Raw genomic sequence first — 57,497 nt, 5'->3', positions numbered from 1 at the left:
GACGTGTGGAAAGAAACTAAGCAATTGGGGGTAAGTGATGGTTAACTTTTCACGGCATGATTTTTCAGTGGATTCTGCAAAGTTGTCGAAGGCGGAGGCAACACGCCTGAGGAACACCTGATGGCCACTTAGATACTCACAATCTTTCTGTCAGAAACAAAATGCACAAATACAGGAGTGTCAGGAGATTTCCACAAAAATGCATAATAAACCATTGGCACAAAAAAAATTACAAGAAACAATTATTCTAAAAGCTTAAGCTGCCAAACAACGAAATTATTTTACTAATACTGTATTGTACAAATTTTCACACAAGAGCTTGAAGGGTAGGCAACGCACACGCTCATACTAACTTGTACAGAAATTCAACTTTGATTTTGAAGAATAGATTGGCAACGGCCAATAATCAAACCCTAAACCACTGGTTCATAAAGGCTCTCTCGAATCTCGATGCATGTCAAGAACCAATTATCTCAAAATCTTAAACTATCTGATGTAAAATAAAAAATAGTTTTATATCTCACAAAATAATACAACGAGGATACCTGAAGAAGATAAAAAGAGATTGGGAGCAATCTCTTAAGTATGTGCAACAATCTAGACCCCAACTGTATCAAAAACAGAGAATTATATATTAGTTAGGGAAGCAAAACATTAAACCTACAAAAATATGAAAAACTGCCTTCCTATCTATGCATGTAACCCCTTTTGACTAACCAGCTAACTTATTTACCTAACCTATTCAACCCTAACTACTCAAAATTCCCTTTATTCTTAATCGGATCCTAACGTAATTGTGTAAATTGACTTGTAATCCTAAGTCTTATCAAATTACTAATTTTGTAAGTTGACTTGTAATCCTAAGTCCTAACAAATTACTAATTGTGTAAGTTGACTTCTGTGGTATTAATCACCTGATGAAGAAAAGGTTCAAATGTATCATGAGCCTTTGCAACAGCAATTACACAAGCAGTCCTGGTTGGTCAAAATTAAAAATGAGTAATATTAATACAAGAATGAATAAGTAAAGCACACAGAATTACCTAGAGTAGTTTGTTCCATCATGAATGTCTTCAACTCCACAAGCATTTACAATTTCTTCCCGGGTAATTGGAGGGCACTTGATTCCTCCAACTACAAAACGAAATTCAGCCATTGCTCGATGATATTGTGCACCCCCATAAAGACGCATCCCTGCATTCTACAGAGAAGGATAAACCAGCCTATCAAATATGTGCTTAATGAGATTCTGAAAATACTTCAAAAGCTTTCAGTGCATGAACCTCCGCACAAATATAAAACTCACACGAAAGTGGTAATTACAAGCATAAATTAAATGAAATCATCAACCAAAAGAAAATAAAACTGAAATTATAAATAATTTTTTAAAAGGGGAGACAATATAATAAAATGAGTAGAATGTAAGTACTGAGAAAAACAAGCCCCAAACAATTGTATAACTTACAGGTATTAGCTTGTGAGGGAACTGAACACCATCGGCACCAACAAATGCACCTCCATTTATTCGCTCATCTGGTAATGTTTCACCTGAAATGAAACAAAAAGAATAATAAGGAATATAACAGTAACCATTTACCACGAGAAAGGAGATATCACGAGACAGTGAGATTTCTTTTTTCATTGAGCATTTCTACTATTCGTTAGGCTTATCCATAAAAGAGAGCTTAGGAAATTTACCAAACTTATCAGGAGGCGCGACAACTGTCCCTTTAAGCAGCAATGACAGCTGAATGATAGAAAATATTTGAGTCAGGGAGGTAGACACAGAATAAAGTATAAAAGCACACATGCAGGTTCAAATCAAATATTGGACAGATAAGTAAACTAGTGGCACGCGTTAAACAACCAGATTAAATAACCCTTCCTTGGTAGGAGTTCTCAACAGAAGAAATTCACCCAATAAAGCATAATCGGATACTGAGAAGAAAATTGAATTTGTGATATTAAAACCTTGGTCAAGAACATATCATGGAAAGCTCTTCCTTTCTCCTTCAACTTGGCTTCATCCAGTGTGCTGAATATAATTTTAAGAAGAATATACAAGTGATGAAACAAATACATTCAAAGATAACAATAATATCAATACATAAAATTATCACCCCTGCCCTTTCCTATGAAGATAACAAAATATTTCTTACTTAATACAAACCTCAATTCTTGATTTATATCACTCAATTTCCTTGTCACGCTCCGATGCTCCTTCTCAAGAAGTGGAATGATCAATGGTACATTATTTATATACCTAGCAAGTTCATTCTTAGGATTTAGCTATAGAATATATAAAAAATAATAATGATGGATTTACTAATTATTGTCAAGAAACAACAACAAATTCTATTGTAGGTAAACCTCTTTTGTAGTATTTCTTCAAGAAACAACCTAAGTTTGCTCACACCTATCCTACTTCTTTCTTGCTTTGACAATGGCCTTCCCAATTTCTCCTCCAAGGATGCAACATCTTCTATCTCTCTGAAGCTTACTGCCTGCATCCATAAGTACAGCTAAATAGATCAAGAAGAAGGAAAAAAAACTCTGGTTATTTCACATTCTACAAATTAAAATCACCAGCCCCCTAAATACAACTGTTACTGCAATAAATGTTAACTCACAAGGATCCAAGGGATAGTTACATCACTTTCTGTCACGGATGAAAGCTTTTCAGCACATAGCGTTGATTGGTGAATTAGATAAGTAAAAATATAGAATCTCTAAGATACCGAAGGAGTAGCCCAGTGGCATGGGTTGAGACACTAAAGGAGTTGTGTGTAGGCGGTTCAGGGTTCAACCTCTACTAACATTTCCCCCTACCCTTAATAAATTAACCACTAACATTTCCCAATAAAAAAAATAGAATCTCTAACAAGTCGAGTGCAGCACATAGAAATTCTATCTAACAAGTCGAGTGCAGCACATAGAAAGTTTTTTCTTCTCTTCTAGGATTCCTAGCATGCCACCAGCAGTAACTGATAGTATTGAATTAACCTATACGATCTACTCCCTCCGTTTCAAAATGAGTGTCGTTTTAGCCAATTGCACACATATTAAGGAATGAAATAAAGTAGTCAAATGTCATAGCAATTTTACCAAATTATCCTAATCAACTATTGGTTTGTTTTTTCATTAAAGAAAAAATAATACTTTGGAAGTAGTGTAACATAGTATTAATTGAAGGGTACAATTGAAAAGAAAAAGTTATTATTGTATTGGAAACTGAATTGACATTCATTTTAAAACAATTATTTTGACTAAAACGACACTCATTTTGAAAAGGAGGGAGTACTAAAAAAGCATAATGATTCATTTATAGCATAAAATAAAACAAGAAAACATGTGTTGGCAATGGCACGCCTAATTATTTTGTTTGTCTATCTTTGGGTCTTTGCCAATCACACTGTCTGATGTTTTACTTTTAACCATTGAATAATTATCTTTAGTATCTACTATCTAAGCATGAAGCTTTGAATCTGAAATGAAATGAAAAGGTTTAAGTAATGAACCTGTTTGAAATCATCATTAGATGAGTATAAACAATGAGTTCCAGAACCAACTCTTCCAGAAGGCACCGAAGTAAAGAACGGAGAATCACCAAGAATGCATCCATCAAGCGTAGATGCAGGCGGTGAAAGGAAAACTTCAACATCAGAAGGACGTGAAAATTGTGGTATCCTAGTATCGAACTTAGTGGAAACAATCACAGTCCTTGACAATTCAGGATCAATTTGCATTACAACGCGCCTCGTAGTCGCATTGCTCCAATCACTACAATCTTCAAGACAGAGTATAATGAACTCCTTGTGCTGCATTTTTGCACGAACGAGTGACTCTACCGCTCGTGCCTGTGCCTGTATCGCCCTATTTTTACGACCTGGTGCAGGAGCAACTAATCCTGGTGTGTCTATTATGGTGAGATTGGGACAGTATTTGTATTCCACTTTTATGATTATTTCCTTAGCTGAAAATTGACAACATGAGTCACGCTCCAACCTCGCATTCTCAGCTTCAATATAACCCTGTTTAGGCAATTCATCAGTTAGTTAGCCTCTCCTCACAATTTTCTCGCTACCCAATTTGGTCCCTCACATTTACATTCACATTCACAATCACTCAACATAAATTCAGTCAAAGTCACTACTACAAATCCAAACATGCAGTAATATTGTAAAAAGAAATTGATATAAAAAGAGGGACCTGGATTTGGGAAAGTGACATATGGTGAGAAAGAGAAGGGTCATCATCAGAAAGAAGATAGCAAGAAGGAGACTCGCAATGTGGGCCATATTTCATGTGAAGAGTAATGGGCCGGCGGGTTTTGGTGCCACCACCGACGTGGTTGAACTGGAAGCCCATTAGAGCCTCAACTAAGGCGCTCTTCCCGTCTGTTTGGTGGCCCACAACCAGTACCGCCGGCGCGTCGAAAGGCGTGTGAAGTTCTTGAGCAAGCGCGTGAAGTTCATTGTAAGCTTCGTAGAGACGCCACTCGTTTTCTTCTTTGTCTTTGAGTTGGTGGTGTTCTCTTTCTTCCTCCATTGTTGTGTTTTGTGGTGGTTGTTACTTTAGATAAGGAAAGTCTCATGCAATGTTCTATTCTTGTGCTGGATGGTGACAACAAAACAAAACTATGTTTAACTTTTTCTTAGAATAAAAAAACTACTATGTTTAACTTAATTTCATTTAATAAGTTTATTTTTTTTTTTATAAATGAAAGTTTATGTGAGTTGAATCTGAATTATGTCAACTCAGGTGGATTAAAAAATACTATATAATTATTATTTTTTGTGTAACAAAAGTAAATGACAAGTCATTGTGGATCAATCAATCTCTTTATATTGAAAAGTAAAAACAATTTGTAAATGTTTTTAGTCTATACAGTGATTTAATAATTTTATTCCTTGTGTATATTGTGATTTGTGTGGCCATTGATATTAATGAGAAATCAATGGTTAGCAATCAAGGTGCAGCGATCACCTTAAATTGCAAAACTGGCTATCACCTGATTCTGACATGTCATCAAAAGACAGGTGTGTTGATAGAGAGACAAAGGAGATTGTCTCAATCCATGGAAAACTTAGATACAACAACACCATGCAACGGTGAATTATCTCCTTAGAGACATCCAAGTCTGGATCCATCATTCAAATCAATATTTTTCCTTTGTTTACTGATATTATATTTTTGTATAAATTTTCATAAACCCTTTTTATAAAATCGTTTTACAGTCTTTCTCTCATCAAATAAAATCTCTCGTCAGCATCCATGGACGCCTTTAATCTTGAAAACTACTCATACATAAACTTTGATAGAGATATAGTTGCTCTAGAATCCTTCCAAACTACGGACCCTATAATTCACTTGCTTACTTCAAACTTATTACAAAAAAAAAAATTTAGTCATTCAAGCTCGAAACTAAAGAAAAACTATTTTGATGCTCACTATTTATTTCTTTTGTTAGTCTTATTGACAAAAAAAAAAAGTATACATTAGTATGACATCTTTGATCTCACACAAAAGGTATTGCGATGTTTATAGTTCCCTTTTTTGAAGTTGAAGATGCTAAAAACACAATTTAAAATTTTGAAACAATATAAATATACATGGTATGTGCCCACTTTGGGTAAGAAAAAACATTTCTCATTAAAAAAAATTAAAGACGGAATATACATATGATATTTTTTTATCCGATAAAAATTACCCCTGGTAAAATTGAGCTGGGGCGTAAACAAACAAGAACTACCGTCATGTATATATATTACTAGACTTTCCACCCGTGCTGCCGCACGGGTCATATACATTGTAGATATAGTAGACAAAAACAAATCTCAATGCATATGAAAGAGAATGAAATATGTGGTCTCAAATATATGCAGATGTTGGAATTCGAACCTCAAACACCACGCTTATTCACCAAAAAAATATTAATTTTTATCAATCGTGTGTTACTTCATTCTTTTGTTAAAATTATATGTCAATATTATATTATTGGTATGTTACTTCATATTTTTCTTTTTTTTTTTTGAAAAAATGTTACTTCATTCTTTTGTAAAAATTATATGTTAATGTTATATTATGTACCTAAAAATAGTTCATTCTTAACCTGAACATGTAAAATGTTTTATTTAAATAATTTTCCTTTTATCGAATATTTGGCCTTTACCGTAAATGATACCCTTTAACTGTTTGTTGAAATGTTTCTTCCACCTGTTTATATAGATTGCAAAATTCAGGTGCATTTTGTGGTAAATATTTAACAAAGAGAGTTCAGTTCTAATTTGGATGAAAAGTGTAATATTAACAAAAAAAAATGTTGCTGTAATCTTTCAAAACCCTTTTATTCCAATAGGGCGATTTGTTTTGTTGAAGAAATAGGGCGATTTGTTTTGAAGAAATAGGGGAAATAAAGCGATGCCGATTTGCTTTGTTCATGAAAATAGGAGATTAGGTGTGAGCATTAGCGTTGTTCATGAAAATAGAAGATTAGGTGTGAGCATTAGGGTTAAAATGGTAAAATTATGCAACAGGGTTTAGGTTAAAATTAGGGCTCATGAAAATATGAGATTAGGTGTGAGCATTAGGGTTGTTCATGAAAATATAAGATTAGGTGTGAGCATTAGGGTTAAAACGGTAAAATTATGCAACAGAGTTTAGGTTAAAATTAGGGCTCATGAAAATATGAGATTAGGTGTGAGCATTAGGGTTGTTCATGAAAATATAAGATTAGGTGTGAGCATTAGGGTTAAAACGGTAAAATTATGCAATAGGATTTAGGTTAAAATTAGGGCTTACGGGTTACCTTTAATATATAAGAAGATTAGGTGAGAGCAATAGGATTGTTCATGAAAATAGGAGATTAGGTGTGAACATTAGGGTTAAAACAGTAAAATTATGCAATAGGGTTTAGGTTAAAATTAGGGCTTACTTGTTAACTTTAATATATAAGAAGATTAGGAGAGAGCATTAGGATTGTTCATGAAAATAGGAGATTAGGTGTGAACATTAGGGTTAAAATAGTAAAATTATGCAATAGGGTTTAGGTTAAAATTAGGGCTTACATGTTAACTTTAATATATAAGAAGATTGTTCATGAAAATAGGAGATTAGGTGTGAACATTAGGGTTAAAACAGTAAAATTATGCAATAGGATTTAGGTTAAAATTAGGGCTTACTTGTTAACTTTAATATATAAGAAGATTAGGAGAGAGCATTAGGATTGTTCATGAAAATAGGAGATTAGGTGTGAACATTAGGGTTAAAACAGTAAAATTATGCAATAGGGTTTAGGTTAAAATTAGGGCTTACTTGTTAACTTTAATATATAAGAAGATTGTTCATGAAAATAGGAGATTAGGTGTGAACATTAGGGTTAAAACAGTAAAATTATGCAATAGGATTTAGGTTAAAATTAGGGCTTACTTGTTAACTTTAATATATAAGAAGATTAGGAGAGAGCATTAGGATTGTTCATGAAAATAGGAGATTAGGTGTGAACATTAGGGTTAAAACAGTAAAATTATGCAATACGGTTTAGGTTAAAATTAGGGCTTACTTGTTAACTTTAATATATAAGAAGATTAGGAGAGAGCATTAGGATTGTTCATGAAAATAGGAGATTAGGTGTGAACATTAGGGTTAAAACAGTAAAATTATGCAATAGGGTTTAGGTTAAAATTAGGGCTTACTTGTTAACTTTAATATATAAGAAGATTAGGAGAGAGCATTAGGATTGTTCATGAAAATAGGAGATTAGGTGTGAACATTAGGGTTGTTCATGAAAATATAAGATTAGGTGTGAGCATTAGGGTTAAAACGGTAAAATTATGCAATAGGATTTAGGTTAAAATTAGGGCTCATGAAAATATGAGATTAGGTGTGAGCATTAGGGTTGTTCATGAAAATATAAGATTAGGTGTGAGCATTAGGGTTAAAACGGTAAAATTATGCAATAGGATTTAGGTTAAAATTAGGGCTTACGAGTTACCTTTAATATATAAGAAGATTAGGTGAGAGCAATAGGATTGTTCATGAAAATAGGAGATTAGGTGTGAACATTAGGGTTAAAACAGTAAAATTATGCAATAGGGTTTAGGTTAAAATTAGGGCTTATTGTTAACTTTAATATATAAGAAGATTAGGAGAGAGCATTAGGATTGTTCATGAAAATAGGAGATTAGGTGTGAACATTAGGGTTAAAATAGTAAAATTATGCAATAGGGTTTAGGTTAAAATTAGGGCTTACATGTTAACTTTAATATATAAGAAGATTGTTCATGAAAATATGAGATTAGGTGTGAACATTAGGGTTAAAACAGTAAAATTATGCAATAGGATTTAGGTTAAAATTAGGGCTTACTTGTTAACTTTAATATATAAGAAGATTAGGAGAGAGCATTAGGATTGTTCATGAAAATAGGAGATTAGGTGTGAACATTAGGGTTAAAATAGTAAAATTATGCAATAGGGTTTAGGTTAAAATTAGGGCCTACTTGTTAACTTTAATATATAAGAAGATTGTTCATGAAAATAGGAGATTAGGTGTGAACATTAGGGTTAAAACAGTAAAATTATGCAATAGGATTTAGGTTAAAATTAGGGCTTACTTGTTAACTTTAATATATAAGAAGATTAGGAGAGAGCATTAGGATTGTTCATGAAAATAGGAGATTAGGTGTGAACATTAGGGTTAAAACAGTAAAATTATGCAATAGGGTTTAGGTTAAAATTAGGGCTTACTTGTTAACTTTAATATATAAGAAGATTAGGAGAGAGCATTAGGATTGTTCATTAAAATAGGAGATTAGGTGTGAACATTAGGGTTAAAACAGTAAAATTATGCAATAGGGTTTAGGTTAAAATTAGGGCTTACATGTTAACTTTAATATATAAGAAGATTGTTCATGAAAATAGGAGATTAGGTGTGAACATTAGGGTTAAAACAGTAAAATTATGCAATAGGATTTAAGTTAAAATTAGGGCTTACTTGTTAACTTTAATATATAAGAAGATTAGGAGAGAGCATTAGGATTGTTCATGAAAATAGGAGATTAGGTGTGAACATTAGGGTTAAAACAGTAAAATTATGCAATAGGGTTTAGGTTAAAATTAGGGCTTACTTGTTAACTTTAATATATAAGAAGATTAGGAGAGAGCATTAGGATTATTCATGAAAATAGGAGATTAGGTGTGAACATTAAGGTTGTTCATGAAAATATAAGATTAGGTGTGAGCATTAGGGTTAAAACGGTAAAATTATGCAATAGGATTTAGGTTAAAATTAGGGCTCATGAAAATATGAGATTAGGTGTGAGCATTAGGGTTGTTCATGAAAATATAAGATTAGGTGTGAGCATTAGGGTTAAAACGGTAAAATTATGCAATAGGATTTAGGTTAAAATTAGGGCTTACGGGTTACCTTTAATATATATGAAGATTAGGTGAGAGCAATAGGATTGTTCATGAAAATAGGAGATTAGGTGTGAACATTAGGGTTAAAACAGTAAAATTATGCAATAGGGTTTAGGTTAAAATTAGGGCTTACTTGTTAACTTTAATATATAAGAAGATTAGGAGAGAGCATTAGGATTGTTCATGAAAATAGGAGATTAGGTGTGAACATTAGGGTTAAAATAGTAAAATTATGCAATAGGGTTTAGGTTAAAATTAGGGCTTACATGTTAACTTTAATATATAAGAAGATTGTTCATGAAAATAGGAGATTAGGTGTGAACATTAGGGTTAAAACAGTAAAATTATGCAATAGGATTTAGGTTAAAATTAGGGCTTATTTGTTAACTTTAATATATAAGAAGATTAGGAGAGAGCATTAGGATTGTTCATGAAAATAGGAGATTAGGTGTGAACATTAGGGTTAAAATAGTAAAATTATGCAATAGGGTTTAGGTTAAAATTAGGGCTTACTTGTTAACTTTAATATATAAGAAGATTGTTCATGAAAATAGGAGATTAGGTGTGAACATTAGGGTTAAAACAGTAAAATTATGCAATAGGATTTAGGTTAAAATTAGGACTTACTTGTTAACTTTAATATATAAGAAGATTTTTCATCTAAACCTATATTAATCTTTATTTACAGGAATATATAGACTCAATCTTTATTTCAGAGGTATATAGACTCAATCTTAAACAAATAGAAAATCAAGAATAAATAATCATAATAATAAGTTATATAAAATCTAATATTTAAAAAAAAAATACTGATTTTTTTAAGAAATAATCTAAGATACTCTAAAATTATAAATAATTCATAAAAAAAGTTAAGATTCTCTAAAATTACCTAATTTGAAGACTGAAAGGAGTTGGTGCAATATAAATTATAATGCAAATCATATGCCAAACATGAAATTAAGAACTTATTAAAGAATCATTATTCTGAAATATATACTACAAAGCACTAAATGTTTGTTAGTAGCACACCTAACCTAACAATGATTGTAATTTCTATTTAACAAATGGGAGAAAATTATTCAAAAGATAGAAATAAATTGTTTTGAAAGTAATATCCAACAGAGAGGAGTCTCTTTGCAAGTCATCATGGAGATTAATGCTCCTTGCAGAATTCGGCAAAAACTGGTAGTCTTCTTCTTTTAGTGTTCGGCTTATTGAGAATGCGGAAAATGTATGCATCAAGTACTTCCTCCCTAGAGGGAACTCTGTCTGAACCATTTGGGAGGACAACCTCAATGCCATCATCCAGAGGTGACCAGTCGTTGATGGTGTTGGTGTTGGGATTGACAGTGTTACGATGAGGTTCAGGCGAAGTTGGTTGGGATCTAGCAAGTCTTGCGATTACAGCTCCAGTGGGTTCATGAAAATAGCAGGTATCTGAGCCACACATGCACTTGTCCATCTGTGCCTACACAATCAAGTAAAAATACTATTGCTCAGAAAAAAGAAAAATAATCAAGTAGAAATAATTAACAGTTGATTAGGTGTTTATTATGCTAAAAGATAAGGTGATGTGTATATAATTAATTTGATTGGCAAACTACAAAAGGATGATAATGTCAAGCATTCAGGTTATACCTATATTATTATAGCCACAAATATAATAATATCTTATTCAGGCCGTTTTCAACAAATTATGCAGTACCAAAGATGTTCTTTATTGTAATTGCATGTAGCAGAATGTTAGAGAATATGATTTTAATTTTTAATTAATACCTTCTAGTAACCTTATTTACTTTAATTTCTTTATGCCAAACTCTAGCATCAAGATTCTTAATCAAACTCTCTGAGAACACTTTCAATCCATAGTATCACACTTTCAACTGCACAACATTCCTTATACACTAAAAACGAAAAGAAACCAACAAGGATTGCAGAATTTAAAAACCAAACTACATATACAGAATTATAGATGTTAAGGTAAAGAAAATTAAGAAGTAAAGGTACCTTTTTCTGCAAATAATCAAACCTCGTATATATGAAAATTGTCTCCTTGAATTGGTGGAAGGAAACCTAGAAGGATGCTTGCTTGCAAAGCCAAAATACAATCTATTTTTCGTTTTTGTTTGTCTATTTATATTAGGATTAGCTAGGTTATAAAAAATAATAATATCTTTCAATTATTTAGATTTGTTTTATATTTGTTACAAATTTAACTGATTTCAAACTAGAATTATCTTGTTACAAATTTATATATTTGATTGTATCTTTAGATCTTTAGAGTCAATGGGGTAAGATCCCATATTTTTATTTTTTTTTAATCTTTTAAATAAAATTTGGGAGAAGATTTTCTTTGTTTCTTTGAGAGTATCGATTTGTTTGTGTTGCTCAAGGTTATAGCTCCACCAAAATAACTGGCTGTTATCGTTCATAACATTCATTCTAGGATTCAACAACCTTGGTTTATAATTCCTTCAACAAAAAACAAAAAAAACAACCTTGATTTATAATGAAACAGCCACCTTTGTTGTAAAATTCAAGTTTAACCCTAAATTCAAGTTTTATTTATTGAGAATGTTACCAACGGACAATGATTATTTATTAAAAAATAAATGGTATGAAGAATACCAAATTCTAACAACGAATAAATTTGCTTTTCTTTCTTTCTCATTAGATAAGCATCAAATAAGAATGAAAGAGTGGAAAAAGTAAAAGATTGAATTAAGATTATTAGGAGAAAGCTAACGACCCTTGAGGCATTGGTTAAACTTGTATTTATTGCTAAGACAAAACTAAACTTGTATTTTCAAGACAATATTTATATTAATGGATTCCTTAACCAATATCTTTAAGGCACTCGTTAACAAGACCCTTAAGATTAATAGCTTCCGAAGTTGAGAGAGGGAATGGTAGAAGAATTTTTTATCGTCAAAAACAAATAACAATTCCAAGGTGAAGTGAAGAAATGCATGGAAAAGAGGTGACTAACCGTGCCATTATAAATATACGATGTATTATCCAATTTGTATCAAAAACATTTCTCATCGAATATTGTATCTGACATTGTATAAAATTCAATTTAAATGTGCATGGTGTCAAAGTCGAGAATAGAAAAAATAATACAAAAACCAAAAATTGTATATACATATGATGTTGGTGTCAAATTTTGTGCTCGATAAACATTTCCGCTAGAAAATTTGAGCTAGGGTAAGAATTGATTTTTTATTTTATTTTCATATAATAAAAAAAAAGTAGCTAACTTGGATTCAAAACTCACATCGAGATTGTCGTTGAAAATGTCTTGGATGAGAAATACTTGCACAACCACAAATAAAATACATTTATGCGCGCACATATAAAAGTACTTATCATTTGTTTGAGTGTGTCCAAATAAAATTATTTGTGATTGTGACCAAACCAGCGTTCCTCATCTTAGATATGATTCCCAAATTTCAAAGACAACAATTGAAAAAGCATAGAAAACACTTCACTAACTAAAGCTCTTATTACCAAAAACATAACCCAAAAACTCTATCACATCAATAATGTCATGCCTTAATTTTGTCCGACTAATTTAAAAAATTTGAAAAAAAAACAATAAACCAATACAATTTATTTCATGTTGCTTTCTATCAAAAAAGATAAAAAGAAAATGTATCTTTATCTCTTCTATTTTTTGAGTTCAAGCCAAAGGTCACTTTCGGTTTCAAAGGTTTTGCTTCACCAAGGCATCCAATGTTAAAAGTGTTGTAGAATTGCCAATAAAAGTGATTGCAAAATAGAGAAAAAGGCAGAGTTGGAAACAAACATACTCATTTTCTCTTTTAACCCACCACCAATGGAAACCAACCTCTGGTGGTAGCCACCATTTTCAACCTCTACTAGCCTAGAATCACCATAAACTTCACCAACCTTAGCCACCGTCCCTCCATACACACTAATTAACCGCTCCGGACCAACACATTAGAGCACATAACAACCGTAACGCCAGACGTGAACGACGGCTTTATTACGGCGACCTTTTCTCCTTTCTTGCAACGCTATGGCACTTGCATTTGATTATCAGAGCAGTTGAGCATTTTCTCTCCTTATCTTGTCTTATTTTATACATTTTGTTTTGGATTAAACGAGCATTTTGATGCTGAAAGTGTGAAGTTTCCATCATCAGTCACTTAAATTTTGAGTAAAAGAAGTCCTTTGAATGTAGGGGTCTCAAACAAGTGGATTTGGTTTGGTTTTTACGAGAAATAAACCCAAAATTTATATAATACATGAAATCATTCTAAATTCCTCAAAAAATTATGAAACAATTCTAAATATTATTATTACTACATATAAAAATTGATTGAGTTATGTTATCTTTTTGTTAAATGATAAATTAAATTAAATCTCCAAACTTGAGAGTTGAATGAGATTGATTTTACCTATATAAATTTCGAAAACAATTAGTTGTCTCTATAAAAAAAGTGATTTCACTAAGTAAAAAAAAAAATTTTAAAAAAAAACAATTGACATCAAAGTAATTTATGAGTAAATAAATTGCATAATTATTGGAAAAAAAAAAGTGATAGAAATAAAACTCGAGAATAAAATAAAATTGATTTTATTTATATAAATTCCAAAAAAAGGTGGTTGTCTCTATGAAAATTGTGATTTGATAAAAATTAATATCAAAGTAGCTTACAATTTTAATTTTGTCTTAGAAAGAATATCAAAGGAATAAGTGAAATATATGAGAAGATTTGATATATAAGAGAAAAGTAATAAATGTTTCCCTACAAAAAAAGTGAAGCATGGGATTCATCAAATAGTCATTATTACTCCAAAGTCATGAGATTTTCCGCCCAAAAGTCATACAATTTGGATCCAGTACTGGTTTATCCGCAAACTTTGTTGTAGTATAGTTTGATCTACATTTTTCAACTTAGTGTTTGACAATCTTGAATTCGTGACGCTTATTATTTTGATTCCTTTCAAATTATGAATCAAAATCTTTATTGAAATGACTTTCTCAATCATTAAGTAGTCGATGATTGGATAGAGTATGTCGGTCTCTGTAGTTTAATTATTGTGAACTCATTAATAATTTTCATATTATCCCAAGTTCAAGTTACAATGACCAATCTTGATCAAAATCGATTTTTGTGGTTTGAAATTTGAATAACTAAAAAAAGCATTAATAGATTTGCGGTAATTAAACTACATAAAATGAACATCATAATCATTTGATAAGGTCAATGTAATGTACTATAGGTTTTGATTCGTATTTATTTCTAACTCTAGAGAATAAAAGACCGTGTATCAAACTCCAATGCACCAAAGTTCATGGATAAGCCGCATTAGGTTAAATCAGTTTTATGATTTTAATGCTTTCTAATATTCTATCATAGTGACACACAATTATTAGCTAAACCAACATAGCCTTCTACCGCGCTCATGGTGTTTCTTTCGCTCATCGGTTGGGCACATAAAGTATGACATAAGCTTTTTGGCACCTTTAAATTAAGAAGGCTTAATACATTATTTGGTCCCTTAACTTATTTTCTGTTTTCAATTTAGTCCCCTAACTATTAAACGTTTCAAAATAGTCCTTTATCTTCTTTCCATCATTCAATTTGGTCCTATTTCATTCATTTTAACCTCCAAAAAAAAGGAGACCATTGGATAAATGAGGTTTATCAGATCTAATTGTGTATCACCAACACCTGATTTATTATTTTACTTTTCTTCATCTTCTTCCCTCATCTTCATCTTCATACAACCTTCATCAATCTTCATCATCTTCATTTTTTTTTGTTCTTTCAAAAATTCATCATTTCAACTTCAACAAAAACCACATAATCAAACCTTTAAATTTATAATCAACACCACCACCATCATTCAAAATTGGATCATCAACACCCATTCACTCCAAAATGAAACTTTCATCCACCAAAAGCAAGTCAGGCATACGAAGTTTTTCACCGCGCAAATAATTTCCATGTATGTACTCATATTGTATGGTCAATATCACTTTGTTGAGAAATCTCACGCCTGCCAAATGTGGACTTCCCTCATCAATTTGAAAGAAAAAATATTGGCTGCAACCTGCAATTTTTTTCAGTGTTGCACCATTTAATTTAAAACTACTCGTAATAATAGAAATGGTAATGAAGTCGCTTAAAGATTTGCAATTGATTGCTTTGATATGCAGTTTATTGCTGAACCTGAAATTGAGCACCAAATAACGAAATTCATGGTGAAAGAGTCATCTGATTGGTTTGAGAAGTTTCTAAAGCCTCGGCTTGTGCCTGGATTGTAAAATTAACAACCAACTCGCTCTGGCTCATTAAAATCCCTCACCCTCCTCCTTTTCACCCTCCCATCCAAAGAGCATATAATCATTAGTCCACTAGAACTAGAAGAAAATAATTTTTGTGATTTCCAAAATTGAAGACCTTTTGTTGGCAATAAAAAGTAGTGATCTTCAGTATTATTCCTTGTAGTGATCTTCAGTATTCTAAACAATGAATTTAAATGTTATTGAAAATCTACTTCCAACTGAAATGAACTTGATTTCTAAACAAAATTACCTTCCTTCAGCTGTAAGCTTTATATAGTAGTATTTTTCATATTTATTACAAAAATGTTACATGTACATACAATGTAAAGTAAGAATATTAATGAAGCAATTAGCCAAAGAAGGCTCTATCATTTAACAGTGATTCAGCTGCTCTCCTACCAGAAACCAAAGCACCGTCAAATGTAGCTGAAGTCAAATAATCACCGCACAAATACAAACCCTGTTCAATTGTTGGGTTTTTCTTCAAATTCGTAGGTGGACACTGATTAGGTTGTGCATACTCAATCCTATAAGTCCTCAAATGCTTCCATTCTTTTACCATTTTATCCCCAAACCAACCCGAAAGTTCTTGAATCACCTTAAGCACTAGCTCATCTTCAGACACATCCTCAAATAACCCAATCAATGATACTGAAATCAATGCTTTGTTTGGTGGTGCATATGATGGTGCTACATTTGTCACAAAAAACATGTTATTAACTATTCCTTGACCAGAACCGTTTAAAAACAGAACTGGATCACGGACCGGGATTTCATCAGGGTTCGCGGTAAAATATAAACAAACCGTACTCCGAACCGGTTTTTTAAAAACCGGGTTTTTCTTTCCCGGTAATAATTTAACCAAAGCAGGTTCTTCAACTGCCACGATCACTCCTAACTCGCCACTCAAAACGTCACCGTTTTGCAACCTCACACGCGGCGGATTGGAGTCGTCAAAATCAACGGAAACTGCTTTCGTGTTCAGCAAGATTGAATCTGACGGTAACCTCGCCGCTAATTGTTCCGGAATCGCTGATATCCCTTTCGCCGGAAGAGTATTTTCTCCAAGAGCGAGACACTTGAAGATGAAATCGAATAATCTAGAAGTTGTTTCGAGTTCTGGATCGAAGAAGATTCCCCCGAAAAACGGTCGGAAGAATCTTCCGATGATCGAATCTGAAAATCCTAGCTTCTTCAGTAAGTCGATTGTGGGAATTTCTTCTGCGGTGAGAATTTGTTCATCGGATTTTGTAAGGACACCGATTCTGGTGGTTCCGATGAGTAATTTGTCGAAGACAGAACCGATGGGATTGGTTAGGGATTTTGCCGAATCGAAGAAATGGCGAAGTGGATCAGCGACGGTGTGGAATTGGCCGTTGTAGAAGATTTTAGCACCGGAGTAGAATTTTTGGAGGTTTAAGGATTGGTAATTGAGGAGTTTTTGAGCTTCTGGATAAGCTGTGATAAAGATTTGGAAGCCACGGTCAAGGAGGAAGCCGTCAACAATGTCGGTACGGACGCGGCCACCGACGGCGTTGGATGATTCGAGGAGGACGAAAGGGATGTTCTGGGAGTTGAGGTGGGTTGCAGCAGCTAAGCCGGCGAGGCCGGCGCCGATTATAATGACGCCGGTTTTGGGGAGTGAGGAGGGGTGGGGGTAAGCTGGGAGGAGCATTTGGGATTGAATTTGAATGGTTTTGGATACGAAGGGAAGAAGATGGAGGGGTTTGTGGAAGGGAGGGAAATTGTGATGATAGTCATTTTGGAGAGTTAGATAAGGTTTTGAGTTATTTTTTTAGTTAGGAAAATGTTCAAAGCCTTTGATTGGTGGCAATATGACTAACTATGTCTCTGATGTATATCTATCTTGATAGGGACCAGGGTGCAATTTCTACTTTAATATTAAAAAATACAAAATGCTAACTACTATCTCCGTCCCTAATTATAAGACTCTTTTGAGATTCTTTTTTGTTCCTTTTTATAAGACCCCTTTTCTATTTCCAACTACATTAATTATTTCTTTACATACATGTCCTATTTATTATACATATTTTTGTTCAATCGGCAATAAATAGAATGTTGAAAACATAAGCCAACCCTCTTTTTTAAAAGATAAAATTGTAAAAACAATAGTAATTACAAACATATTTAATACAAATATCCATTATCTTAATTCTCGTTATTTTTTCAAAAAGGACTTATAATTAGAGACGGATGTAGTAAATGGCTTAGAATATTGTTTAAAGATTCAAAATCAACTTTGGCTTTAATTTTTATTTGTAAGATAGAATTTTCTTTTATGAATTTCGTAAACAATGTGCTTAAAGCAGGTGAGATTTAGCATGGGAAAAGTTAGTTGTTTTCCACCATGGAAAAGTTATTTTTAATGGTTAGATCGAGCGAAGAACATAGTTTTATCATAGACCCTCAACACGGTATTTTTTTTCTTTCAATATTCTTTGTCACTATTCCCTTTCTCTTGCACATATCTGAAAGAAGAAAAAAAAATCCAAATTTTCTAGTTCACCCAAATCTTCGTTTTAACTCATTTGATTCATTCTTCTCTATAGTTGAAATCAAAATCTATTCTTCTCAATTATTTTCTTTTCCCAATTTTTGAATTCCCAAACACAAAACAAACTACACCTTCATTTGCATAACCACTTCTATCCCAAACTCATATGATTTCTATATGTTTCCAATCCAATACCCTCAATCTGGAAAATGGGCAAAATCATAAACGTTCAAAATTTAACCTTAAAGAATTCTATTGAACATGCATTGTAATATTTGATTAGAATTTAAAAATTGTAATCTCATTTTTATCTCCATTGATTTATGAAAAATAAATAACCGTAGCTTTTGCCTGTGATTTGGGAATTAGATTTAGGAAAATGGGTTGAAGATGGATGAGATTTAGAAAATGGGTTAAATTTGTATTGATTTTTGGAAAATAGACAAGATTGTATGCTTCGTGAATTTTGGGTTTGAGAAGAAAGTGAAATTGTTTTTTTCTTTCTAGATTACGTGAACAGAGGATGAATATTATGAAGATGCAGAAAACAAATCTAGTATTGGCTGTCTACCATAAAACTATGCTCATCAAATGATCTGATGGTTAAAAAGCAACTTTCCCATGATGGGAAGCAACTGGTCTTTCCCATGCTAAACCCCACCCTTAAAGCATCATGATAGAGAATTTCAAATTTTATACTTTTTTTTTGGAAAAAAAAGGGGCCTAAGCCTAAGAAAAAAAGAAAATTAAATAGAGATAATTTTAGGGGTCGCCATCCCCATAACATCAGCTAACATAAGATAATTAGGCCTAGTTGGACACTGCTCCTACACACGCAACCTAATAGTTCAAATTTTATACTTAAGACAAAAAAAAATGTGTAAACTAACCAAAGATATTTATGATCGGTGGCTAACGCATAAACAACATCCAGCAAAACATAAGACTACTTATGGTTTGTTTGGATTTGTGTTAGGTGATATATTCTAGTGTCCCTATGCAAAATTCAATGAGATTTTAAGAAGTTGGTATTCCTAGCGAAGTTGGTATTCCTAGCTTCACTGAAAACGCGGATAGTTGTTTGGCTTAAATTATAAAGCAACTGATACACATCCCTAGCTACATCTTCCCTGTCCTTGACACGAGACGAGGATAGAAAGGGGAAGCGTAAAAATATGAAATCATAATTTCTAATAAATTTGCTATCTAGAAATGAAAGCTGGTTGTACTTACCATGAGGGAAATAGATTAGACAAAAACAACCACGTCCATTAGTCTAATGTACTCTTAACAACTTAATGTAATGAAGCCAGAAGCTAGCCATCCAAGATACTACTAATAATTGCAGTTATAAGTTGTAACATTCCTCAATTATTGCCTAATTTGAGAACTGGAGGGAGTTAGTGCAATCTAGTAAAATTACAATGCAAATCATATGCCGAACACGAAATTCAGAACTTATTAAAGAATCAGTCAATGATTCAGAAAGTAGTTGTTCAATCAAACCATTGCTGGGTTTTGCCTTTCTTGTAAAAATGTGTCATTATTTTGAAATATATACACAGTACTGGTAATCTAGTCATCAACTCTCCCAGAACATCATTAGCAGCACACCCAACAATGATTGTACTTATTTATTTATCTAACAAATGGGGGGAAATTATTCAAAAGGTAGAAAAATGGGTTTGAAAGTAATATCCAACAGATAGGAGTCTTTTTGCTAGTCGTCATGGAGATTACTGCCCCTCGCAAAGTGCCGCAAACACTGGTAGTCTTCTTTTAGTGGTCGGCTGATTGAGAATGCCAAAAATGTATGCATCAACTTCCTCCCTAGAGGGAACTCTGTCTGAACCATTTGGGAGGACAGCCTCAATGCCATCGTCCAGGGGTGACCAGTCGCTGATGGTGTTTGGATTGACAGGGGTACGATGAGGTTCAGGCGAAGTTGGTTGGGATCTTGCAAGTCTTGTGACTGCAGGTCCAGGTTCAGCTACTTCAGCGGATTCAGGAACAATACGGCTGTCCAGGCTGGCATGAGTGCGATGAGGTTCAGGGGAAGCTGGTTGAGATCTTGCAAGTCTTGTGACTACAGGTCCAGATTCAGCTACTTCAGCGGATTCAGGAAGAATGCGGCTGTCCGGGCCATACAAGCACAGTCCTGCTCTCATAGATAATCTGCCCATCTGTGCCTACACAATCAAGAAGAAATGCTATTGCTCAAAAAAAAAAAAAAAATTGAAGTAGAAATACTTAACCACTGATTAGGTATTTATTATGCTAAAGGACAAGGTCATGTATATATAATGTGACTGTTACCTCAGATTTACTCTTCATGGAGAGACGACTTAGATGAAGCTCTTCTCTTCCATGGGCAAACTGCAAAAGGATGATAGTGTCAGCATTCAAATAGCAAAGACAGACAGTTTAAACAAAATGCAGTTCAATAGAAGTACAATAATATCTTACAGGTTTTCAACAAAATGCAGTTCCATAAATGTTCTATGATAAGATCCAACTCAAGAATAAACAGAGAATATTAGTCTTAATTGAATCTTCATTGAATCTTTATTGTAATTACACGTAACAGAATGTCAGAGACCTGGACTCCACAAAAATTATCTTAATCGATACCTTCTACTGCTAACCACCTTATGACTCCCTTATATAGAAAGCCTATCACAACAAACAACTAACTTCCATAACTCACTAACTGTAATGTTAGTTTCACAGCCATCAGTTAGTTACAGTGTCATTATCTTCTGTTTCCCTCCTATCCCTCCTACTGTATACCTTCCTAATAGGAGATCCTAGTCCCCTATCATTCTATGCCACTTTTTTATTTACTTCAATTTATTCATGCCAAACACTAGCATTCAAATGTACCACATTCCCCATTCAGAAATCAACAAGCATTATCCGGCAATTCAACGTTTAGGTCCTATTTGGATAAATGGTTTAATTAAGCACTTATAGCATAAGTTCTTATGGTGCAAGTGCTTATGTATAAACCATTTTTATAACGAAAGATAAAATGAAGCCAAACAATTTTCATGAGTTGTAAAACTGTTTTTGTAAACTACCATTGAGGGCTAATGGAACTATGTTGAAAACAACTTATGACATATCCATAGAATTCTACATAACTACATAAGCTGTTTCTATAAACTCTCCCAAACAGTTTTACAGGTGCTTATGTTAGTAGATAAACTCAAATAAATCAATCCAAATAGACCCTCAATATACAATTCTACAGAGAGAGTGATTGGTGGCAGAATGACAGAACATTGCAGCAGTCAAATGTGAGTCTCTAAAGCTCCAAGATTCTTAATCAAACTATCTGGCCACACTTTGGATCCCTAGTATCATAGTCTGGTTAACCAATACGTGTCCAGCAATGACAACAAAGACTCAGACACTCTTTTGTGACTGAATCTGCAACTGCACGACATTCCTTATGCACTAAAAGGAACCAAAAAAACGAAAAGAAACCAACAGAGATTGCAGAATTTAAAAACCCAACTACGTATAGAACTATAGATGTCAAGGTAAAGAAAATTAAGAAGTAAAGGTACTTCTTCCTGCAGAGATCTTTAGATTACAATTTTATATATTTGATTGTATCTTTAGATCTTTTGAGTCAATGGGGTGCCCATATATTAATATCTTATTTTTCAATAATCAGATTGATGATTGTAATTAAAATTTGGGAGAAAATTTTCTGTGTTTTATTTAGAGTATCAATTTGCTTGTGATGCTCAAATCTGACTTATCAACTGAGAAGCCAATATCAGGCAGATCATACCAAAATTATTGCTCCACGAAATTAACCGGGTTGCAGTCGTTCATAGCATTCATTCTAGGATATGATGAAATAAAACAACCTAGATTTATAATGAAACAACCACCTTGTTTTTGGGAAAGTAATTTGGTTTGGGAAAGTTTCATTGATTGATTTTAACCCATCCCAAAATCAGAATAACCTATACTTGGAATCAGTACCAAAAGGCAAATTTCCTATCTGGCCCAATTAAACAAGAAATTTGTGAAGTTCACATACCTGACTGCCGCAGGAGCGGTGAGGGAACCTCGTAATTTTTAAGAGAACTATCTTAATATATTCTTCCTTATTGCACCGCAGCATTTTTGCTCACCTCACTCCCGATTGGATAGACCGGAGGTGCGATGATTTACTTCACGGAAAAGATCTCCGGTTCAAGTCCAGGATGGTCCAATTTATAGTGAGTTTGTCTTTACATTTAATTCATCCACGTTACACACTTATGGACATCTGGATGTAAGAGTAAAGTTCTCTCCGGTATATCGTAATGCGTGTTCTAAGGTGTTTGGATGCAGACACAGATGACATAAAAAAATTATCGATTGGATCATATATCGCACTTTATAGGTGTTTAGACACCGATAAGGATGCTTTAATGACTTGTTTGGATTCACGTTGCGACAAAATTTCTCGAGTCCCAATGCTTTCTAAACACAATTTCTGTGAGACAACAAATACTTGTTTCTAGTCAATCGCGCATTAGGTGAATATCCCGCCGTAATTCCAAATAAATGCTAAATCTAAAACAATCACGTTAGGACACTGCCGGAACTTTTGGCGAAGTTAGAGGCATAAATAATTTCCCATCAGGACAAAATGAACTACTATTAGTCGCAACCTGCCAGACACATACACCCTTATTGGAGTCGTGGCATCACAAAATCACAAATACAACCCAAGAAAAGGTCTCTAAATAGTCTTAAAAATTGCAAATCAAACCCTTGTTTGCAAGTTGTGTTTTAGTCCTTTGGGACAATCCTCCTTTAAACGACTACGGCCTAATAGAAATGGAATATTAAGTGCATGTTTGATATCCCGGTAAGTTTGCCGAAATCATGGTGAAACGCGGTGATTTTGCAAAAGCTATAGATACCAAACATGCACTTAATAGTTAATGCAGGAGCACTTTTACTTTAATAATAAAAACAATGCCAACAAACTTTTACTTTAATAATAAAAATAATGCCAACAAACTCATACCTTAATTAGAGAATACATATAAAGCATGCTAGACTAATAATAATAAATAAATAAAATCAAAAGTTTTTCCAATTAAGATAAATAAAATTCTTTAAGAAATTGAATTTACTAATCTAATTCTAAAGTCTGATATTTATTATTGCATCGAATCATCAAATTCATATTAGTTATGGCGGGAACAAACCTGGCATTTGGAGTTATAGCGGCAGTTTCCAGATTCCTCCCATGCTCTGCAAACCTCCTTCTTAAACAACACACTCTTCGAGGACGAAGAAGAGGAAGATGAAGAGCCTCTACCGGAAGAAGAAGAAGAAGATGAAGATCTTCTGTTCTTTCCTCCTGACATTGACCTCACCTGTATATCATCCATCACAATAACTTCCTCACCACCCTTCACTGGCGTTTGATACATCCGCGGCGACGAGAGCTGCTTCCTCTCCAAATTCTCAATTGAAGCAAGCGGCGAGAGAGACAATCTACCGCGAGAACTGAAGCTACTATTCCCCCCTGAGCTGTTGCTGGTACCGGAGTACGGCGGCGTTTTTGCTAACCTGTACTTACTGGAGCCGTAAATCGGAGAAGTGAAGGAGTCACCTGATTTAGCAGAAACCGGAGATACAGCGTAGAAGTATTTAGCGAGCTGCGACGGCGAGCCGGTAACGTCGAAGTTCTCGGCGGCGTAGGGTTGAAAACCTGGACTCACCGTTGTTGATTGGAGATAACGTAGTCCTCTGTTATCATCCAACTCGACCATCAATGGCGAAACGTTCTCGTTCGAAGTCCTCAACTTCGAAACCTTCTTCATCTTGCTGTTGTTCATCGAAACCAATTCCTGCATGTCAAAAACGAAGCTCGAATCACAATTTGTACAAATTTTCATTACGCGATTTTCATTTCTTGGAACGAAATGTGAACTCTCGTTAAGTTTTTCATCAAACTAAACTATTGATTTCAGTTCAGAATTTCAATCGATATAACCTAATTTCAATTGATTGCAGAGAACGAAAATTTTCCAGGAAAAGAAAATCATAACGAAATTGAAATCAAGATAGTGAAGGTTGAAAATTGATAGAGGAGAGAGAAATTACAAGCTCGAAAATGGAGATTCATGGCGGTTTCACCGTGTGGTAGGGTTAGTGCAGAGAGAGAAATTAGAGAGTGAGAAAAGAGGAAGAAGATAAAGTCTGTGTTTTTCAAGTGTGAGAGTTGTTACGAAGAAATCTCATATTTATAGTTTGCGGAACACGATAGTGACGCAGGTTTAAAGGCGGTTTAGGTTCACCGCATTGGTATTTAATTGAAGCAAAATAGAAAGTACTACAGGTTTTAAGAATACAATGATTTAATTACAGAAAACACAGAATTATGAGACTGTTTGTGGCAGTGGATTTATGTGCTTATTGTTTGAGATTGCCACGTTGACACCTTACATCATTGAAGAATGGAGAAACACTACAAACAATAAGAGCTTAATGGCTAATAATCAACTTATCAACACACAACAATAATAACTGAGTTACTCAACATGTTGCACAAACACTTATGCACAGGAATGGTCCCTACTATTTCCTAAAGTGAAATCTACATACAGCTTGAGAGTCACAAACTTGAAACTCCCTCTGACTTCAGATACCATCAAGTGCATTTTTGAGATTCCCTCCAAAAAACAACATGAGGTCGCCACCGTGAACCCTGCCCTCCGGCAAATTAAAGTCGGAGGCTTTTTTAGTACCACTGCAGCCGGCAGCAATGTTTTGGAGGTTTCTGTCTTGTGTTGGCTTATTGGCTGCCAAGAAGTTTGAGTAAGATGGTGATTTCATTGAGAGTGGAACTAACACCTCCTTGGGTATAAGGTGGTGATGTCTTCTTGTAGGTGTTTCCGTAGAATCATAGGAATCAGACACAACGCTGACGCCTGAGGAGGTGTTGTTCTCATAACTGCTACAGGCAGTGGAAGCAGAAGGCACAAGACCACGGAAAAGTCCCGGTGCAATTAGACTTCCCTTGCTCATTTCGCTTTCTTGCAACAAGCTGCAGTGAGCAGCACAGAGCCCGCTTTTTCCCCTTGCAAATTTCTCGCACTTTCCATCTCCCCAATTGCATCGTTTTCCTCCACCATGGGCCTTGCAGAAATCTGTGCTCCCTTGAGCACTCTTCCCACAGCTTTCAAACTTGCAGCGTTTACCCCCGCCATGCCTAACACAACAGTCGGTACGGCCACGTGCACTCTTGGTGCAACCGGAAACAGCACACCTCTTTCCACCACCATGAGCAACACAAAAGTTTGTTCCTCCATGTACGCTTTTTGGACAAATACCACCACCATTGAAAAGGCAACGCTTGCCTCCACCGTGGGCCTTGCATAGTGGGGTGCTTCCTTCAGCACCTTTGGTGCACCCAGCAAATGAGCAACGCTTCCCACCACCATGTGCCTTGCAAAACATGGTGCTCCCTTGTGCACCCTTTGAACATTCGCGATACTGACAACGGCGTCCACCCCCATGGGAGATGCACAGCCCAGCTTGCCCTTCAGCACTTCTGGTGCAGCCTTCTATCGTGCATCTCTTACCTCCTCCATGTCTAATACAAAGTCCCGACTTACCTCGTGCAGCTTTTGCGCACCCACCTGGATACCCACATCGCCTACCACCACCGTGTGCTATGCAATAATCTGTCTTCCCCTCGGCACTTTTGGTACACCCTAAGTGTTGGCACCTCTTGCCTCCACCATGGGCCTTACAATAAGCAGTACGACTCTCAGCACCCTTGTTGCATCCTGGTTTCTGACATCTCTGTCCACCCCCATGTCCAATACAAAGACCTGAAGCACCTCGAGCTCCCTTTGAACAGCCAAAAAATCTGCATCTCTTAGGATTGCTTGTTCGGTTCTGTGAACTTATCGCGGTTTCCTGAGGACCAGATGTGGTGCCAAGTGATTGATTTGTTGCACTGGATGGTTCGGGGCACATCTGAGATTTAGTCCCAAGAATTAGTTCTTGTGTCTGCACTGAAATTTCAGCATTATCCATTCTTGGAGCTAAAAGAAGTGATGGCATATAACCACCTGATTTCTTTGCTGAGGTAGAACCCTCATCAACGACAGGTATCATTGCATAATTATATTCTCCTGATGTCTGGCTGGAGAAACATGAAAGATTCACGTCAGTCTCTGTTGAACCCGAGTACTCCATTACACTTGATGTCTCATTTGCTGCACCTGAAAGGCCAAGTTGAAGAATTGATTCACATTCAGATGGCATGCTCTGAGAAAAAAGACTGGCTGATTTTTTCTTTTTATTAAACATCATGTCATTGTAGTCATCTCCATATGCCTTCGGGGTTGGACCCAATCCAAGAACCAATCTGCAGCCATCATCAGAAGCATTGGAAAACTCCATCCCAAGATTCCTCTCACGACATCCATAATCAGTATTATTGGTTTCTCCAAAGCCAATACCATTCAAGCTTAATGCAGTATTGCCAATCCTAAGCTCAGCATCATGAGGAAACAGTACAGCTTTCTTATTCAAATCCATTATCCAGATGGTTTGCACTACAGCTACAGAAGGTTGAAGTAGCAGAACAATTCACACATACTACTACAAGATCCACATACCTACCAGACTAGAAAACGAAACTTGAGCATAAAGCATCCACCGCTTACAAAGCCTGATGTATCAGCTCTGTCCATTTTCACTATATCCCAAAAGCTTCAAAAATTCTTATGATACCAAATATATCTTATAACGTCTCTTGGGAAGAAACCTTTTATAAGACTGGTTAATATTGATGTGAAGAGTTCTCTGGAGCTTCTCGTGCTCCTTGTGATTAAATCATTAAGCTTCATTAACCCTGACAAAGAAAAAAGGAAATAATTTTTTTTTTAGTTAATACTCATTGGGAAGAAAATTATCTTTTCATAACACACACCACAACACATCCATATAAAACTCAATACTACCTAGATTGAGAGGTCAGTTCATGTAATTGGAATAGGAAATGTCAAGTTTTAAATCTCACCTCAAACCTTCTAAATAAAATAAAATGACATACACATTAAAAGGGACTCAAAGGTACAAGTAAAAATATATTGACACACTAAAAAGGGTTACAAAGGTGCAAATATATTCGCAAGAGGGAAGGCATAGAGAAAGTTCTAAACATACTGGCATGGAATTGCAATGACAAGTTTCATAATGAAGCAGCAATTTGTCTAAACAATCCAAAAGGTTGAAGATAGTTGCACATGCAGATTGACTGTTGTAGCCTACAGCCTAAACCTTGGAATTGCAACATTGAAAACAAGTGTCCAGCCTACTTTTGTGCTGTCTCTGGACAGTAAAGCTCTTCCCCGGATGTTTAAGAAAGATTGGTTCATAAAGCACGACAGCACAGACTTCCCAAACATGAGGAAATGGGAGGAGATGGTTTGAAATAACTGTTTTGATTTCTTTAAAAAACAATTTTTCATACTTGTCATAAAGGCATACATGCACCAGTGATGCTAAATATTTTCCTTAACAGGCATCTATATGTATATTAGGCGCAGAAGGTATTTCTCTCCTATTAACAAAATGAAGCCTTTTCATATAGCTTAGGCAATTTGATTGTTTTAATCAATTTACTTAAAAAATAATCACCTTTGGATCTATATTCAATTCATGTTAAAAATTAGTGTAAGTGTTTCAATCATCCAAAAAATACCCAATTCTAGTGTCAACAATGTATTTAGAAATAAAAGGAGGTTGGGCGTTAGTTAGAGAGTGGTTATTGATTGTTTGAACTTTTGAAGAGATGGAGAAAGGGAAGGACAAATCTCTCAAATACCTTCCGTATACTAGCTCTATTATTGATCTCTGATCTGTATCACATTGATACTAGTGCAGAGATTCATTATAATTGTTTGCAATGAAGATTACTCTCTTGTTTCATGAAGATTACTCTCATCATGAAGGGAAAAAGCTTTTCAAATGAAAAATCAAAACCAAAAATAACATAACAGATGATCTGTCATATATCAAGTAGCAGAATACTAAGATGTAGCTATCATTTCAGCAAGCTGAATAAAATATGTGAATGACATATGCATTACAGACAAGATCCAAAGGTTGTTCATAAAGTTTTCCAAGTGTCACACGTACATTAACGCGTTAAAAGGTATCCAAGCACCAAAACTTTGATTGATTGTGAAAGGTTTTACTTAACAAATTAAAAATGAAAACTGTGAAGGGAGAAAATCTTGCACCCTCCAGAAGGTATCGTGCCAGTCAATTAGATAGTGACATATGGCACGTAAATCAAATTTGTGACATATGGCACATAAATCAAATTTGTGACATCATATCAACGTTGAAGTAAATTTCGATCTATTAGATGCATTACTCTTTAACGTACAAGAATCTTGTAAGGTCATCAAAGAGTCTTCCGAAAGTTATAACTCATGAAGAGAAGAAAAATCATATTTCAAAATAGGTAGTATTATTATGGAAGAAATCTTGAATTTCATTATTAGCCACAATGCGGCATTCATTAAGAAACATGACTTTGGAATTTTAAGTTGTAATCAGTACTCTCAGCTCAAAAATTTAAAAATTGTAATAAAATAACAATTAAACAAGTAGATATGAAAACACCATATTGTTTGTACACAAGAAATGAATTATTAAAAGGGAAAAAACTGATCAAAAGGTCAGAACATGAAGCGGTTTATTTGCTTCATTACGAAATAACCTCAAGTCGTTTTAGAAGAATGATATAGCTTTGACTTAAAACACAACCAATCGGGGGCAAAATTCATGCTTCAACAAAGACATTGATTAAAAGGTAACTAAAAAAAAAACATGAGGAGTTCTCTAACCTTTGCCGATCTGAAAGGGTATGATCCATTCCCATTTTCTTTGAATAGAGATCCGTGGTCAGAAAGTCCTTTCAGTATGTAATTTATTTGCAGAGTTTCCAAATATAGAAAAGAATGTTAAAGATGTACCTGCACGAAATTTGAACATAACAACCACTTCAAGCCTTGAGCAAGGAAGTATAAATAAGATAACAACTCTGGTCGGGGGCAAAAATTATCAACGTGCACGCAAACTATGCTACACTTCCTTCAAGAAGACGTTAACTATTGAATAAGATAACTTCATTATGAGATTTATATACAGCTAGTAATTATACTTGTAGCACATCAAGCACATAAAAATACAACATTGAAAATGTACATATAATAATTGCTATAAGAGAATCAACACTACTGAAATAAAATTTGCAACTTCTATACAACAAAGTAGTAGATCCAAGTAGGAAAAAAAACACCAAACTCACGCATTCTTTTAAATCTGAGATTTAGGATATTCATTTAAAAACCATATTGGAAAAAATGAAGAAAAAAAAACACCAAGGTTTAAGCAGAGAAAGAAAATCAATTAGCCTGCATCACACTCACATCAGAAAACAAAAACAAAAATAAGTAAATAAATAAATAAAGAAACAAATAAAATATAAGTAATACAATTACAAGTAGATCAAAGATTATAATTGTTTCACGAAATTCTACCATGAGAGTAAAACATAAACATAAAGAGTAAAAATTCATTCCCAGTAGCAAATCTAGTAGATTCCCAAACCAATAACAAAAAATAGTAAGAGAGATTCAAATTATATTCTCATATGATATTACAATAAAATCCCCTCATACACTGAATTCTTGAAAACTCAACAAGCCAGTTACATATAGTAGCAAAACCAACCAAAAGGCATAACAAAGATTGCAAACACGGTTCAAAAACCAGCTAGTTACAGCTCAAACAAAAAAGTTACACAAAGAACAATAAGAGCTAGCCATAGCAATAAAAAAAATAGTAATTAATCATAGAGCAATAAAAATTACTGAAACATGGTATAGGAAATAAAGCAGAATCAGAATAGAATTATACCGTGATTGTGAAAAATGAAGATGGAAAGTGGAAATGGAAATAGTATTCAGATCTGAGAATCAGTCTGTACCATTGACACTTCGAAGAAGACGAAGCAAAAACGCAAAGTGTGAAGGAAAAAACAAAGGAAAGAGAAGCACACAAAAATTCTAGAAAGAGAAATAGAAATGGAAATTCATTACGTCATAAAGCCTTGTCAATAAATAAAGTAGGGGCGGCTCTGTTTGTTTGTTTTTTTGTATTTTTCTTATTTTTGACAAATTGTCTTAAAACAATTGATAAATTAACAGGATCTTGTTAACAAGTGACCTGAAGATTTAAAAAATAGAAACAATTGATAACTTTTATGTAGAAAAAGTTACTTTTTAATGTTTAAATGTGTTGAATACACAAAATCCAAGACAAAGCTTCCCTTTTAAACTTCTTATCAAGTCCTCATACCTATGGGCACTTGGTAACATTTTCCATTATAATATTGTTAAGCTGCACATATTTTCTAAGGGTCTTGCTAACTAGTGTCCTGAGGGCAATGGTTAAGGATTTCATTAATATAAACTTTGTCTTGGAAATACAAGTCTTTACTTTTTTCTTATCAATGATCACACCACTTTTCGATGCAAACTTACTTATTTTAGTACTTTAACCAATGCCCCAAGGGCAATGGTTAGCAATACCCATTTTCTAATCGTCATATTTTTTGTGTAAATTGGGTATCTTCCTAATCTCTCGAATATTGTGGGATTCGAATGAGCGGCAAGCTTTTCTTAAGAGTTTCAACGTTGATGCATGCCTAAGGTTGTATTCCAAACCAAGACCTTAGTTAAGTTAGAAGAGACACGTATTATCTCTTCTAAGCACTCTAGGGTATAATTTGGTATTAGTTGCGTGCAAAAAATATTCAATTAACACACAAAAAAAAAGTTATTAAATTGGACATCTTCGTGCATGTTTGATTCCATTTTAAAGGGGTTAAAATTGATTCAAAACGTGCATAATTGATTCTAACATGTTTGGTTGTGTCGAGTAGAATTGATTCAACATCTGTAGTTGATTTTACTTGAAGTTATTGTTTATAGTTTTTTATTATATAATTGATTTTCACATAGAAATTTATAATTTCATTAACTTTTAAATTTATATACCTATATATCTTAAAAAAAAAAATGAATATATCCAAATTTCAAACACAAAACACTTTTAGTCTGAATTACTTTTAACTAAAAACAATTTTATATAATTAAGTTCTATTAAACTCAATTTCCATCACCGTATAACCAAACACACTCTTCATTTTGATGTTCAAATATAAATAAGTGACGATATTGATATTGATAAGTTAAAAGATCTCATAATTATGTATGAATTTTATATGGTGATATATTATCAGCAAACCAAAAAATGCATGTATTCCTTTCATAAAAAGGTTGTAAATTTCAATGGTGAGGAGAAGCTTATGAAAAATATCAAGGTACAATGAATGGAATGTGAAAATGACAAAACCGACCCTTTTGGCATATGAGGCATAATACAAGCGTCACATGCTAGTTTGCGGGGCATGTACCTTTTTGCTCGAAAAGGAAATTTGGGGTGGAGTTCCTTGACTACCCCTATGGTCGGCATTATGTACGGTTAGAATAAAGGGTGGTTTCGTCTTTTTAAATTTTTGTCTGTTTTGGGATTTTGTGTTTTGTTTTTTCGTTGGTGGAAGAGGAAGTTGTCGTGGCTCTCTAAGAACAATCACCTGCGGGAAGGGTAGATTCATGGTAATGATTAATCATGACCGTTGAATATGGCTCAAGTCAACGCTTTGATGAACGAGACGAATCTATGTATATAAAGTTGGTGTATGACGTAAGAGGAGAAAATCTGAGAGCATAATTGTGTTGGGTAGAACTAGAAGCAGAATAATGACGCAAGAATCAGTTTCCGTTTCGGGTTGGGCATCTTAGGTTTGCTCATTCACATTGGGTTTCTCGTTTTTATCCTCCAAACATTTACAAGTGATGAATTTGCATAAGGTACTTGTTTCAAAAATGTGTTTTTTTCAAGGAAAATACGAACAACTATCTTTGGAAGGACACTTTTTAAAAAATACTCCCTCAATCTCTATATGTAAGTCTCCTTTGATTTTTTTCACATTTCTTAAGAAAAGTTGTCAGTATAATTAATGTGTTTATTTTGTGTGTTAATATTACTAAATTATCATTTGTTTATATGTGTATTAAATTTGACTTTTCATATTTCAAGATTAGTTAGTAGTATTAATTAAGAGTATGTTTAGGAAAAATAATAATAAATGCATCTAATAATTTGAAAAGAGGTTTACATTTAGGGACAAAAATAAAATCAAATGAGTGCTTAAATATAGGAACGGATGAAGTAATAATATCTTGGAAAATGTTAACAAGTGCCTTAAGGACATTGTTTAAGCATCTAAAAGTAGTAACTTTTGCATTGAAAATTGTACGGTTATAACTTTAACAAGTGTTTGACTTATATTTTCAAAGCATTATTTCTTTTTATGGGTTCCTTAAACAATGTCTTTATGGAACTTGTTAACAAGACCCTAGTATATTATACTCCATCCGTTTTAAAATGAGTGTCGTTTTAGGTGTTTACACTCATATTAAGAAATGCAATGATTAAAAGAAAGAGAATGATTATTTTACCAAATTATCCTTATTAATTATTGGTTAGTTTTAAAAATAATACTTTTGAAGTAGTGTGCAGAGTATTAATTGGAGGATACAATTGAAAAGAAAAAGTTATTATTGCATTGGAAACTGAAAGTGACATTTATTTTGAAACAATTTTTTTTGCTAAAGCGTCACTCATTTTGAAACGGAGGGAGTAGGTTTTTTTTTGGTATAATATCCCAAAAAATTGCATGTTAAATTTTTTTTAGTTTAAAAAATGTTATTTTCAACACAATTTATTTTAGGTTCTTTAACATGTATGTCAATGACACTTGCTAGTTTCTAGTGTTAACTTTTTTTTAATATTAAAGAGTGTGTTTAATGTTTCATGGATTTTAATAAATAAATGATATTTGAACATATTTTTTTATGACATCAGGTATACTTCTGTTATTTCAACGCAATAACAAGAAAAAATGAATTAGTCATCACCTCGCCCTAAAACACCACCATCAAGTTGTCCTAACTATACCATCATGCCGTCCTCACAACCAATAACACCCTGTTACCCAAAAGCAATTAAATAACAAATATTCATCAGAGTAATTTCACAACGGGCATGCTACACGTCATTTCAAAATTTCTTAAATAGAAAATAAAACTATTTAGGCAAAACAACTTGATATATATGAAAACATAGCAGCGGAATAGTTTTCAAATCCATAACCTCATGAACATCCAACAACAGTCTATGGCATTAAAGACCTTAGCATAAGTCAACATCATTGTTCAAAAGACAATAAAAGGCTCCACATCACAATTCCAAAATTTGATACATGGAAAGGAAAAACAACAATAATATAAATAATAATTCCCATTCCCACGTGTCAGAGCCCTAGACACGACATTGAGCCACCACCAACTACTCAGGATCACCTGCAAGTTACCCATAGGAAGGGCAACATTTTCAAGCAGAAGGGGTGAGATTCACAACAATAAATATAGATATTAAAATCTTCAATTGAATCTAACACCCTAATCAACAAACACATCATCTTGCAAACATATATATATATATATATATATATATATATATATATATATATATATAATTCACAAGCAACAACAACATCATCAATATACCACCATCACAATGAATATATAAATACATATTCATCAACAACATCAATCATCAAGTAACAACCGCAATCAACAACTAAGACTCATGCAAATGACATGACAACACTGCTAAGACACCACCTTAGACTTCTCAATGGATGCAATATGCATGTGGTACCAAACAGGACCGAAGCCCTCACCGCTTTTGAATGGTTAAAGCATTCATCAGGACCGAAGCCCTCACCGCTGTTGAGCAACTAGTACTCCAGGACATGAGTCCTCTCCGCTGTTTTATGCATATGCCATGGACCTACTTGTGTATATCTACATACAACTGACCATGCAATGCAAACTCCATGTGACTCCACTTAAACAACATGTATGATTAATAGTTAAAACATACAATGCATTCCTCAACATCAATCAACAACCAACAAAGATCCAACCATTCAGAATTATGCACAATTAAATATAATTATGCTTAAACAACAACACTCAAACATTACCATTCATGCAAGCAAAACTGCACTCAAAATTGCACAGCTCGCCTCGCGAGCACATCTGCTCGCCATGGCGAGTTCACAAAACCACAAGCTCGCCATAGCGAGTTCAAGGCGAACTCGAGGCGAGTGAAAAATAGGTGCTCTCGGGAAAAATGACATTTTCTCACTCAAATCTCAATTCTAAGTTCCCTATTCATCTTTTTAACCTAAAACTTGTTCCAGTCTTCATTAATATCATCTAGGTACCTTAAACCATCCCCAAAACATCTTATAACAACTTTTCAAAAATCAAGTTTTGATCTGGGCTACTCGCCATGGCGAGTTGGTCTGCTCGCGAGGCGAGCTATGAAGTTGCTCACTCGCCATGGCGAGCAAGGCTACCCGCGAGGCGAGCGATGAACTTCTGTACGGGCAGAAAACTGGTTTTTTCCAAAAATCCCATTTTTCTTCCAATCACTCCCCAAATCAGTTTACAGATACATAATTAAGTGTTCTATGCAACCAGAAACTAATTCTAACATCAAAATCATGCTTACAACTTTAAAATCCTCATTTTATCATAAAACCCCAAAATCCCAATTCCTCACCAAAACCTGTTAAACTCAAAATCAGAAATCAGTAACTACACTATTGAAGTAAACCTCACCCTTACCTTAGAATTGCAGAAAGAAATGCACAACAATTTAGTTTCTTGAGTTCTACTTGCTCTTCCCTCCTTTCTCCCAAAACTGTCAGTTTCACATAAAAGTGTTTCTGACTCTAATCTTTCTATCTTAACTGCCTTCTCAACTCCCCATTATTACACTTAACTCCCTTTAATTTTAATAAATTCTATTAATTCCCCAAACACCAAAATAATTATTATTTCACACTTATTCTAATTATTATTAAATAAACCATATAATAAAATAATACACCACATAAATCACCCAAAATCACACACATATATATACCCACATAAATCAAAATAATTAAATATAACAATTAGGGCGTTACAACCACCATCACATTGTCTTCACCACCACCGAATTGTCGTTAGTGAGAGATATCCAGGAAAAGTATTTCGTCGAAAGAAATTAGAGTGAGCTCGCAGTGAGGGACAGATAGAGGTTGTGGAGAGAGAACTCATGATGTATGTCACTTTTTTTTATGTAGTTAAATATCACTTATTAATTTGTATTTTGTCAAGTATCAAAATTTAAAGCCAAATTTATTTTTTCGTCTTTTTTTTTTCCTTCTGTAATTCATTTTTCATGTTAGTATGTTTTTAGTTCTAAAAGAATAATATATTCTTTAAGTACTTTTAGTCATCACAAAATAAACGAGATTTTTTTTTTTAAGAAGTTAAATTAACTCATCCAAATTGACATCGGAAAGAGTTGAAATTAATAGAAAGAAACTATGATGGTTTAATTGTTTTTTTTTCCTCTGTCTTAATATTTCAATTTTCTCAATAAATAAACTAGTAATTTGAAGTTTCGTTCAAAAGTAAGTAATCGATAAAAAATTGTTTCAACAAATTTAAATTTGAATTATTTCGATTAATTTATTTTTAATTGAAATTCATTAGTTTTTTAAATACAACTACTGGTTTGGTTGTCCTAATTCTTTTTTATTTTTGAAAAGGAAAGAGAAAAACAAATACATAATGAATTCAATTAATAAGTATAGATAGTCATGTTACTGAAAGTAATCAGTCACGATGACTAAGAAATTATATTAGGTTAAACACTTAAATTGTCAATTTGGTGGCTTGCCCTTTGGTGTTACTCAAAAGCAAGCCTATATAAGACTACATACTAAAATGACAACAGAACCATTTTGGATTTTATTTACAACAAAATAGTACATGGTGACAAAACAAGACTAAAATTGTCCTTTGGCATTCATATAAGTCATTTTGACGATACTCTTTTTTTTTTGGTTTGTTAACCCTCGTGTAATTTTAGGGGATGAGTTTTAGTAATATGAAGTTCAAAGACGGATAAAATATATTCAATAGCTGTTTTCATAAATAATCGAACTTTAATTCTTTCAAATGATTCGTTCTAATTTTAATGTGAATTTATTAATCACTTAAACGAAAATACTTTGTTTAGCTAACATACTCCAATCTACAGACATTTCCATTAATGGAAATTTATCATTTTTTTATATGAGAAATATTTATCATTTAGACAACCAAATTTCACGAGAATAATTTTCTTTTTTAGAATTTTCAATTAAATGTATTAACTTTATTTTCATTTTTGTTAAAATTGAATCGTAAAATGCCATTAAGCAAAATATTGGTCATAATTTTTTTACAAAATGTTTTTTTAAACAATTTGTTGCTTCAACTTATCTTTTTTTTTTTGTTGTCTTTGATGAAGTGGTAATCCACTGAAATTAAACTCACACAAACCTGTGATATCCCGGGTTCGAACCCAGGTAACTTATCTAATATTTTATGAAAGTAAAACTGGAACTGTAAAATGTTGGTCATAATTTTTTTACAAAATATATTTTTTAACAATTTTTTGCTTCAACTTATCTAATCTTTTATTAAAGTAAGAGAATGCTATGCTATCAATTAGTATCCATCACCTATCCTATCTCCCATTACAACTAGAATATTAGAAGGGCTTAAACTTAGGACCTCTAGGTCCAATAATGTCTGTGTTTTTTTTATCACTAGATCAAATGTTGAAAACAAGGATCATTTATAAAAAAAATTGATTTGAAGAGAATGGAAGAATTTATTTATTTTTTACTTAGGAAAGGGGAAAATGAATTAATTATATGCATTTGATGTCTGTTCATTGAAATAATTATTATAAGATAAAACTCACAAACTGAATTATCATACTTCGTTAAACAATAATGAATATTTCATGACTATTGTGTTTACCCAAAAAAGGCATGATTGGTTTTGAAGAAATTACTCATATTTACTCAAGACTTGAACATAAGTAAAACAAAGAAGATCATGTCATATCTTTGTGATTTTGTTGAAGGGACTACGAAGTTTGTGTTTTATAAATAAATAAAAATGCAAGAACTGATCAAGTAAATGGATAAGCCTTTGTAGACTTAGAAAAATAAACAGAAGGAAAACAAGTCTTTGCTCGACATTACAACAAAGAGATCCATGTCGAGACACAACATAAAAAGCACGTGTTGAAGACCAAATTTAGGTTTAGAATACATGGCAAACAAACATGTATGCCATTAGCTGTTAGGATACTTCTCTATAAGGTTTGAAGACTTTGTAACGAGAGTTGCTTAATGCATTTCAAAAATCACATAAAACTCTAAATGATCGTCTATTTTTGGTATTTGATTACGTAGGTCATTTATTTTTTTGTCAAATTTAATTTAACACGGTTTACTCTTAGTTTGATTTACATGATTTTCATTTATATTTATGTACTTATAAGTTTCTGCAATTAATTTTCAAAGTCTTTTACATTTGTGCACTTTTAACAACATAGCAATTTACTTTTTAAACTCATTTATATTTCTTGCACTTCAAGTTTATGCCAGTTGACCTTCATTTATTTTACTTTATGCACTGTACATTTTCAATGTATTTTTTAGATTCTTTGCACTTTAAATTTCAAGATAGTTCATTCGCAGGCACGTTTTATGCTCAAATCATTCACTTTTCTGCATCAAAATAGTTCATTATTCGTATTCTCAATATTAAACATTCTAATCATTTATAATTGGTGATAGATTCCTATTCCAACAATAAAAAACCAACAACAAATTGTTAACCAAAACGAAAATCGATTTTTCTTAAAAGAAACCGCTCAAAATATTTTTTGAACAGTTTTTAGATTATGGGGAGTATTTAAGGGAGGATGGGGTGCTTTAATTTAATCATGCCGTGTAATACATACTATGGGATACTTCACCTTGTCGAGGTTTGTGGCTTTGTGGATGTCAATATGTTTTTCCAACTAACACGTTTGAATTTGATTGATCATAAACGGGAATTCATTCATTGATCAGATGTTTAATTGCATTTTATGCATAACTACGCGTAATTGTCACTATCTTTGAATAAAAAAAGTCTTATCTTTATATCTAATCCTAGCAAACATGCTTACCCTAATTCCTAACCCTAAACCTAAAAATTTGGCGCCCTCCCTCCTTCAAATTTGAATTTCAACCAGCTCCAAGTTTTCTTTTTCCAGATGCGTTTTTCGTTTTTCAATGCAACAACAAATACAAATTGATTTATACAAACTCACCTTTCTTCTTTTTCTGTGCAACCTTTTGAATTCCATCTAGCTTCATTTCAATACCTCTCTCTCTCTCTCTCTCTCTCTCTCTCTCTCTCTCTCTCCACGCCAATGAAGAAAATTTCACTCTCTTCCATGTCTTTTCTACTTTCACCGTCGTATTTCTCCTCTCATCCCTCGCCGTCGTCGACTCAACTGCCACCGTCTGCGGTAAGTTCTCTCTTTCCACGACCTTGCAGCCACGGTGGTCTCCCAACATTGTGTCACTTTTGTCGGTTCCTCCTTCTTTTGTGTTGGTTTGTCGTGTATCTCTCCTTTCACCAGGTTCTCTGGATTCGTAGTGGTACATCGCTGTAATCAGGTTCCTCGGTGCACATCTGTGTTTGGTTAAGGATTATTTGGGCTATGTGTGTTTTTGTGTGTGTTGCTATTTTGGTTGTTTAACACTGTTTTGACTGAGAAAGCATAGACATTCCAATACAGCTATCTCTCTCACTCGCTCTCTCCCTCTGTCAACGAAGCATAGACATACATATATTTATTTTTTATCACAAGGCATTGAGATTTGTTGTTTTCTTAATCTTTAGCAATATGCCTTTGTCTTTCACTCTGTTGCAAATCTAATCATTTTACATTTCTTATGTGTTTTTTTTTTTTTTTATCAAAATAATGAGTCTGGTGTTACAAAATGAGCTTGAAGATGAATTGGGAACATTGAATTATCTTGCATATTGATTCCTTTTAGGGTTTGGTGTTCTATGTTTAAAAAAATCAAAACCACTTACATAGGATGAAGAAGGAGTTTTAGAATCAAGCGTTGTTTGACATGAAGTTATCTTTGTAGTCAAAGTCGACTTACTTGATGCCACTGTGTTTTCTATTATGTTACTTTATCAGATTTTATGGTTTAATTATTTCCTTTTAACGTTACTTTTTTTTCTCATAATTTTTCTGCGACTGTTGATTTTTCCTTTTCATTGTTTCAGCCCTCCTAAAGCAACAAGGTGTCCTTGATTTTGAATTCCTTTTTGGATTGTTGACAACTTGCTTGCGATGGTGGGGCAGAGCTCACAGTGGTATGACGATGCCTTTGTACTATAGTGTGTTTTTCTTCTTTGTTTGATTTTTGTTCCAATGTTGAAAATAAACAAATTTGCTGGTAGTTTGAAGTTTATATTGGTTGAAAATTGAAACAAAATGTGTTGACTCATTTGATGGGAGAGACTTTGAATAGTTTGATTTCTTATATTTATGCTTACCATCTCAATTTGAAGATCCTTTTATTTTTTTTAATTTTACTTATATTATAAAGAGTTTCTTTCAAATTTTTACATGTATAACTGTGTGTTGAATCATTTAGAATATGGAGTAGCCTTAGATAGCATACATTGCAACTTTGGTTTTTTTATTGATAGTATAGCATGAAATACTTTATAATGATATTTGAGCAGATCTAACTCAATTATATTATTTTTTGAAAGGATTCTTCATAAAAACTTTAGGCATGAACCAAAAATGTACGACACATTTGGATCTTAAAGCAGCCTATAACTCAAAAAGCTATTTAGCATGATATTTTATGTTGAGAATGTGTCTTGATAGATGGTGTTATGTATCTCATTTTCAAATTGCTATATAGTGTTGGTAGTTGATGTGTTTTTAGATCGTATTTGAATTAAGAAGACTTAAGCTTATATGTCCAAGACTTAAGCTTATATGTTCGGACATGAGGGAGCTTTTTCTTCGTGGCTGTCAGCGTGTGTTATACTGCATTATGTGTTTTGTTTATGTAAGTTTTTTTCCTCCGCTGCTACTTCAAGGTCTGCCTTCAATGTTTCTGTTTAGCCATTTTGTGCGATAGGCTTTTTTCATTCAATTTTACTCTTTGCCTAATTTGTGTTGCATGCATGAATCCATGTCTCTCTTCTTTAGGACTTCTCATGTATAAATAGGGACCATTTATTTTATTTTGATTCACATTTTCTTAAAATTGTTTATATCTTTTCTTTTTATTACTCTCTCTAACACTTCTTTGTTTGACATTTTTATGGATTTGCATTTGCAAGAATTTAAACCCCTCATTTGGGTTTTTTTGCATACTATTTTCCCTAGATTGTGTGATTATGGAAGGTTAAACTTGAAATGAGAATGGCAATTAACTCTGTTTATCTTAAGGACCATGATATCTATTGGTATGTTCAATTATATTATGCAGATTTCAGTTTCTAACATGTTAAAATTAAGTTATATCAATTAACTCATGTACTCATGCCTCTAAAACTATCTGCATTTTTTATATCAAGATGCTGCTTGATGAATTAAGGGAGTTGGCATTTTCAAGAAATCTATTGAAACATTTACCCAAACTTGGAGAAGAGGTGAAAGCTTTGTTAGTTAAATTCAATTATAGAGCTAATGAGCTTTCTGAGAAACAAAGTTCTGGTATTATTGTTTTCACCAAAATCTTTATAGACACCACATTGAATATTGATGAAGGAAAACCGAGCAATGTTACCCTTAAACATCTTAAATGTGGATCATAAAGTTTCAATATCCAAGCTTCAAGCAATAAAGACAAGATAATGAAGTTTGACGAGTCCATTAGTGCCGCTGAGGATAAGATCAAGGCCTGGGATGTTGAAATTGAAGATATCAAAGCACAGAATCGTTTGCACAAGGAGAAAGCACGTAGGGTTCAACAAGAGAAGCCATAGTTAGAGGATGCTTGCTCAAAATGTAAGGAGAAGATAACTGAAATTGTGGAAGAAGCTAAAAATGTAGCCTCTATTACCATACAAACCCGCGAGAAGATTGATAATGTAAAAAAGAAGCGGGAGTTGAATTCAAATTATGATACACTTGAAGGAAATTATGCCATATAAACTCTCACCTGCATAATGAAACTTATATGTTATTTAATGTTTTCAGGTGAATTGGTGCTGATGGTTACATATTTTGCAATAGATACACTTATTAGAAACCAACTATGTTAGTCAATTTGCTTTGAATTGATATATTTAAATTCAGGGTGGAGTAACATAGGCCGAACAATTATGGCTATGTATGTCTCTCATATCTTCGAATTTTTTTAACCTATGTAAGACGATCGTACGTCAATTAATCGCATTACGTCAGAACAATTCAGTATATTGAGTAACTATATATTAATTTTATTGGATATATAACAATGGCTTTCAACTAATAGTTTTAGTAAATTATGACCCGTGCAGCAGCACGGATAAACGATCTAATTAGTTTGGTAGTAGCTGTTTTGCTTCATGACAAAACAAAACATTGAAGTAGGTAGTAGGAGCAGTACTATTTTTAAAGCAAGTTAAAGAGATTCAGCGATGTCATCAAAGTGTGGTCCAATGTGAAATAGATTAGCCAAGCTTCTCTTAAAAAATAAACCAACTGGATCATTTTTTTTTTAAATACAGTCAAAATATTTTCTTATCAAATCTAAACTATTCCTAAAAATTATCTTTTTTTTCACAGCAAAATAAATTTCATTCATTCCAATGCTATCTGGCTTTTGACTACTTGGATGATTTGGAGTGAGCGTAACAATCGTTTGTTTAAAAATGTTGTAACCGAGGCTCCTAGATTGCTTGATAAAATTAAGTTGTTATCGTTAGTGCGGCTGAAAGTTAAAAATGCCACTTTTGTTTTTGGAACTCAGATGTGGTGGTCAAGTCCTTTGGTTTGTCTGGGCATTGGCTAACCACCGGAGGTTGTTTCCTCTTGACTTTGTTTTCTTGTATATTGGTATTAGTCTTTTAGGCACACCTTGTGCTAAGAGATTGCTATTGTTTTTGGTAATATAATTTCATTTTGGCTTGTTCAAAAAAAAAAATGCTAAAACAAAAATAATACAATCAAATGTCCCCGTAAACTCAGCGAAGGACAATGCGCGTAATATATGCAAGGTTTGATGTCAATGATAGTATGAGATCCACAGTTTTAATGTCATCCATCTACAAACAAAGATATTTGCAGGTGTTGGCTTAATTCGATTATAGGTGGGCCAAATCAACCACATATTGATAAGTAACCAATTTGTGAGGCCGAGAGAAAACTTAATTTGGTGAGCCTCCTACAGTCGTAAGCCTCCTACTCAAAACACAAAGTGAGTTCTTCTCAAGCATTTCAACAAACACATGAGATACAAATTTGATGAATTTTTTTGTTGGTAGCTTGTGATCAAATATTTGCATGTTTTGACTGTAAATGTTGTTTAGACTAAATTTAACTACAATTAGGTAGTTTAAAATTGAAACAATACAATGAATCAAGTATGTATATTTTGTGCTTCAAGTGTTAAATGAAATGCCTCAGTGAGTTGTTCATTGATTTTTTTTTTCTCATGTTGTTTGTTGTGTAAATATGGCTAACAACCCAGATAGTCGCATGCTAGATAGACAGACCATGATCAGCTCCGATAGACTCAAGGATTGGATCTCTGTTCCTCAAATCCCGTTCAGCGTCTTCTGTTTCGAGCAGGGTTACTTCCTCCACTGCTAACACTAGCTATGGTGGACTCCGCGATACTCATCCTGTTGATGCTTTAATCGGACGTGTCATCAGCAATGACGCTGCTGTATGTAGTAGTAACTCAAAATACTTGAAAGTGTATGTTGTTTTTTTATATTATATTTTGTTGCAGATACAACATTTTGAAATATTATCCATTTATACTATTTCTTCTGTGAATGCATGGAATGGAACTGTGTTGTTTAATTTAATTGAGGTGTTTTTTTCTGTTGTTAATTGTTTTGGTTACTTGAGTGAGAATTAATCCATGAAGCACAGACATAACACTGATGACATAATCAAATGTACAGATTGGACATGAGACACACCTTCGGTGGTACAGAGCAATTAAAATCCAAATAATAGTGCATGTTCCTTGTATTTTATGTTGTTGTGAATTGCTCGAAATCAACCTTAAGAATCAACATATTGTGTTTTATGTGGATTTTCTGTTGATGCTTATTGGTTTTGTTTGTTTAAATAATTTGTTGAGCAACGATGTTTATTGGGAATTGTCATCTAAATCTAGTGACTAGTATGAATTGATTATTATTAGTTTATGTTCTTGTTGCACAATCTTGATTAGAATTAGTTTTAGTTGTTTATATCAATAGGATTTACGAAGAAATTGCAATCAAGCATGTTTATGCTAGAAAACTGGCCAGGTATCAGGTGAAATCATTTTGATTTTTGAACTGTACCACAGTGCACACGTAGGTGTGATAGACCAAGTTGTAAATCATGAGGATGAGTAGAAAATTGGTATAGATTTGTTGTGGTTATAGGATCTGACTTGCCTCAGTAGTAGTAGAAAACTGGCACAGTTGATATTGATTTTTTATTTGAATAAGAATAGAAACAGAGAAATTTGTTACAATTACTGAATCACCTCTAAAAATTATTCCTGGCCTCCCTTTTTTAATGCAAGTTATGGTTCCCTTAAATTTTTTAAGGAAACCAATAAGGTTAAAAATAAGACTCAGTGCAGATGATTGCTTTAAATCATCACGCTCAAAGGATGCTTCAAGTCTCCTACATGAAGCATATGTTTTCCTAGGGCAACTTTTCTGTTGCCAAGTTCATCAACCACACTCAAATCTTTACAAACATCTACTTTGAAACTGACCAGTGCTTCTGATTTTCCTGTAAAGTGTACTTTTTCGAAAGCCAACAAGTGTTTCTGAGGTGCATTGTGCACTGCAGGAGGAGTAGAGAACAAAAACACTGTTTGGCTACTGCTCATTTTCCCTTTGTTCTTGATCCTGAGGTGAATATCAAAGACTAAGTTTTGACAATGTTCGCCAACAACATCAAGTGACTTACATTTTGAGGAACGACAGACGTGATCCTCAGCTAAAGGAACAGACACCAATTGTGGTGCTTTAACCAATTTATGCTCGAAAGTTGAGTAGCTTATTCCATCTCCAAATGAGAAGACAGTTTCCCCTTTATAAAATCTGTATGTTCTACCAGGGTAGCCTGTAGCAGGATCAGGCCTCATGTTCATATTGGTCATTGGTACTTTGTCTACATATGATTGTGGATACCATGTCATGGGTAGCCTTCCACCTGAATAAAAAAATTAAGTTGTGCAGACCATACTCATATAGTTAGATCCTAGTGAGGTCACCAAGTATATGATATATAATAAAGTGTATATGCTAATGCAGATAATATATAAACATATATTATTGAGAATTACTAGAACTTAGTGGGTGGGGGGTGGGGGGCAATTTTCATGAGTGAATCCATTATTTAGGTCGTAAGCCGTCACAATTTCCACGCATTCATGCATTTAGCTACTTAGAGCCATTAGATCAAGATTGAACGACTACAATTTCAAGTTTGTTTTTGAAGCTGATATACCGAGTTTAAAATCAAAGTCGTTTATCCAACAACTTCGTCTTACTGCATGCGTGAGTGCTTGAAAATTGTGACAAAAGGCTATCCAAATTATTGGAATGATAATTCTGTGATATGAGGAAAGCATGTCAATGAGATTGACTTACTTGGATTATGATACCCAAAGATGACATCAGCTATGGCAGCTCCACCAGCTTCTCCAGGATAGCCAACCCACAGAATGCTTGTGATTTTTTTATTAGTTTTAGCAAAGGAAACATCCATGCCTCCTCCAGACATTATGGCAAGAATCACAGGTCCCTTAGCTACATTTGCAACTTCAGTAACTAACTGTTGCTGCTGTCCTGGAAGAAGAATGTTAACCCTGTCATGACTCTCTGCCTCTATTGCAAGATTTGCACCGACTACAATCACGGTTGCATCTGCTGAGGCTGCAATCTTTTTGGCATCATCTAGTGCAGCATTGGTGCATTGAACATCAGGACAGCCAGCAGCAAAGCTTGTGGGAACTAAGGCTGTTAGGCCTTGCAAAGGTGATGTATATTTGCATGGAATGCCTGCAAAGTTTTAGAACTTGTTAGTATTTCTTAAATATTATGTCAATGCAACTTCAAAAACAAACTATATTATACATTTTGCCTATAAAAATTATAGGAGAGGGAAAATTTGATACCTTCGTAGTTTCCAATCATGGCCCTAGTAGCATTGGCATTGGGACCAATAACTGCCAATGATTTAATAGCTTTGGCATTAAGAGGCAATGATCCTGCACAGTTTTTAAGCAACACAATCCCTTGCCTTGCAGCTTCACGAGCTAGCTCCTGGTTTGCTGAAGTGCAGACATCTTTTGGACCAAGGTTTCCATAAGCTTGCTTGCTAGGATCGCCATCAAAGAAACCTAGACGCATTAATGTCGCAAAATTATTGTAGACAGCATTGTTAATGGATGCTTCACCTATAAGCCCTTGCTTGACAGCACCTTCTGTATATCGGCCAAGAAAACTCCCACAGTTCAAATCCAATCCTGCAAAATCAAAAATTTTACACAACAATGATAAACAAGTAGTTACCTTGTATAATTTTAAAGAAGCTACACTAATTAAATTTCAAATGAATCATCTAAGTAAATGACAATTCAATTGTTGTTGTCTATGAACATGTATCTTTTCGGATTTAGTTTACCTGCTAGAATGGATTTGGCTGCAGCTTCCTCAGGGGTCTTGGTGTAGTGTTGATTTTTGAAAAGCACATCTACTGAGTCACAATCAGAAACTATATATCTGCATAGCACAGAAACATATAATATATTCATACTTATTCTAAAGAAAAACATCAAAAACAAAAAAGAATGATAAACACCGTTATTTTTCTCAAATCTTCAATATAAGTAAAAAAAAAACTTATGTTTGCTGGTCTAAAATATAAATAAATCTTATCTGATTTCACTCTATCTAACAATATTATTTCTAAATGTCATTTAATTAATATATATTTATTTTCTAACAATCTTTTTATTCTCATATAAAGATAATTTTTTTGAGTGTAAATTGGGTATTCTTTATTCGCAACTACAAAAACTATTTCCTCAACCCGGATAGAATTATAGTGAACAACAAATTTCTCACTCAAGAGTTTTAAAGTTGCCGCATTCTATAGTTTGTTTTCAAAAAAGTATGAGGTATGTATATTTTGTTTATATTTGAATGATGGTGTGTGAGATAGAAGATTAAGAGGTTTGAAAAATGAAAAGATACCCATTTAGTTTCCATTTGCCACGGATAACACCTTTAAGAAGATCAGGGTCAGCACAAGTCGGTTTTCCATTTACTTGATTGTAGGAACACATAACACTAGCTACATTTCCATCAATCACACAGCTCTTAAAAGGTGGTTGATATGTGTCATCCAAATCTTGTTGTGTCACCTAACAAAATCAAAATCAACAAGCAAAAGTGCAAAACAACAACAATTAAAATAATCCTCAAAAACACATTAACTAGTTTTTATTTCAAACAATGATATTGATACATTACCACAGCATTGAAGGTGTAACGCTGAACACCTTTCCAGTCATCAACATCATAGGCAGTGTAGTGTTTGCAACAAGCAGCAACCTTAAGCTTGTTTGAGTCTCCATCATCAGTTTGTTGTAGACCTTTCACATACCCTGCTGCATATTTGCTAGCAAGTAAAGGGTCTTCTCCTGGTGTTTCTTGACCTCTTCCCCATCTTGGATCCCTAAATATGTTAATGTTTGGTGACCAATATGTTAAACCAGCTAACCCTACATTGTGCATTGCTCTTGCTTCCGTCGAAACCACCTACACATATTCGCCATAAAACACCATTTGAAAGTTAACAATACATGTTATTTACACCATTAACATGCAGGATATGATAAGAGAAACCTTACCTTTCCTATGGTTTGAAACAAGGAAGCATTGAAAGAAGCTGCAATGAGAATAGGCATAGGAAAACTGGTTGACCCAGGTATAACATTGGAAAAATGAGTTCCTGGACCAATGTTAGAGACTCCATGAAGTGCTTCAGACCACCATTCATATTTTGGAATCCCAAGTCTGCTTACATCAACAGCAGAATTCACAAGGTTACCAACCTTCTCTTGCAATGTCAACCTTCTCACAAGGTCTTTCACTCTTGCATCCACACTCAACTTCTTGTTGCAGAACCCGTAATTCGCCAATGCCGGATTCTTGGCAACATCGCAGGCGAAAACTGCAGATGTTTGGCTCGAAACTCGACCGCAACTCAACAAAATTGTGGCAAACAGAATAAAGAAACAGAGGAAAACAGAGACATTCGGTGTTCTGTTTTCAACATAAGCCATTGTGACCTTGAGAATTTGAAAACACAAAAATAAGTAAAAGGTTATGCTTGTATTGAGTCTGCTACTAAATTATATATGTCATATTAGAGGGTGTAGAAAAATGCTAATAACACATTTTTTAGTAGCCCGTGATGGGTGTTGGGAGTGAAAGAAAGAGGACTCTATTATATGTAGTTGCTTTTGGAAGAGAGTGACAACATGGGAAGGAATCTCTGTGGCTGTGTAGCTTAAACTAGTCCGTGAAAAGCTGAAATAAAAGAGAGAAAATTCTATGTACCATGGAGAGTGTTTTTGTTTGGAAGCTCAACTTGCAACATATTAATAGTATAAGATAAGATAACATTATTACATTGTTGTCTAATATTTATAACAACAACAATAAGATTTGGCTTGTTTTCTCACTATCTTTATTTAGCATTATTTTTAGGAAAATAATTGGGTGACATCTTGAAAATAATGTATACATCTTGAAAGAGAGAGTTGAAATGAGTAATTTGATAGAATTGATATCTTGGTGATGTGATAGGAAGAAAAAGATAGAGATACAATGAGTTTGTTAGTTTATTATTAGTTTGTTAGTTTATTAATTTTACTTAATCTCATTCATTATTAGTTTGTTAGTTTATTTATAAAAGTGTACACTATCCACTAAGGTGGAGATTTTCATAAAAAAAATAAAATTAAAATAGACTTTTAAACAAATTTTCACACCTTGTCACACATTCAAAAAAGATCTACCAAGATCTTTAAAAATGAATCTATAACAAATAATAGATCAAACTTAACATTTTTAAAGTAGGTCATTAAGTATAGCCTAACCTAGTCATGTGGAGTAATGCTGTATAATTTTTTTCTAGTAAATTGGAATACAGATCATCAATTGCCCAAGATGGTAAATCACGTAAGGAAAATATGGTGGCTAGTTTTAGTTTTGTATAGACTGTAGAGTGAAACAGAGAAAAAGCCTAAGAAGGAAAAAAATAGGACAAGTTACAGAAAAGAGTAATGTTGAAGAAATTGCTCACAAATATTGCATGGGAAAGGGTTATCTATGACTATATGTGACATAATTGTGTAGGGGTAAACAGCATCTTGTGATCTTCTGAGGTTTTGCTGAGGAATTCCAAATCCCAACTTGAACACGTGAGTTTTTTAACGTTGTTGGGTTGTGTCAACTTGTCATTGTTTGGACAAAGACATAGCCACTTGCACACCAAAGGAAAGCAAAACGTTAAATATATTATGATTGTATATAATTTAGAATGATTTTGTATTTTTGAGAAATGTGGACAGTTAAAAGAGTAAATATCAAAGATGTAATGTTCTATTCATGAATCATAAGGGTGCTCAAAATATCAATGGATTTTAGGTGCAGTTTCCTTTTCTAACTTTATTTGGTTGTAGTTTCAAATCTTCTAATGAGAGGATAAAAGGACGGGAGAGAAGAGGGGTGGATTTTTCTATTTATTTTTTTTTTCTATTTGTTTTGTAGAATGTGTTAAAAGGTTTAATAGATTTGGTTACAGAATTTTGTTTACAAATAATTTGTTAATTGATATCCATTAATATTTGATAGTATATGATTACACCTAAATATAATATTTAAGTCGTTAGCAAAAAAAATTATAGGGTTCGAACCTTGGACACCATAAAAAAAAAGGAATACTTTTTCGTCTAATGTGGGACTTTTACTCACATTTGAAACAAAAAAAAAATGACTTACAACTGAATTATGGGTGAGTCGAAGCTCGAATAGGCGAATGAATTATCAGTCAGACCGATGATAGTTGGAGATGGAATAGTCAAATCTTTCTCACTTTCAAAGAGTTTTTACAAGGGCCATGGAAATGTTAGAATTGATCAAAGTCATGTGGAATGAATAATACGACCTTTACGACATGTTAATCTATCAAGGATTTAGGAATACATGGAATCCTTGCTAAGAGTCTCTCATGACAATGATCTAAATCATTAAAAAGAGAGGAGGATGACAAACACTTGATGACTTGTGGTTCTTATTCAACTTGAACTTTTTATACCTTCAACACTCTTCAGACGGAGAGAAGAGACAATATGCAATATGTCTGATTGGGACCATATCTTATATATAACATGATGAACAATTATGATTCCCAACATTTCAAATTGGGTCATCCTAATATCCCCTCCCGTTGAGTTCATATAAATTAATTATTCAATTGGAAATTTAAATGGTCATATATTTATTTTGATCACTAATCAATAAATACTCATAATTGAGAAATAACTAACATAATTATAAAGATATTAGCCAGCATGCTATGCAATTTTGTGGTGCCTTTCTCTTTAAAAAGGAAATGCGTTCTTGTTTAGACATGGTTTGAATGTCTTACGTTTGGTTTATTCGGAAAGAATGGAACTCAAGAATTTTTTGCAACAAAGAACTTTTATTAGAACAATTTTTTGATCGCATCAAACTTCATATGTGGTGTTCCACTCTACTTCTTTGTTTAAACTTAACCTCACTAAAATTTTGGTTAACCAAGAAGTTTCGAGCATAAGGGGTCATGGTAATCATGAGTTCGACCGTGAGGTAATTATAATTTGATTAAGGATTGTTCCACCAAGAAATCGAATTCGAGTTCTCCTAAATTATTCTTCCTTTGATAAAATTCATTAATCATTTGAGTTCAATCACTTAGTTAAAGTCAACAAAATTTTATTTCGGACAGTTCTAAATGGAGAAATAGACATCAAAGATATCAAACTAGCCGAGAAAACCATGAAAAGGGAGCTCTTCAAGAGTTTAGTTTGATTAGGTGAGTGGATAACTTTTTATCTACTCCATCACATTTAAATTGTCATTTTAGTATTTTGTCTTTGTCACAAAATTGTCACATTAGAATACTAATGCAAGTATTTCATTATCCTGATTTTTCATACATTATTAGCTTCTTCCTCCTTCTAAAGTTTGTGACTAAATTTCTTGTATTAAAAATAGGTTCGGAAACAGCCTAAGGTCCCAAGCAACAAAGAGAACACACCCTTTTGCTTGCATGCACAAAGTGAATGTGTGTGTCGAATCCATTAATTCCTTTCTTATTTCAGTTGCTCAGTGTGAACAGTAAAAATAAACTCTCTTGCATACCCACATATAGATCCTTCTCCAAAGATATATGATTTCTTGCTACCAATCTCCATTGCATTTGTATAAATTGATACTACAAATATTTTCTTTGGGGGACAACCAACTAGCCATTGGAAACTAAGATATTATTTTTCTCCTAGTATCTTAGTTCATTAAACTAGCTATATCAATTTTTTTCCATTTCTTCAAGTACAAATTAATTTTAACACACACTACAAGGTAGTAATATTTTATAAATTGGCACTAGTTCATCCTCTCACCCATCCAGGTCCAACATCACAAATCTATCTAAATCCTTAACTTTACCTAAAATATGATGAGTTCCTTCCAAGTCATCTCCACCGCTATAATCCAGCACCAAATGGCTCATTTGGTCAAGCAATCGAACTAACACCATTAGATAGAAAGATCATGAAATACCTCAAACACCATCTTTCTTCTGCGCTTGAATTTTTTTCCACCTTTCACAGGTCGTCTCAAGATCATGGAACACAGATAACACTATCTCATGTTCAATCTCATGCAACAATGAAAGTGCACTCTTTGTCCACGCCGACATCCTTGGATTTAGATAGATTTGCGATGTTGGACCTGGATGGGTGAGATGATGAAGTAGCGCCAATTTATAAAGAGTAGTGATACATAGACCACCTTAGGTGGCATGTACCACTTGTACACCCACACACAATTTTGACAAGTGTCCTTGTGGTCCCCCCACACACAAAAAAAGTCACATGTATTGTCCCTCACACACTCTCACATGGAGTGGTACAATGTGTGTATGGAAAAAAGTGTGTACATGAAACATTATCCATTTATAAAATAGTACTACCTTGTAGTGTGTGTTAAAATTAATTTGTACTCGAAGAGTTGGAAATATTGAATCGATACTAGCAGAAAAATAATGTTTATGTTTGCAAATATCAGAGGATGGAGTGCATGATGAATTTGTGTGTGTTTGTGCAGTGCCATTTTGGGTAATTATCAAGGTAAATGCCTGTGAATGATTGTTGTGCATCAAAAAAGTTCAGATGCTTTTGAATTTGTATTTGTCTAACACTAATGATGTTGAAGTCTTAAATTTTGTATTTTCCATTATCAATAGCGATAAGGTTTCTCTTCTTTTAAGTGCATATAGTGCATGTTGTGACTTGCACCAAGTTGTATTATGTGTGCTAAGCACTCATTTTACGAGGGTATAGTAAAATGAAAGATTATTGGTTTTTCCAATAGTGTTCTTATCAATTTATTTAAGTGTTTTAGACCAATTAAAAGGTTTATGAGCTATTTTTGTGTTGCTTGCGAACTTGAATCAAATATGAGCAAGTCATCTACATAGATATACACGATATTGCAAATTATATTTTCAGTTATAAATGCATTTGTCACTTTCATTCACCTTAAATCAATATGAAATAATCAAATTGTCAAATTTTTCATGTCTTTGCTTAGGAGCTTGTTTAAAGACTATACAAAGATTTATCTAACTTACAAGCTTTATTTTCTTGTCCATAAATAACAAAAATTTCATATTGTTCCATATAGATTTTTTTTCTTCTTCCAATACACCGTTTAGAAAAGCAATTTTAACATTCATTTGGTGGACTGCTAAATTATGAACAACAGTAAGCAATATTAATACCCGAATAACTCTTACATTTCAAGTCCGCAGATATCAGGTATGGAACATTGGAAAGTAGCATCTGATATGTTCTGAAAGTAAGAATTGGAAATGGGAGGATATTGATGTATTATTTAATGAGAGAGACAGAGAAGAAATCCGCAACTTAGCATTAACCAATTCAGACGGAGCAGATAAGTTAATATGGAAATTCATTAACAAAGGGCATTATACAGCGAAGTCTGCATACATGTATGATATGGAAACTCTCATTCATAATGTGGAGTATAGAATGCCGGGAGATTGGACGAGAATGTGGAATCTGCACATACCTCAACGGATCAAAGTTTTTTTATGGAGGTTGTTGAGGGGTGTTCTCCCTTCGCATATATAAGACTTCAAGGAAGGGGGGTCCCTTCTTCGGACTACTGCCCCTTCTGTGAGACCAATTATGAGAATGATTGGCACATTTTTATCGGATGTGAAGTGGGGAAACAGGTTTGGATTGAAGCTAGGTTATGGGATACGATAACAGCAGGTATCGGTAGTGCCACAGGACTGGCAGCACATTTGTTTTCTATTTTCTGCAGGCTGCCAAATGAATTATGCAGGGACATAGCAGCTCTGTTGTGGTGTTTATGGAGGGACATATCAGTGGGAAATGTCCTAAAACACCAAAAATATGGCGAACAGAAACAGGGAGAGCAGCATAATATCAGGTGGCTGCCACCGGAGGAAGGATTTGTCAAATGTAACGTCGACATAGCGCTACTTGGTGATCAGAAATGCTTCGGTATTGGATTGTGTATACGGAACTCTCAGGTCAGATCCAGAAATATTGTTAAGCGGGGGCAAAATTATATACTAATATTTTTTGCTGAAATCATATACTATAATAATTTACATAAAAAAATCTACTAATACATAAGTAATATTATCATCACTAAAAAAGCAGAGGGACTACAAAAATTATGTCATTTTATATCCAAAAAATTGAATATACTTAAATATCTATAAAATATATTTTTCTATTGACTTATATTTTAAAACTATGGTTTATTTCATCATTTTGAGTATTGTCAAATATATTTTTCTATGTACATCAATCAATTATTCAATAATACTATCTTTCATACTGTTGCATATTAATTTCTTCACAAAAAAAATTATTTAGCAATTATTTTTAATGGTAAAAAAGTAAAATTACTTAACAAATTTATGTAAAAGTAATAAAGCATGTGGAGTCAAGTGCCCCCAATTTGATGAACTTGCATCATGCCTGCTAACGAGAAGGTTTGAGTGTACTCCTCATCCCTCCTTAAAAGCAAAGGCATTGGGCTTGAAAGAGGCCATTTTATGGCTTGGTGAATTGGGACTTTCGAATGTGCATATTGAGCTAGATTGTAAGCTAGTGACGGATGGCATAGTGGATAGAACCAACAACCAAGCTGAATTTGGCTACATCATGTCAACTTGTAGATCATTTTTAACTCATTTTCAAACTTTAAGATTAATTTTGTCATGAAACAAGCAAATTTTGTTGCCCATACACTAGCGAGGGCGTCAAAATTGTATACTAGTTGCCAAGTATTTCATTTGTTTCCATCTTGTATTACAACTATAATTATGAATGAAATAATATAAGTTTACTCCGGTTAAAAAAATTCCCTAATAAACGTGATCTTTGTGATCGGAGAGAAAGTATCAAAGAAATATATATTTTCTTTTTCTAAAATCTTTGGCTGCATCATCTAAAGCGTTTTATATTTCAAACACTACTTAGTCATGTTAGCGCTTAAAATTTCAAATAGCATTTTAATTCATCAATCTTCGGAAAGATCTATGATTCTAATTCATTCTTGTAGATGTGTCTAACATATAAACATCGAGCAACTCGTCCTTATCAATTTGTTAGGCAAATTGTCGAACCCATAATAAGTTCTTAAGGGTTGCACTATTGAAGTTAAAAACGAAAGATTGCTTCAAAGTGACGTAGCATTGTAGAGTCCACTTAAGTCACTCATAATAAATTGTATCATTGGAGATGCTCTTGCAAGCGGCGTGACATATTTTCACCTTGACGATCAAGCTCAGATGTTTTATTTTTCTCCTACAAAGAAAAGTTACTAGTTGAAGAGGCTCTTGAATATTGGTCAAACCGCAAAAAAAAACGAATATTTTTGGATGTGTTTGAATGTTCTTTTGTAAAAACTGCTAGGATCGGATCTGATTTCAAATCACTTTCTCAAAACCGAATATTAGTATTACATATTGCATTATTATGTTGCTCATTGATTTTTAATATATTTTGCATCAAACCTATTATTTAACGTGTTTGTGTAATATTAATAAAAAAATATTTTTCAAAAAAAGTAAATAAAAAATTATATTTTATATTTTGGATATCCAAAAACCGGTCCAAATTAAACCACATATATTTGGAGTTGCTATCATGTTGTCCAACTTTACATTGTTGTGTTTGCCAGAGACTAAAGGGATTGTTCTTTGTGATACAATGGATCAACAAGAGAGGAGAGAAATACTATGAATCAAGAAAAAACATAAAATGATTCATCCTAAGAAAATGATTCATTTTTATTCAAATCAATTAGTTCAAATTTGTAATTTTTTTTTTTTGTTAAATTTAGTAGTGTTCAAAATATACTTTTTCTTGTAAGTAGGGTTAATAATGATACATTTTAGGGATTAACAGGGCTCTAATCCCTTGTAATATAGAACACTTTTGATTTTGCCTCCTGTAAAAAAAAAAAGTTTTAGATTCCATCCTTGTAAAAGAAAAATTTCTTCAGAATTGCCCCCGAACCCTATGATTCAACATAATCTCTGATGTGGCACATTGACTCACCATTTTTTGATTACGAGACACTATGACTGTGTAATTATTATTTTTTTCATTTTTTAATGCCTCCCATGTGTATAATTAAGCGACACATCATTATTTAATTAAAAACAAATGAAAAAACATAATATTAAAAAAAAAAATCTTTATCATTTTGTTTTTCTTTCCATATGTATTAAAAAATAAATATTTTTATCATTTATGATTTATAATCTTCATCTTCTTTCTTAGAAACCTAGAACCTTCACTCATCCATCTCTCTTTTCCATTAATTTCTTCTTCCATTAATTTTTTTTTATTCTTTCCATTCTTCTCACTTCTTCCTGCAGAATAAAATCTTTCATCCTCAACAATTTAGTTTCAGCAAAGGTAACAGAGAAAGAAAAAAAAAAAGAGAAAATCGAAGAAGAGAGGAGAGGGAGGGAGGAATCCACGGCCGCCGTTGGCGTCAACCGCGGTCACCGTCGTCGGCCACCCTAAATCAGATTGAGATTGAGATTTTAAGAACCTAAATCCCCAAAATCAGATTGGGATCAATCCAAACATAGCCTAAATTCTCAAATGGCTTCCGAAATGTTTCTCTGTTTTGAATTTGTGCTTTTTTTCGATTTGATGTTTCAGTTCAAGGATACAATTTTCATGCTAATGGGTTTGAGATTTGATGAACCAAAAATTAGTAGGAATAGATATGAACCAAGAAAGAAAGAAGAAGAGGGTTTCATGGATGATTGACAGAGAAGGAATTATATGGGTTTGATGGTTCAGTGAGAAGGAGAAGGAGAAGGAGCTATGTTGTTGGTTTGGGAGTGAGAGAGAGAATGGGGAGAAGAGAAGAGAAATAGAGATAGAAAGAAGAAGAAAACGAGGAACCGAGAAGAGGATTTTTTTTTTATATATAATTTTGTTTTTAAAAACCAAATAAAAAAGATTTTGTAAACTAAAATTTTAATTGTTTTTTTAATATAAAAAAATTAAAATTAAAAACGATTTTTGTTTTTAAAATTTTTAATTGTAAATGACGTGTAAACTCTTTTTTACTCGTGGCATTCAAAAAAAAAATGTCACATCAATGCCACATCAGAGATTCTGCTGAGTCATAGGACTTAGAGGCCAATCCTAAAGAATCTTTATTTTACAAGGACGGAATCCAAAAAAAAAATTACAGGAGGCAAAACCAAAAGTAATCTATATTATAGAGGTTAAAGCTCTATTAACCCTACATTTTATGTGCTATATTGTGCATTCCATTTATGATGAACATAATTTTTTAGCAAGGTCAGTCCAAGGGTTAAATAACTTAAAATACAATTTTGGGGGAAAATGTAAAAAAAAAAAAAAATGTAATAGTTATAAATTTATGTTATGACAACAAAATGTTAAAGCCTCATAGCTTCTTTGACATGGATTGAAACCGTAGAGTCATCGGAAAAAAAAATTCTTCTTAAACCATTGGTTTTTAAGGGAAGAGACTCTAATAATTGTAGCTCAATGATGAAGTAAATATAGTCTAATCAATGATTGTTGCACCATAAATTAAACTCGAATTCTTTCAAACGATTTATCTTTTAGTGAACACATTAACCACTTGAGTCCAATTATTTATTTAGAGTCAACAAAATTTTATTTCGGTCAGTCCTGCACAGAGTAATAGACATCAAAGATAACAACTAGCCAAGAAAATCCCCGATGAGGGACTCTTTGATTTGAGAGTTTAGTTTGATTAGGTGAGTAGATATATGATTTTAGGTGAGTAAACAGAGAACACACCCTTTTGCTTTCACCACTAGCTGCTCCGTGTGAACAGTATAAAAAATGTTCTCTCTTGTATACTCACATAAAGATCCTTTTCCAAAGATATATGATTTCTTGCTACGAATCACCATTTCATTTGTATAAATTGACACTACAAATATTTTCTTCATCTCACTATTATA

At 33.4% G+C, this 57,497-nt stretch overlaps 5 protein-coding genes and 2 long non-coding RNA genes across 8 annotated transcripts in view; 2 read left to right on the top strand and 5 right to left on the bottom strand.

Moving 5' to 3' along the window:
- Positions 1 to 4,619, bottom strand: part of LOC25493295 (dynamin-like protein ARC5) — a 6,743-nt gene extending 2,124 nt beyond the window's left edge. Inside the window, exons 1-11 of the mRNA XM_013601764.3 lie at positions 4,210 to 4,619; positions 3,519 to 4,031; positions 2,371 to 2,504; positions 2,171 to 2,263; positions 1,972 to 2,035; positions 1,699 to 1,747; positions 1,466 to 1,548; positions 1,044 to 1,201; positions 915 to 975; positions 546 to 608; positions 47 to 147 (exon numbers count right to left, since the gene is read on the bottom strand). Coding sequence (XP_013457218.1) covers positions 47 to 147; positions 546 to 608; positions 915 to 975; positions 1,044 to 1,201; positions 1,466 to 1,548; positions 1,699 to 1,747; positions 1,972 to 2,035; positions 2,171 to 2,263; positions 2,371 to 2,504; positions 3,519 to 4,031; positions 4,210 to 4,548 — 1,658 coding nt within the window. The 5' untranslated portion in view covers positions 4,549 to 4,619. The remainder of the gene's footprint in view (positions 1 to 46; positions 148 to 545; positions 609 to 914; positions 976 to 1,043; positions 1,202 to 1,465; positions 1,549 to 1,698; positions 1,748 to 1,971; positions 2,036 to 2,170; positions 2,264 to 2,370; positions 2,505 to 3,518; positions 4,032 to 4,209) is intronic.
- An 11,332-nt stretch (positions 4,620 to 15,951) lies between these two features.
- LOC25493293 (15-cis-phytoene desaturase, chloroplastic/chromoplastic) lies at positions 15,952 to 17,573 on the bottom strand. Its single transcript, XM_013601762.3, has one exon. The coding sequence runs from the start codon at positions 17,412 to 17,414 to the stop codon at positions 16,089 to 16,091; it is 1,326 nt and encodes a 441-aa protein (XP_013457216.2). The 5' UTR covers positions 17,415 to 17,573; the 3' UTR covers positions 15,952 to 16,088.
- Positions 17,574 to 19,749: 2,176 nt separating this feature from the next.
- LOC25493292 (mRNA decay activator protein ZFP36) lies at positions 19,750 to 24,531 on the bottom strand. Of its 2 annotated transcripts, none has more exons than XM_013601761.3 (4): positions 24,381 to 24,531; positions 23,477 to 24,124; positions 20,571 to 20,630; positions 19,750 to 20,443 (listed from the first exon to the last, which is right to left on the bottom strand). In XM_013601761.3, the coding sequence occupies exons 2-4, from the start codon at positions 24,110 to 24,112 to the stop codon at positions 19,991 to 19,993; spliced, it is 1,149 nt and encodes a 382-aa protein (XP_013457215.2). In that variant the 5' UTR covers positions 24,113 to 24,124; positions 24,381 to 24,531; the 3' UTR covers positions 19,750 to 19,990. The 2 variants fall into 2 exon arrangements, with proteins under 2 accessions (XP_013457215.2, XP_024638251.1); XM_024782483.2 differs by having other exon boundaries at positions 19,750 to 20,437; positions 24,381 to 24,530.
- A 58-nt stretch (positions 24,532 to 24,589) lies between these two features.
- LOC25493291 (uncharacterized) lies at positions 24,590 to 30,403 on the bottom strand. The gene is made up of 3 exons (XM_013601760.3): positions 30,225 to 30,403; positions 29,150 to 29,278; positions 24,590 to 27,144 (listed from the first exon to the last, which is right to left on the bottom strand). Exon 3 carries the CDS (start codon positions 26,826 to 26,828, stop codon positions 24,918 to 24,920), a length of 1,911 nt encoding a protein of 636 aa, XP_013457214.1. The 5' UTR covers positions 26,829 to 27,144; positions 29,150 to 29,278; positions 30,225 to 30,403; the 3' UTR covers positions 24,590 to 24,917.
- Positions 30,404 to 38,625: 8,222 nt separating this feature from the next.
- LOC25493290 (uncharacterized) lies at positions 38,626 to 41,644 on the top strand. Its single transcript, XR_003011159.2, has 3 exons — positions 38,626 to 38,921; positions 39,698 to 40,903; positions 41,015 to 41,644. It is a non-coding gene; the product is annotated as an uncharacterized lncRNA (long non-coding RNA).
- A 960-nt stretch (positions 41,645 to 42,604) lies between these two features.
- On the top strand, positions 42,605 to 43,481 carry LOC112421258 (uncharacterized). Its single transcript, XR_003011458.2, has 2 exons — positions 42,605 to 42,840; positions 43,114 to 43,481. It is a non-coding gene; the product is annotated as an uncharacterized lncRNA (long non-coding RNA).
- Positions 43,482 to 44,049: 568 nt separating this feature from the next.
- On the bottom strand, positions 44,050 to 48,219 carry LOC25493289 (beta-xylosidase/alpha-L-arabinofuranosidase 2). The gene is made up of 7 exons (XM_013601758.3): positions 47,521 to 48,219; positions 47,141 to 47,428; positions 46,862 to 47,031; positions 46,290 to 46,387; positions 45,781 to 46,131; positions 45,254 to 45,664; positions 44,050 to 44,813 (listed from the first exon to the last, which is right to left on the bottom strand). Exons 1-7 carry the CDS (start codon positions 47,953 to 47,955, stop codon positions 44,242 to 44,244), a joined length of 2,325 nt encoding a protein of 774 aa, XP_013457212.1. The 5' UTR covers positions 47,956 to 48,219; the 3' UTR covers positions 44,050 to 44,241.
- Between the last annotated feature and the right edge of the window lie 9,278 nt (positions 48,220 to 57,497).

This window comes from Medicago truncatula, chromosome 4, assembly GCF_003473485.1.
Source record: "Medicago truncatula cultivar Jemalong A17 chromosome 4, MtrunA17r5.0-ANR, whole genome shotgun sequence".
In the NCBI taxonomy this organism is placed as follows: domain Eukaryota; kingdom Viridiplantae; phylum Streptophyta; class Magnoliopsida; order Fabales; family Fabaceae; genus Medicago; species Medicago truncatula.
This window is presented reverse-complemented; position numbering and strand designations above follow the sequence as displayed.

What these genes read in the sequence shown, in the direction of transcription:
- LOC25493289 (XM_013601758.3), bottom strand. Translation starts at nt 47,955, where the DNA reads ATGGCTTATGTTGAAAACAGAACACCGAATGTCTCTGTTTTCCTCTGT. An exon ending in GTTACACCTTCAATGCTGTG is followed by an intron (nt 47,032 to 47,140) that starts GTAATGTATCAA and finishes TGATTTTGTTAG; the next exon opens with GTGACACAACAAGATTTGGA. An exon ending in CTTTGGGTATCATAATCCAA is followed by an intron (nt 44,814 to 45,253) that starts GTAAGTCAATCT and finishes TTTTTTATTCAG; the next exon opens with GTGGAAGGCTACCCATGACA.
- LOC25493293 (XM_013601762.3), bottom strand. Translation starts at nt 17,414, where the DNA reads ATGCTCCTCCCAGCTTACCCCCACCCCTCCTCACTCCCCAAAACCGGC.
- LOC25493291 (XM_013601760.3), bottom strand. Translation starts at nt 26,828, where the DNA reads ATGGATTTGAATAAGAAAGCTGTACTGTTTCCTCATGATGCTGAGCTT.
- LOC25493292 (XM_013601761.3), bottom strand. Translation starts at nt 24,112, where the DNA reads ATGAACAACAGCAAGATGAAGAAGGTTTCGAAGTTGAGGACTTCGAAC. An exon ending in GCTATAACTCCAAATGCCAG is followed by an intron (nt 20,631 to 23,476) that starts GTTTGTTCCCGC and finishes ATCCTTTTGCAG; the next exon opens with TTTGCCCATGGAAGAGAAGA. An exon ending in CCATGAAGAGTAAATCTGAG is followed by an intron (nt 20,444 to 20,570) that starts GTAACAGTCACA and finishes TTGATTGTGTAG; the next exon opens with GCACAGATGGGCAGATTATC.